Source organism: Lepisosteus oculatus, unplaced genomic scaffold, assembly GCF_040954835.1.
Source record: "Lepisosteus oculatus isolate fLepOcu1 unplaced genomic scaffold, fLepOcu1.hap2 HAP2_SCAFFOLD_67, whole genome shotgun sequence".
NCBI lineage: Eukaryota > Metazoa > Chordata > Actinopteri > Semionotiformes > Lepisosteidae > Lepisosteus > Lepisosteus oculatus.
In genome coordinates this window covers 376,864-442,500 of record NW_027168224.1, presented here as the reverse complement: position 1 = coordinate 442,500, position 65,637 = coordinate 376,864, and the positions used below count along the sequence as shown (strand labels likewise).

The 65,637-nt window shown below is 42.5% G+C and overlaps 12 non-coding genes across 12 annotated transcripts; 3 read left to right on the top strand and 9 right to left on the bottom strand.

Moving 5' to 3' along the window:
- The first annotated feature begins 8,972 nt into the window (after positions 1-8,972).
- Positions 8,973-9,054, top strand: trnas-acu (transfer RNA serine (anticodon ACU)). Its single transcript has one exon. It is a non-coding gene; the product is annotated as a tRNA-Ser (tRNA).
- Positions 9,055-18,440: 9,386 nt separating this feature from the next.
- On the bottom strand, positions 18,441-18,513 carry trnar-ccu (transfer RNA arginine (anticodon CCU)). Its single transcript has one exon. It is a non-coding gene; the product is annotated as a tRNA-Arg (tRNA).
- Positions 18,514-20,892: 2,379 nt separating this feature from the next.
- trnar-acg (transfer RNA arginine (anticodon ACG)) lies at positions 20,893-20,965 on the bottom strand. The gene has a single exon. It is a non-coding gene; the product is annotated as a tRNA-Arg (tRNA).
- Positions 20,966-26,426: 5,461 nt separating this feature from the next.
- trnai-aau (transfer RNA isoleucine (anticodon AAU)) lies at positions 26,427-26,500 on the top strand. Its single transcript has one exon. It is a non-coding gene; the product is annotated as a tRNA-Ile (tRNA).
- Positions 26,501-29,336: 2,836 nt separating this feature from the next.
- On the bottom strand, positions 29,337-29,418 carry trnas-gcu (transfer RNA serine (anticodon GCU)). Its single transcript has one exon. It is a non-coding gene; the product is annotated as a tRNA-Ser (tRNA).
- Positions 29,419-35,225: 5,807 nt separating this feature from the next.
- On the top strand, positions 35,226-35,299 carry trnan-guu (transfer RNA asparagine (anticodon GUU)). Its single transcript has one exon. It is a non-coding gene; the product is annotated as a tRNA-Asn (tRNA).
- Positions 35,300-37,272: 1,973 nt separating this feature from the next.
- trnai-aau (transfer RNA isoleucine (anticodon AAU)) lies at positions 37,273-37,346 on the bottom strand. Its single transcript has one exon. It is a non-coding gene; the product is annotated as a tRNA-Ile (tRNA).
- Positions 37,347-37,905: 559 nt separating this feature from the next.
- trnag-gcc (transfer RNA glycine (anticodon GCC)) lies at positions 37,906-37,976 on the bottom strand. The gene has a single exon. It is a non-coding gene; the product is annotated as a tRNA-Gly (tRNA).
- Positions 37,977-40,738: 2,762 nt separating this feature from the next.
- Positions 40,739-40,811, bottom strand: trnar-ccu (transfer RNA arginine (anticodon CCU)). The gene has a single exon. It is a non-coding gene; the product is annotated as a tRNA-Arg (tRNA).
- Positions 40,812-54,217: 13,406 nt separating this feature from the next.
- Positions 54,218-54,291, bottom strand: trnai-aau (transfer RNA isoleucine (anticodon AAU)). The gene has a single exon. It is a non-coding gene; the product is annotated as a tRNA-Ile (tRNA).
- Positions 54,292-55,132: 841 nt separating this feature from the next.
- trnas-aga (transfer RNA serine (anticodon AGA)) lies at positions 55,133-55,214 on the bottom strand. The gene has a single exon. It is a non-coding gene; the product is annotated as a tRNA-Ser (tRNA).
- A 3,640-nt stretch (positions 55,215-58,854) lies between these two features.
- On the bottom strand, positions 58,855-58,996 carry LOC138233375 (U4 spliceosomal RNA). The gene has a single exon (XR_011187487.1). It is a non-coding gene; the product is annotated as a U4 spliceosomal RNA (small nuclear RNA).
- Between the last annotated feature and the right edge of the window lie 6,641 nt (positions 58,997-65,637).

Genomic DNA, 65,637 nt, shown 5'->3' with positions numbered 1-65,637 from the left:
GAGCCCGGGCCTTTTTCCCGTCTCGCCGCTACGCATATGGGTCTTTTTCCGCTCTCCTGCTCCCCACAGTTAGTCCCTTTGGACGTCCGTGACACCAGAATTCTGTCCCATAGTTTAGACAGATGATAGATACTTTTATTGATCCCGTGAGGGAAATAAAGTAAATCATTTTCATTTTAGGAAATTATTAAACGCTCGGTTAAAAGCAAAGGAGATTGTCTGTTATAGTGGACATAAAAACAAGAGTTCGCTGGCATTATATCTTAGAAAACACAGACCGGCGCCAGACCGGTAAAATGCCAGATGAACTAGGGATTGGACAGTTTCCAAGTGCTTGTACAATCGATGGAAATGTTCAAATAATTTTGCAAAAGAAATAAACAAAATAATCATTTATTTCTTTATCATATTGGCTAGCTAATGTCCTTTCTTTGCTAGTTAGTGGCTGTGTTTCTGCGTTGGGTAGCAACGGGTGACTGTTCTCAGGCGGAAGATGTAAACAGCTTAATGTTCGTGTTAAATCATTTTTTAAAATTAAAATTCATTCTATACAGCAATCGCATATTTGGGTACCGTTTCATAAAACTTTCATGCTTAAAATGTTTAGGGAGAAATGGAAGACTGGTGTGTATTTTTTCTTTAAACTACCAAGACCAGCCATACACAGTACAGTTTATGTAATACAGTAATGTTTATGTTCCTAAATTAATATCGTTTATGACCTTCAGATGCGTTATGCTCCTCTTCTCTTTATGCTCAGCTACTAAAATTTCCCTTTAGTGGTAAAATCCATATAAATATTCAAAACTAAGCGGATTAAAATGTGCACAGTAAAGTCATTAAATGATTAAATCTTTTCACTACTAACCAATACACCACCAGTGCCCCTGTCGGTCATTTTGGCCAGCCAATCACTTACCGCGGTGCCCTCCGGTGCCCTGCAGTGGCTTGTGGGTAGGTTACTGTACCGCGGGTTTTTATAGCGCATTTTGAATGGCTGCATCTGTATGATGTTATATGATGGGTTTTTTTTCAAATTTTAAATGATCATTTTTCATGGAGCTTTGAAGGGGATAAATTCAGCCTCTTTAGCCAGGCCAGAGCTCCAGAAGCCTGTGTAGGATTCTAGCTTTCTCCCCTTGCAGGCATCGGGCACAGAGGACGTCATGGTTTTCCTAAAAATCTTTTTTTTTTTTGTATTCCTTGTTGTTCCAAACTTAATTTTAAACACTTTTAATTAGAAATTATATTACAAATAGTGCAAAAAATGACTAATTTCACAAAAAATAATGTAATATAAAACAGATGTTTTTAACTTTATTGTAGTGTTTTAGAAACTAATATGTCTTCAAAAATGGTTATTTTTCACTCCTAGGAATGAAAGCTGTTGTTATATGATGTTTATTTTCAAATTTTGAAAAATCAAAGGATTCTAGCTTTCTCCCCTTGCAGGCATCGGACACAGAGAACCTCATGGTTTTCCTAAAAATCATTTTTTATGTTCCCTGGTGTTTCAAACTTAGTTTTAATTTCTTATTATGTTAAAAACAGGGTAATACATTTCTAATTGGACTATAAATAATGTCATATTGTCTGCTATAAAACTGATGTTTTCAACTCTATTCTAGAGATTCTAGAATCAACTAATAGAGAATTGAAATAAAAAAGGGCATAAGAAGACATTACCAACAACGACCACAAGATGGAGATAGTGTCTAGACATTACCAACAACGACCACAAGATGGAGATATTATCCAAAGAGGCAAGAGGGCAAAGCCGCGATAAGGTAAAATCATTTTTTGAAAGAGATTGCTGTCAGAATGCACATCCGTATCCCAAACAGAATCTCTAGTAAAATATGATCATTTGTGAAACAGGCAAATGAGTGTCTGCTACAATATGATTGCTACATATCTGCATTTGTTGGTTTTTAAGGAGTAATAGTGGAGGGGGTTTAAACCTGCGATCCCGTGTGTTGAAGTATTTCACAACACTACCCCTAGCACATCTGGAAATAAATCCTCATAATGATTATTGCCCTGGGCATGTACCAAAAAATCAGTGAGCATATATATATATATCACTGTGTTGAAGCTAGAGACACAGAATAACTGCAAACACATCCTAGCTACAGTGTAGTTCAGGTGGGTAGCTGCGTCAGCATGCGTAGGCTGCAAAGGAACAAGTAATAGGTTTATTCCATGCTGAAAAAAAGAAGAAAGAGAACACAACGTTTCGGCCGTGGAGCCTTCTTCAGGTGTGAGAGAGACAGGGCAGTAGGCAGAGGTAAAGTAGCGGGAGAACAAAGGTTGGGAGGGAGGAGGAGTGAGAGGCGGGAGCAGGGGACAGAAAGAGAGGCCAATCAAGAGGTGTGAAGTCAGAATGGGTGCAGAGAGGTGTGAAATGAAACTTCCAATGAATGGAGAAAATTTAAAAGAACAGTAGTCTGTTATTAAGGGAAGGGAGAATGTGTGATCCTAGCTGAAGAATAATTTTAGTTTCGGTGGTCTTTCTGATGTATGAGTTCGGAAAAACGTTTTTGAGAACAAAGACGGAGAGATTAGAGTGGTCGTGGCCGTCAGAGGTGAAATGAGAAACAATGGGCTTGGAGAGATCTTTAATCTTCACAGCCCTGACGTGTTCTCTGAAGTGGTCTCCGAGTCTCCTTCCTGTTTCTCCAATGTAGATGGCTGGACATTTACTGCAAGAGATACAGTAAATGAGGTTGCTGGAAGTACAAGATGCTGTCTGGGTGATCCGGAATTGTCCTGAGGGGCCTTGAATGATTGTGGTGGTGGCTGTGTACTTGCAGGTGATACAACGAGCTCTGTTGCAAGGGAAAGTGCCTGGTGTGGATGGTTGTTGAGGGCGGTCAAGGGAGCTGTGAACAAGGAGGTTACGCAGATTAGGTGGTCGGCGATATGAGATGATAGGGTGATCAGAAAAGAGGGCCCCAATGGAGGGATCATCCTGTAGGATGGAAAAGTTGTGGTTAATGGTCCTGGGGATAGGAAGTGTGTTAGGGTGGTAAGGAAGCACCAAAGGAATGTGGTTGTTACGGCGGGAGTTCCTGATCGGGTTGATGGTCCAGGGGGTGTTTTTGGCTGGGGCAAGGGCCCTGTCAATCACACTGCTGGGGTATCCTCTGTTGATGAAAAATGAATACATTTCGAGGGCTTGGTTCTCGAAGTCGATGTCATCGCTGCATAGTCATCGTAACCTAAGGAACTGTGAAAAAGGAAGAGAGTTTTTAGTATGGTTGGGGTGAAATGAGCTGTACAGGAGGTAGCTGTGTGAATCCGTGGGTTTGTAATAAACTGAAGTGGACAGTCGGGGGTAGTTGATAGACAAGTGGATGTCTAGAAACGGAAGAGTGGTGGAAGATATGTTAACCGTATATTTGAGGGATGGGTGGAAGTTGGTTAAATGGTGCAGGAAGAACTCAAGCTGATCGCTGGAGCATGTGGCGGCACCGACGCAGTCATCAATATATCACTTGTAGAGGTCAGGGACATAGCCAGTGTAGGAAGCGAAGAAGCGTTCTTCTACCCAGCCGAGGTCAGGGACATAGCCAGTGTAGGAAGCGAAGAAGCGTTCTTCTACCCAGCCGACAAAAATGTTGGCATAGCTGGGTCCCATTCTGGTGCCCATGGCAACTCCACTGACCTGTTGGTAAAAAAGATTATTGAAAGAGAATGCGTTCAGTGTGAGGACCAATTCTGCAAGGCGTACCAGGGTGTGGGTGGGTGGATCAAGCACTGTGTGTTTGTCCAGCGTGTGCTTGAGGGCTGTAAGGCCGTCATTATGGGGAATGACGGTGTACAGAGATGTGATGTCCATGGTAAAAATGTGGCATTCGGTACCCTGAAATTGGAAATCATTGAAAAGTTGGAGCGCGTGGTTGGTGTCTTTGATGTATGAGGGAAGATCTTCAACCAGCGGTCTCATGAGGCTGTCGAGAAAGGCTGAGATGTAAGTAGTTGGACAGTTACATGCTGATACGATGGGGCGTCCAGGGGTGTCCGGTTTGTGGATTTTGGGGAGGAGGTAAAATTGAGATACCTGTGGATGTTCCATGATGAGCCGGTTCGCCTCCTGGGGGAGCTCGTTACTGCTGATAAGAAGGGAAATGGTGGATACCACTTCCTTTTGGTAGTCAGTGGTAGGGTCCTGTTGGAGAGGGAGGTAGGCAGAAGTGTCAGTTAGTTGTCTAGAGGCTTCAAAGATATATAGATCCTTACGCCACACCACAACAGCACCTCCTTTGTCCGCTGGTTTGATGACGATATCATCCCTGTTGCGGAGAGACTGGAGCGCCTGATTTTCTCCTTGGGTGAGGTTAGACCTATGTTTACTGGGTATAGAGAGTGCCTTGGGAGCTTGATTAGTGCATTGGTTGATGAAATAATCAACTGGTGGAAAACGGCCAGAGGAGGGAGTCCAACAGCTCTGTTTGGGATTAATGTTGTTAATGACATCAATAACCGGGTTATAAAGGAACAAGTAACAGTGTTCCTGCACCTTTGACCTCATCCAGAATGTATCGTTTTTTGAAAGGGATTGCTGTCAGAATGCACAACTGAATCCCAAACAGAATCTCTAGTCAAATATGATCATTTGTGAAACAGGCAAATGAGTCTCTCAGGTGCACATTGCTCATTTTCAGACACAATTATGCAATACTTTCACCATGCGTTGAGCAGTAGGGATTAAAGATACCAGAGGTAAGGTTTAAAAGTGATTCTGAGGTGCAACACATCGGCGATACAGCTAGGCATCTGAAATGCGGGGTTTGAGAGCCCTTCAGGGAACACCGTACCCTAAAGGTACCAGAAGTCCACTAGTATAAGCATTAAGTCACTGTCACCCCTGTTACAATGTGATTGCTACATATCTTCATTTCTTTGGTTTTTAAGGAGTAAGAGTGCAGGAGGTCTAAATCTGCGTTCCAGTGTGTTGAAGAATTTCACAACACTACCTGTAGCCCATCTGAAAATAAATCCTCATTTTGATTATTGCCCTGGGCATGTACCAATAAATCACTGAGCATATATATATATCTCACTGTGTTGAAGCTAGAGACCTGTATGTAATAATATGATGCTAAAATTTTATTTTCATATATATTAATGTAATAAATGATTGCTTATGCTTTATAAACAAACCTAATTAAAATAAAAGCTTAAGTTTTGTATTTATCTTGTACCATAGAACATGATTTTCTTTGTATTTCAAGCCCACAAAGTGTCCAAATGACGCACTACATGATATAAGGAAGATTATCACATGCATATCGGTATTATCTTTCTTATGAAAATGCATTCCTTTCATTACCTTTTACTTTTTAAAATGAACTCAAATTGTGTATAATGTAATAATTTAAGTAGAATAGATTCTAATAATATAATGATCCAGTGTGTTGCACTACTTCACTGCTTCACTGCTCTATGCCGTCTGGAAATAAATCCTCAGACTGCTTACTGCCCTGGGCATGTACCAATGAATTACAGGAGCACATCTATATTTCACTGCGTTGAAGCAGGAGACACACAATCACTGCAAACACATCCTAAATACAGTGTTTCATCACCTTTGACCTCATCCAGAACATATCATTTCTTGAAAGGGATTGCTGTCCGAATGCACATTCGAATCCCAAACAGAATCTCTAGTAATATACGATCGTTTGTGAAACATGCAAATGACTGTCTCAGGGGCCCATTCCTCATTGTCAGACACATGTATCTTGTACCATAGAACATGATTTTCTTTGTATTTCAAGCCCACAAAGTGTCCAAATGTTCTATGATCATTTCTTTCAGCATTAGGGACTAAATATACCAAACGTATGATGCTAAAATCCTGAAAAAAGGATGTGCTCCATCTCGTCAGTAGATTGGATTCCAAAACTGATTTGGGTCAATATACATTACCTTTGAAGATAAGGTACAGTCTACTGTAGGGAACCATCAACTGAGAAAGCATTGGCCTTCCCTGGGGGTCAGGTAGGTGCAAAAGATAAACCTTTATCCTATCTTTATCTTAAGATAAGTGGCCAAGCAGTATTTTTCCAAGTTTCACCAAGCTCATCATGTTGCCATAATAGACAAAGTTCTATAAAATGTTAAATAACTTTAAAAAAAAGCATCTTGGTCTTTCAGTACTGTACAAGGTGAATTAAACTGTCCCTGGTAATAAAAAGTAATTAGAAGCATCCCAGAAACTTTATCTCTAGAAACATTAGCTGTTTTATATCATGTAATTTAGTGTGATGTTGTCAGAATTCAAGGACATTATCACACACAGAAATTGGTTCAGTTAAATCTAAAAAACACAGCTAAACATGGGTTTAAATGTAAAATAGAAGTCTTACCTCTTGTCAAAAGATTTAATTCAAGAAGCGATGTAATAAATGATTGCTTATGCTTTATAAACAAATCTAATTAAAATAAAAGCTTAAGTTTTGTATTTATCTTGTACCATAGAACATGATTTTCTTTGTATTTCAAGCCCACAAAGTGTCCAAATGACGCACTACATGATATAAGGAAGATTATCACATGCATATCGGTATTATCTTTCTTATAAAAATGCATTCCTTTCATTACCTTTTACTTTTTAAAATGAACTCAAATTGTGTATAATGTAATAATTTAAGTAGAATAGATTCAGGTAGGAAATATAGAGTCATGATGTTTATGGCTGACCATTTCACATGGGTGAATTTTAAGCTAAGAAATAAAAACATTTACAATGAAGATACCATTGCTTAATTTTTAATGCCTTTAAAAAATAAATACCTCCTGAGAATAATTTGCCACTCCCAGATCCTTGGTAAGGTACTGTTTGAATCCAATCAGGAGAGGAGCATCCAGGGAGTGCTTTCTATAGAGTCCAGCTTGGGCCACTCTCTTCCGGCCTGCTGATACTTTTTAACTACTCAGGGCCTGTAAAGATATAAAACACCGGTTTAAACATTTTATACCTATAAGACAAATTAGAATTTTAGTAAAAAATACATACATCTAAAAAATAAAAAGTCTTACTGCTGATAGAGTTCTTCAGAGCTCACATCTTCCCCTTCCTTATCCGTTTCTGTTTCAGTTTCTAGAGCAGCCTCTGGCATCTCTTCCTCCTGGACAGCGGCCTCTTGCTCAGGGCCGCTGGAATGCAGGTAGATTCTTTTCAACATGCTTTTACATAATATGTTGTAACAATGATTTCAAAAAGAAACTACAGAAGCCTTACAGATTAAAAATATCTCACCTTGCCGATGTGTCTTCAGGCTTCCCATGTACAAAAAGGCCCAAGGACTCTAGCAGCCTTACAACCACTATCCTGTTTGCCTCACCAGACACGATCTCTATTCTGTGGTAATCCACGATGACCCCGTTCTTCAGGTGATTCATCATGTCCTCCCTCGCCTGTTGAGAGGCCATCCTGATCTCTTCTGCCGTGGCGTGCTTCATACATGCCCTCTTCAAGTGAGCAGGAAGCTGATCAAAAGTATTCAGGCACATCTTGCACACCAGGGGAATCCTCGCGGGTTTCCTTTGAAAATAAATAATACCATCTTTGTATAGAAACAAGCTTAGACTGATTTCTTAAATTATCCTTAAAATTCTCTCTCATAGTTTGAGCATAATGATTTTATTGCATTTATATAAGAATTGCTCATTGCTCCAAAATAAATAATGGTTTCATAAAAAAGTGAACACTTACTTGGTCTCAGTCACAGACTTTCCAATAGAAGCCATTGTGGAGTTCAGCAACTGCATGTCCTAGAAGTGGGGAAGGAATTTTAAAAGAGAAATTGAATTACAATACAGAAGCAATGGCTGAGGGATCACTGAAATATATATATATACAAATTCCAAAGACTGAGTCCATATAGAAACAACTACCTTTCATTTTCAGCATAAGAAAAAAAAACATTATCTTCCAAACCATCATAAAATTGTCCCTTCTTCCAGACTCTACTTCTCTCTTGTAGTAGTATAGCAGACCTTTCCAGGTGAGCAGATCACAGAGTCCGAAATGAGCTTCCTCCATCAAGCAAAGTACCTGAACATGACTCTGTCTTCATAAAAGCGCCCCTGTAATAAAGAAATTCAATCCGAAATAAAGAGGGCAGTTGCCTACTGAAATACAAGAAGTCATCAATTTTAACCTAGCAACACATTAAAGGCTGCATCTATACAAGTACGATTCTAGAAATGCTCACCAGATTATGTTTTAAGAAGGAACTGCGCCTCAGGTTCCGCCGAGATCTTAACTCGGATGGCAGGATTCAGAGTCCGGAGTGTGGACTGATGGCGCACGGAGGGTCCACATACTGTGGATCCCTCAGTGATCTTCCGCGTATTCAAAACGCCAGCGTGTGACTCCCCTGTCCCCGTGACCTCATTGCTCTGCTCTCTCCTCTGTGCAGCAGAGCCCGACTCATGGTAAAGTGAAACAAAATATGCCCTCAACGTAAGATTTACTCTGGAGCGAGGATAGATGTTACCTTTTTATCTTTGAACAGGATGTATGTGATGTGGCGACTAGGTTCAATTTTGTATCCTCTTTAAAAGATTAAGGACTGGGGTGAGCGTGATTTACCAACCTTTCAGCTAAGAACCCGACGTGCGCACCGTTTAAGCTGCATAGACTCGGTCGTTTAACTCTTCTCCATTAGCAGGGTTAAGGTTAAAGAAAAAAAACATTGCTGACTTCTTTTTTTTTTTGCCTGCCGCTAGCGCTGATTAGCAAGGTTTGTATTTCATGTTTTGCAAGTTGCATCCATTTTAAGAAAAACAAGTCGCGTTAAAGACAGGAAATGAATACTTGTATTTAATTAAGTCCAGCCGTAGGCGGTTGTCCGTAAGGACCAGTTCTGTTCGAGAAGACAGAACAAAGAAGGCACCGCTGGGATTCGGACCCAGGATCTCCTGTTTACTAGACAGGAGCGCATTACCTATCAAGTTTCGACGAGGTGGCCGAGTGGCCAAGTCGATGGACTACTAATCCATTGTGCTCTGCACGCATGGGTTCGAATCCCGTCCTCGTCGCTTTCCATGTCTGATATGTGTGCCTGTTCGACGTTGGTCCTCCTGTTGTTTGCTCCGGTACTAGAGCCGTACATTTTCTAGCGGTGGCTGAACATGGTATAGTAGGCTAACGTCGGTATCGAGCAGTGGCAGTAACAGTATTTACGTGCCGCTGCTGCCAAGTGGCTCTGGGTTGAGACCGCGTTTTCACTTACTTGCACGGAGAAACGGAGAAAGCGATTTTTGACAGTCTCTCGAGAGACTGCGCTAGGTGTTTAGGGATAGACTTTGTCAGTTCCCCCTGGGATGATGGCCTCTCAAATAGTTTGTGATTCCTCTAGACGTTTATACACTAGAAGCCTGCTTCGTGGCTTAAATCCAAGCTAAGGAAACGAGTTAGAGGTCTGATGCAGAACTGCGAATTCAATGAACGGGAACACTACAGTACATTGCACTGTATGTGTGAGGAAAGCTGCCCCCTTCTGTCCCTTGTCGACCGAACAGAGGACTGTAAAGGGTACCGCCAAGAAACTTTAGGATGCTGGTTGGAATCCAGCTCCAAAGAAGCCCCTTTGGGTGTTATGTCATCAAAAAGTAAGAACAGCGAATCTCCCTTTGATCAAAAGCGCAACAGAACTGTTTTCCGTGGAGCAGGTTTCAGACCCGTAGACCTGTTTTATTTGTAGGGCAGGGAGCATTCCCAAACGCGAATCTCCTGTGTTAGAAATGCTTTGGGCGGCGTGAAGTGAAAATAAGAAATGGGCTCCTGATGCACATGGAAGCAATCAAGTGTTTCATCCGAGCTGTTTCAAAGACTGCTCAACAGCTTTCCTTTCACAGAGGCGCAACGATTAATGATGGGGGTGCACCCTTCAATGCGCCTTACGACTCTAGGGAGTGATTGAGACGATTCGTAGCGTGTGCTCATTTCCCTCTATTCCCCGTGTTGCAGTGGTGGGATGACGTAAATTACTGCTTCGACACGTAACGGCATTAGAATCAAGTGCAGGAGCTGAGGGCTTTAGTTTTGTTTCGTTTTCCATGGCGTTCGTAAGCGCGCAAATCAAAGGCAATTCCTGCGTCTAACACGATTGTAAATGCTTTTGAAAGTGCAGTGTGGTGCAGCTTGTAAAATCCTTGTCCACATTTGTGGTTTGTTGATGTTTTTCTGTCTGCCAAAGTTGCATTTTGACATCCGGACGGGGAGACTTTATCATTTGAACGTGAAGCCAGCCTTAAACCCTCTGAGGCGTGTCTGTCTGCCGGCACTTATTTTGTGAAAGGTATTTTTTTTTTAACGGAGAGCGACTTAGAAAAAGTTTCCGCAGCCACCTCGCACTCCGTGTTAGATTAAAGGAGGAATGCGGCAGCGGCGAGCTCTCTGTAGTCATCAGAAGAATCAGTTCTTCAGATAACCACACACTTTGTGTTCGCACCTCTGGTGCTCTACTTATGCCTTTGAAAACCTAATGAATAAAGCTGAAAGAACCGACACGATATGTAGGTGCTGGTAAAGCACGCAGTAAAGAACTGTTAACAGCAAGGGTTTCAGTGGGTTAACTGAGGAGAAGGCGTGATCGCTAATTGTTGACTTTGTATTTGGTGTTAGAAACACTCTTACTGTGCATGACGTGCAACAAATGTAGCCACAGAAATTGCATCACGCTTTCATGTATGCTATTGCAGACACCAACGTTGCCTAGATAGAAAACCGAAATAGCCGTGGGTTTGCTTGCTGGTCTGAAGGATCTCTCTTCGAATATCTATCATTTGTCAATGGAAGTAAAAGGCGCTGCAATCTCATACGTTCAGAATCAAACTCGCAGCTGTTGTTCGACTTTATTTCTTGACTAATTACAACTGAGTGTTGCATGAGCAGTTACGTAAACTTGTCTGGTATATTTGAACACAGATGCCGTTCTTCAATTAAAACTAACAGTACATTGTCAGGGACATTCAGTTCTATAAAAACAAGAGACAGACAAGAGAATATTTCTACCTTTCATGTGGACTACGTGTTGACTTACTGATCAGAATAATTGAAAAGTTCGGGTCATAGCCGATGCAGTGCGTGCTAATTAGAACAACAGCAACGCTGAGCTCTCAGCACCGTACTGAGCCCAGGTGTTTTTCTAAAGCTGTCAGGTGCAGTTCATTTACAGTACGCCCCGTGTCTCAACGGTAGGACGAAGTCAAATACTGCCTCGACACGCAACAGCATTATAATAAACCGCAGGACTTGAGGGCTGTTCTCTTTGAATGTTCCAAGTCATTCGTAAGAGCGTAGGTCAAGGGCCATTCGTGCATCTCCTGTAACTCGAGTAAAAATGCTATTCAAAGTGCAGTGACTGAAATCGTCATCCACATGTCTCCGTTGTTGATTTCTTTCTGTCTAAGAAAGTTCTATTTTCATGTCCGAACGGGGAGACTTTATCATTCCAACTTGAAGCCACCCTTAAGTACTCTGAGGTGTGTGTCTGCTTACACGTATGGCGTAAAAGGTTTCTTAAACGGAGAGCGAACTTGAAAAAAGTTGCCGCCGCCGCCGCCTCGCACTCCCTGTTCGATTGTAGCAAGACGCCAACAGCTGCAGTATTCGCCGTAATCGTGGCCGAGTGGTTAAGGCAACAAACTTGAAATCTGTTTGGGTCTCCCTGCGCAGGTTCAAATCCTGCAGACTACGGTGTCCTTTGCATTTGCTCTCGTGCGTGCGTGTAAAAGGACCAGCGCTGTTTTGTTTTCGCTGGGACCTTTAACACTCTAAATCGCCTGGACCCGCAGCCTGTGAAATCGATTCTTCAGCACCCACTAGTGACGCTTTGCAGCTGGACGCAGATAACGATGCTTTTCTGCAACGAGCTTTCCAGCTGAATTTTCTCGGCAGCTCCATACTGAACCTGTTCTCCATTGCAACATAGCGGAGGCTCGTCACGTCTATAGCAAGGCTGTGTAGGACCGCATACGCCACAGTGACTTGTACACAGACCACATGAAAGGCAAGCAAAATACACTTTTAAAATTCCAAAGACTCACAAGGTCAGAGGAACAGCGATGACCTGAACAGATCTGTTACAGAAGTCTAGGTTGACCTTTTTAGAGCTGTAATTGCATTTTTGTTTAATAGAAGATCAAATCTACTCGCATGTACCAGCACCTTACAGTTTATTGATGTTAATTCTGTTTAAGTAATAAGATTGCTAACGATGTTGGACTTTAGCCGGTGTTTTTTAGAACAAATTGCTTACACTTCTGTGAGGAATACGCAGTACGTGCCATTGTCAGTCATTGCTCACCATACCTGTAACTTCCTCAAATGGTGAAGGTCCACAAACATAAATGAAAAAAACCCTTGTTGTAGATGAGGTGCACAAAAAAGCAGCCCCTGATAGTGTATAACACATTTATACTATTGCAGAGACACATGTAACATATATATATATACTGTATATATATATGAAACAGAAATAGAAACAGAAACAGGAATCGCTTACTCACCTGGAGAATCTCTGTAGGAATATCTAGCATTTATCAATGGAAATAAAAGCTGCTTTAATACAGTGCATGTTCAAACTCAAACCCTCAGCTGCTGTTCTTGTTTGTTTTGGGACAAATTGCAACTGAGCATGGCATGAGCCGTTACGTACCCTTATCTGTTAGGGAATTTCAAGGGAGGAGTTAGGTCAGAATGGGTAGGCTGCAAAACAACAAGTAAAGATTTATTCCAAGATGAAACGTTGTGGCGATTTTCTTATCTTTTCAGCATGGACTAAACGTTTATGTGTTCCTTATATGCTATATATGTATATATTAGCACCAATGTCGTTCTTAAAAACTAACATGAAATTGTCAGGGACATTCAGCTATATACAAAGACGAGACAGACAAAGTAATAATTCTGTATTAACGTGGCCTACATATTGACGCAATGATCGAACTAACTGACATGTTCTGATTCAGATCCCCTGCAGTTCATGCCAATTAGAACAATAGCAATGCTGAGTCCTCCCCACCCTACTGAGCACAAATTCAGCTGCTCTCCAGTTCTGTTCTGCATGTTTTTTCATTGCAATTGAGCTCGGAGCTGGAGATGATCTCCATACAGTTCTGTGTTAACTAGCCCGCACTTGCGTGCTAATTTATGGGTTGTGGCAAATGCTTTTCTATAGTTCATATACATGACGGCAACCTGTTACCGAGGAACCTGAGAGGTTTAAAAGCCTTACGAGCCAGGCAGGACTCAGACCTACAATCTTCTGATCCAAAGTCAGGCGCGTTATTCATTACGCCACTGGCCCATAGAACATGCGCTTGGACTCCACCACAGAGAGCTCTACACTGCTACTAGTAGTACACTTCCCCATCTAAATTTTCACAGCAAGAAACTTGTGTTTCCTACTATTTTTATCAGGTTTAAAATATCATCTCCTTAAAACAGAAAAAGTGTTGTGTCGTGCTGAAATTCCGATTGATTTTGAATTCAAAGAAAAAAGGTTTTCTTCCAAAACACCATTAAATTGTCACATCTTGCAGACAATAGGTGTATTCCATGTTGAAAAGAGAAGAAAGAAAACCATGGAGCCTTTTACAGGTGTGAGGCTTCTTCAGGTGTGAGAAGACCTCACAGCTGAAACGCTGTGTTTCCATTCTTCTCTTTTCAGCATGCAATAAACCTATTACTTGTTCCTTTGCAGCCGAGGCATGCTGACGTAGCTACCCAGCTGAACATCTTGCAGACTCTACAGTACTTCTCTCCTGTAGAAGTAAAGCAGGGCTTGCTGGGTGAGCTTTTGCTCCGGTAAATTAGGTCACGTGTCATGTTAAATCACTTCTTCTAAACACAACATTTTCTGGTGCTAGCTTTCCCCATGAAAAGAGACATTTACCTTACAGTACATGACATATCGTTTTTATTCTACCAATAAGTATAGAAATTAAACAAAAGAAAAAATGGTGTCGCCAAAGAATGCACAGCTCCGTCGCCTTGGGGAGGTGTCAAGGGCATTGAGCTCCTTGGACATGAAAAGTGCCCGATAAATGCCATTTCTCATCATTTCTCTTGGCGTCAGTTCTGCTATTAAACGGGAAAGAGGCAACGGGCTCAGAGATTATGTTAAGTGCACACCGAGCGCAGATGTGTCCAAGTGTCTGTAAAAGTGCGGTGCTCCCTAGTGGCTTAAAGTGCCTGCCTAGTAAGCAGGCGATCCTGGGTCTGAATACCAGCGGTGCCTCTCTCCGTGTCTTGTTGTGCCAAATGTATCATTTCAGACAAACATGTACAGCTTTGTTCAGTTTAATGCAAGAATTCATTTCCTTTCTGGAATAACTTGTTTTTGAAGAAATCCATACATTTTGTGAAAGATGAAATCAATTTCTTGGTTGTCAGTGAAAAAATATTGCTGGCTACAAGAAGCGCAAACGATTGTTTTCTTTGACCATAAACCTGCAAATGTAGGGAGCACAAAAGACCGTCAGACTCTGTGGTGCAATCGGTTAGTACATTTGGCTGTTAACTGAAAAGTTGGTGGTTCAAGCCCCTCCAGTATGCGTGTCTCAGTTTTTCCAATGTAAACATCATCACCATCGCTAAAGAAGATGGCGCAGAAGGCTCCACAGCCGAAACGTTGTGCTTCTTTTCTTCTCTTTTCAGCATGGAGTAAACCTTTGCTTTATCCTTTGCAGCCTAAGCATGCTGACGCAGCTACCTTTCTCTTAACGCGCCTCAATCATTATTCACCAAAACGATCAGCAGAATAAGTCGCCTTTGTGGTGATGTCACTCCTCTGCTTCACAAATGTCCTTAGTGACGGGCCATTTCTTTCTGCCATTTTTCCGGAGCGGTTATTGATTGCTCCATCATTTCCCTCTTACTTTCCATCACTAGATTGAAAAAAAAAACAGAAACAGGCTGACAGGACGACAATCAAATTGCAAAAACTCATCAAAGCACTCGATAGAGTATTTGAATCCACAAGTAGCTACGAGCAACTTTGTCCTGGCTTGCATGAAAGTCGGAAAATGTCAAAAAGAAAAAGATGGTGGCTTTTTCATATTCGTTCTTTTATTTTTAGCTCGTTGGCTCTTCTGTCCATTGTCCTCCTGCCTGGCTCTTGACCTGTTTGAACGCACACAGTAGACTTTCATGCAGGGGATTTGTCCTGAGCCTCTGTGAAAGACCCACCCACCCCCATAAATAACTGCTCTAGAAACACATGAATGCAAAACTAAACCACAGCTTAAAGAGGAGCTTGTCATGACCGCCAGGCAGTTAAGACCAACTCTTAAGCGATCTAATCAGCACCAGCAGTGGGTGATTATTAACAAACGCCGCCGCACGAGTTAACCCACCTGCACACACTCCACCGTGCGGTACGCAGTGCTATTTTTACCATCTTTACCTGCTTCCCGCTGGTATTGAGTCTACTCCTTGAGAGCTCTACCTGTCGTTTTTTCCATTACCTCGTTTATTCTGGATATTGGACTCCCCTTCTGCCTTTTCGACTTTGGACCTCGCCTCTCACCTCGGACTGTTTGCCACCAGTGTTCTCCCTGGATTACGACTTACCTTACGCCTCTTGACCATGAAACAAAGCAAAGCAGAGCAAAACAAAACGAACAAACGAAAACCCTCACGTCCCGCACTTGCATATAACGCCGTTACGTGCCCAAGCGGTATTGTACGTCATCCTAGCACTGCACCCCGGGGCGTATGGTATATGGGAACGAGCACACGCCACGAATCGTCTCGAATCACTCCCTACAGCTGTAAGGCACCTTGAAGCGTGCACCCCCAACATTCTTCTTTGCGCATCTGTGAAAGGTAAACTCTTGAGCAAACTCTGAACCAGCTCTAAGGAAACTAATCCGATTAGACGTTACTTTGACTCATCCTTTAAGGGACCCTTGTTAATTGGAGAATCCAATGATTTCGAATGAATTCTGTATGCGTTAAAAGACAGCTATACACAGAAAACATGCAGGACACTTCTCATGATGTTTCCCGAGCCGAAACACAGTGCGTTTTTCCAAGCCATCTGACAAAGCCCTCCCACTGAAAACTGCAGCAGATCATGTAAAGACGTTCAACTTTGTAACTACTGCACGCACGCACAGGAAGCAGAATAAATTCCTCTTTTCAAACTGTCAAAGGTTTGCTTTGCGAACACTGCAGGACATCGCACAATCGCTTTTGAACGGGGACAAACGATTTCTTATGGGGCGCAGTAAGTACAGACGTTTAAAAAGCTCCACTCATGCCGACGATGCAGCATGAAGAAGCGCAACCTAACGTTTGCATTCCTAGCAAATTCCTTTTATTTTTTTATAAATACAGTCTTGTTTAACAAACAACACACACAACATTTTACATTGTCAATTCAGTTCAAATCAATGTATTTCTATATAGCGCCTTTCACAACAAGGGCTTCCCAAGGCACTTAACAATGCAAGTTGTTAAGAACCTTGTGTCTAATATGCCGCCTAGGTAACGTGCTGTCTCTTTGAGGCAAATGTTTAAATCCTCTGAGTTAAGTGCTGAAGTTATAGTAGTCCTATCAGTATTGTTGCCTCCGATCAACAGATCCTCAGTTTTCTCAGAGTTGAGTAACAAAAAGTTTTCACACATCCAAGTATTTCCTTCATTAATGCATTTAACTAAAGTGATAATAGAAGAGCTGTCGTTTGGTGTAAACAAAATGTTTATTTGAGTGCAATCAGCATATGAATGAAAGTTCATATTATTTTTTCGGATTATCCTACCTAGCAGCAGCATGTAGAGAGAGAGAGCAATATTGGTCCCAGCACTGATCTTCTGGTACCCCAAATTGAACTGGTGACATTGATGAAGCAGTACAATTATTAGATATTTGAACATAATGAAAACGATGAGTAAAATGTGAAGTAAACCACTGAAGGACGGTTCCAGATAAGCCAACCTCAAACTCAAGCCTGTGTAACAAAACAGAGAGGTCAACCGTGTCAAAGGCAGCTCTAAGATCTAGAAGCACAAGCACTGTTGCATTCCCCGCATCAGTAGCTAAGAGAATATCATTTACGACTCTTGTTAATGCAGTTTCAGAAACCAGACTGAAATTTCTCAAGTATATTATTTGAATCCAGATACGATTGACGTTGGGCAACAACTATTCTCCCAAGACTTTTAGATTGAAATGGGACCTTTGAGACAGGCCTGTAGTTGTTAAGAACTTGTGGATCCAAATTTGACTTCTTAAGGAGCGGTCTAACAACCGCTACCTTAAATTGATCAGGTACAACGCCTGACGCAAGCGATGCATTCATCATACTAATTATAGGTCCTGCCAGTCCTTCGAGGGAATCTTTGACTAGCTGAGTGGGGATGGGATCTAGCGAACAGGTGGTTGACTTTGTCTTATGTCTGTGTTTATGAGTCCACCATAAGAAGAAATCTGAACAGGAGTGGTGATCATGCGAGGTCACCATGGAGGAAACCACTGCTCTCCCCCCCAAAAAAACCACCACTGCCCCTCTCAAGTTTGCTAAAGACCACATGGATGTTCCACAGCAACTCCTGGAACAATGTTCTGTGGACAGACGTGACAAAAGTTGAACTTGTTGGTAAATGTGCACAGCGTTATGTTTGGAGATAACAAAACACTGCATACCAACTCCAAAACCTCATCCCACCTGGGAAGCATGGCGGAGGCTGTACGGCTTGCAATCATCGAGGGACCGATGAATTCCAAGATGTATCAGGAAAATCTACAGCAGAATGTCAGGGTGTCTGCCTGTGATCTACAACTCGAAAGACGCTGGGTCATGCAGCATGACAAAAACAAAGGAGTACATCAACAACAGAGTGGCTGAAACAGAAGAAATTCCGTATTTTGGGATGGCCAAGTAAGAGTCCTGACCCCAATCCCATTGAAATACTGTGGCGTGATCTGAAGCAGGCCGTTCAGCGCAAGACATCCCAAAAATATACATGACTGAAACAGTTTTTCATAGAGGAATAGGCCAAAATACCTCCTAACCGCTGCTCAGGTCTGACCAGCCGCTACAGAAAGTAGGGGTTGAGGTTTTTGTCATAAAGGAGGTTCCACTAGCTCCTTAATATAAGGGTTCACGTACTTTTTCCATCAATGACCTTGATTGTTTAAACCATTTGGTCAATAAAGAAACAGCAATGTCAAATGTTGGGCGTGTGTTGTTTGTTAAATCAGACTCTCTTTATTAATTATTATGACTTAGATAAAGATAAGATCACATGTTAGGAGCCATTCATGGAGAAATCCACATCATTCCGAAGGGCTGTTTACAAAAGTTTTTCTCCCAACTGTATGTGAGAGAAAAGCAGAGATGCTCACTGAGTAAGGTGGGGTTGCAGCTTTGCAAATCACAAGGACATTTGTACGCTCAAAATGGGACAGGAGCACCCCAGATGGGACTCGAACCCACAATCCCTGGCTTAGGAAGCCAGTGCCTTATCCATTAGGCCACTGGGGCACACTGGGGAAAGCTAGGCAGCAGAAGGTTTACTGTGACCTGAGAAGGACCGGCATCCAATCACGGTGGTACACACACACACACGCTCTCACTCATCTGAGCTACACAGCTACCAAGATGATCTCAGGTGCGCCGAGTTGGTACGGAACATATTGAACTGATCGACGGCGAATTGTCTCTCAGACAGGCTTTTCACCTCTGAGCTCCCTGACTGACAGTAATCAGCTAGGTAGTGAAACAGTCAGCTGCTTCTAAGCCTTAAACAGCTGCATCGCGGCGCTTCCACAGAGAGATGATTTGAAAGCCAAACATCGCCCATTGGGAACACCTTACTATCACTAGTTTAAGAGACTCTTAAGGTCTTGCAGAGGTGCCTGTCTAATAGCATGCGCTTTGCAAGCTATAGGTGTTTAGGCTGAGGCAGAATGCCTGTTAACAAAATGTTTTTCTAAAGGGGCCTCGCACTCTTTTCCAAGCAATGGTCACCATCCCCACCGAGTTTCACAATGTAGTCATGTCCTAGGACATCACCTGTTAGTCTCCATTTGTCTGCCACCAACACTTTAGGTTACGGGGTCACAACCGCACCCCGGAGACCAGAGGAGCCGTTGGCGTTCTGGCGGCGCAGATTGGGCTGAAGGTGGGGCGCTTGAATCTCGCTGTTGGAGGCCGTCTGAAACTGACCCAAGCCTTTCCCTTGAATTAAATGTAAATAAGAAATGAACCCCAGATGCACATGGAATCAATCACGTGTTTCCTTTGAGCCGTTTCAGAGACTGCTCCAGAGTTTACCTTGCACAGATGCGCAAAGATTAATGATGGGGGTGCACGCTTCCAGGCGTCTTACAACTGTAGGGACTGATTAGAGACAATTCGTAGCTTGTGCTCATTTCCCTCTATTCCCCGTGTTGCAGTGGTAGGATGACGTAAATTCCTGCTTCGACACGTAACGGGATTATAATCAAGTGCAGGAGCTGAGGGCTTTAGTTTTGTTTCGTTTTCCATGGCGTTCGTAAGCGCGCAAATCAAAGGCAATTCCTGCGTCTAACACGAATGTAAATGCTTTTGAAAGTGCAGTGTGGTGCAGCTTGTAAAATCCTTGTCCACATTTTTGGTTTGTTGATGTTTTTTCTGTCTGCCAAAGTTGCATTTTGACATCCGGACTGGGGGACTTTACCATTTGAACGTGAAGCCAGCCTTAAACCCTCTGAGGCGTGTCTGTCTGCCGGCACGAATCTTGGAAAGGTATTTTTTTTAACGAAGACCAACTTTAAAAAGGTTTCCGCAGCCACCTCGCAGTCCGTGTTTGATTATAGGAGGAATGCGGCGGCATTGAGCTCGCATTTGTCGTGCTCGAGTGGTTAAGGTGATGGGCTCGAAATGCGTTGAGGCTTCCCCGCGCAGGTTCGAAACCTGTCGACTCCGGCGTCTGCCGCACGTCGCCTTGTGCCTGCGCGGCAGAGGCGAAGTGCCACTTCTCCTTTCCTGGTACTATAAAAACGCGAAATCGTTTGGACCCGCTGCCGTGGAAATCAATTCTTCAGATAACCACGCATTTTGCGTTCGCACCTCTGGTGCTCTACTTATGCCTTTGAAAACCTAATGAATAAAGCTGAAAGAACCGACACGATATGTAGGTGCTGGTAAAGCACGCAGTAAAGAACTGTTAACAGCAAGGGTTTCAGTGGGTTAACTGAGGAGAAGGCGTGATCGCTAATTGTTGACTTTTTATTTGGTGTTAGAAACACTCTTACTGTGCATGACGTGCAACAAATGTAGCCACAGAAATTGCATCACGCTTTCATGTATGCTATTGCAGACACCAACATTGCCTAGATAGAAAACCGAAATAGCCGTGGGTTTGCTTGCTGGTCTGAAGGATCTCTCTTCGAATCTCTATCATTTGTCAATGAAAGTAAAAGGCGCTGCAATCTCATACGTTCAGAATCAAACCCGCAGCTGTTGTTCGACTTTATTTCTTGACTAATTACAACTGAGTGTCGCATGAGCAGTTACGTAAACTTGTCTGGTATATTTGAACACAAATGCCGTTCTTCAATTAAAACTAACAGTACATTGTCAGGGACATTCAGTTCTATACAAACAAGAGACAGACAAGAGAATATTTCTACCGTTCATGTGGACTACGTGTTGACTTACTGATCGGAATAATTGAAAGGTTCGGGCTCATAGCCGATGCAGTGCGTGCTAATTAGAACAGCAACGCTGAGCTCTCAGCACCGTACTGAGCCCAGGTGTTTTTCTAAAGCTGTCAGGTGCAGTTCATTTACATGAAGGAAATCTCTTACTGGGTACGATTACAATGCAGTAAGTAGCACAGACTACTTAGGGAGTAGCCCGATGCGTTTAAAAACGACCCGAGCCAGGCAGGAGTCGAACCTGCAATCTCCTGATCCGTAGTCAGACGCGTTATCCATTGCGCCACTGGCCCTGGTGTGACACTGCAGGACTGTAACCCAGTGAGATCAGCACTGCAACTAGTAAAATATTACCCCCGGTCCATTCTTTTCCAAAAGTGAGAAACACCTGTTTTCTACATTTTGTCTGTTTTAAAACCATATCTCTTTAAACCAAACCAAGAGTTTGTCTTTTGCACTGATATTCTGATTCATTTCGATTTCAAAGAAAAAAAAAACATTATCTTCCAAAGCATCATAAAATTGTCCATTCTTCCAGACTCTACTTCTCTCTTGTAGTAGTACAGCAGACCTTTCCAGGTGAGCAGATCACAGAGTCCGAAATATGCTTCCTCCATCAAGCAAAGTACCTGAACATGACTCTGTCTTCATAAAAGCGCCCCTGTAATAAAGAAATTAAATCCGAAATCAAGAGGGCAGTTGCCTACTGAAGTTCAAGAAGTCATCAATTTTAACCTAGCAACACATTAAAGGCTGCATCTATACAAGTACGATTCTAGAAATGCTCACCAGATTACGTTTTAAGAAGGAACTGCGCCTCAGGTTCCGCCGAGATCTTAACTTGGATGGCAGGATTCAGAGTCCAGAGTGTGGACTGATGGCGCACGGAGGGTCCACATACTGTGGATCCCTCAGTTTTCTTCCGCGTGTTTAAACCGCCAGCGTGTGACTCCCCTGTCCCCGTGACCTCATTGCTCTGCTCTCTCCTCTGTGCAGCCGAGCCCGATTCACGGTAAAGTGAAAAAAAAGATGCCCTCAACGTGGGATTTACTCTGGATCGAGGATAGATGTCACCTTTTTATCGTTGAACAGGATGTATGTGATGTGGCGACTAGGTTCAATTTTGTATCCTCTTTAAAAGATTAAGGACTGGGGTGAGCGTGATTTACCACCCTTTCAGCTAAGAACCCGACATGAGCACCGTTTAAGCTGCATAGACTCGGTCGTTTAACTCTTCTCCATTAGCAGGGTTAAGGTTAAAGAAAAAAAACATTGCTGACTTCTTTTTTTTTGCCAGCCGCTAGCGCTGATTAGCAATGTTTGTATTTCATGTTTTGCAAATTCCATCAATTTTAAGAAAAACAAGTCGCGTTAAAGACAGGAAATGAATACTTGCATTTAATTAAGTCTAGCCGTAGGCGGTTATCCACTGGGATTCAGACCCAGGGCCTCCTGTTTACTAGACAGGCGCTTTAACCAACTAAGCCACAGCGCCCCAGGAGTGCTGTCCTTTTGCAGCCACTTGGACACACCACTCAGACACATCTGCATTCGGTGTGTGCTCCGCCTGCTCGCTGAGCAAGTTGCCACCTTTACATACAATAGCAACATCGACACCAAGAGAAAGGATGACAAATGGCTTTTATCTGGAACTTTTCATGTCCAAGGAGCTCAATGTGCTTTCTGTGTACAACAGGGCCACTGAACTCCACGCTGGCCACTGAACCACAGCAGTGGCTTGCTGGCTTGACATCTCCCAAGGAAAATGTTGAAATCGCGTGTGGAACAGGAAATTGACCCTCGAGTACGAGGGAAAAAAAAGAAAAAGATCATCTGGAGCATCAAAGGTGCATCATTTGGACACTTTGTGGGCTTGAAATACAAAGAAAATCATGTTCTATGGTACAAGATAAATACAAAACTTAAGCTTTTATTATAATTAGATTTGTTTATAAAGCATAAGCAATCATTTATTACATTAATATATGTAAAAATAACATTTTAGCATCATACGTTTAGTATATTTAGTCCCTAATGCTGAAAGAAATGATCATAGAACATGACTTCTAACCTTACCTGCGGTGTTTTTGATCCCTATTGCTCAATGCACAGTGAAAGCATTGCATACATGTGTCTGACAATGAGAAATGGGCCCCTGAGACAGTCATTTGCCTGTTTCACAAATGATCGTATTTTACTAGAGATTCTGTTTGGGATTCAGATGTGCATTCGGACAGCAATCCTTTTCAAGAAATGATACGTTCTGGATGAGGTCAAAGGTGCTGGAACACTGTATTTAGGATGTGTTTGCAGTTATTCTGTGTTTCTAGCTTCAACCCAGTGATATATATATATGCTCACTGATTTTTTGGTACATAATAATCATTATGAGGATTTATTTCCATATGTGCTAGAGGTAGTGTTGTGAAATTCTTCAACACACTGGATCGCAGGTTTAAACCTGCACTCTTACTCCTTAAATACCAACAAATGCAGATATGTAGCAATCATATTGTAGCTGACACTCATTTGCCTGTTTCACAAATGATCATATTTTACTAGAGATTCTGTTTGGGATACGGATGTGCATTCTGACAACAATCTCTTTCAAAAAATGATTTTACCTTATCGCAGCTTTGCCCCTCTTGCCTCTTTGGAAAATATCTCCATCTTGTGGTCGTTGTTGGTAATGTCTTCTTATGCCCTTTTTTTATTTCAATTCTTTATTAGTTGATTCTAGAATCTCTACAATAGAGCTGAAAATATCAGTTTTGTAGCAGACAATATGACATTAGTTATAGTCCAATTAAGACTTTATTACCCTGTTTGTAACATAACAAATTAAAATTGATTAAAACTAAGTTTGGAACACCAGGGAACATAAAAAATGATTTTTAGGAAAACCATGAGGTTCTCTGTGTCCGATGCCTGCAAGGGGAGAAAGCTAGAATCCTTTGCTTTTTCAAAATTTGAAAATAAACATCATATAACAACAGCTTTCATTCCTAGGAGTGAAAAATAACAATTTTTGAAGACATATTAGTTTCTAAAACACTACAATAAAGTTAAAAACATCCGTTTTATATTACTTTTAGTATTTTTAGTGAAATTAGTCATTTATTGCACTATTTTTAATATAATCTCTAATTAAAAGTGAATAGAATTAAGTTTGGAGCAACAAGGAACACAAAAAAAAAAGATTTTAAGGAAAAAAATGATGTCTTCTGTGCCAGGTACCTGCAAGGGGAGAAAGCTAGAATCCTACCCAGGCTCCTGGAGCTCTGTCCTGGCTAAATGAGGGTGAATCCATCCCCTTCAAAGCTCCATGAAAAAATGATCATTTAAAATTTGAAAAAAAAAACATCATATAACAACAGTTTTCATTCATAGGAGTGAAAAACAACCATTTTTGAAGACATATTAGTTTCTAAAACACTACAATAAAGTTGAAAACATCCGTTTTATATTACATTAATTTTTGTGAAATTAGTCATTTATTGCACTATTTTTAATAAAATCTCTAATTAAAAGTGATTAAAATTAAGTTTGGAACAACAAGGAACACAAAAAAAAAGATTTTAAGGAAAAAAATATTGTCTTCTGTGCCAGGTGCCTGCAAGGGGAGAAAGCTAGAATCCTACCCAGGCTCCTGGAGCTCTGTCCTAGCTAAAGGAGGGTGAATCCATCCCATTCAAAGCTCCATGAAAAAATGATATTTTTAAATTTGAAAAAAAAAAACATTATAGAACAACATCTCTTGGTCCACAGAGTGCAAAAATCCAACTTTGAAGAAAATCCATTGACTGATCCCCGAATCCTGAAGTTTCTTCGCATGATATCGGGCTTGCAACCACTTTCTGGAAAATGATGAAAAATGCCAAAAATGAAAAAAAAGTTATCAATTCTAGAGCCTAAGAGGAAACTAAGACAAATGTATATCTCCAAATAATTTTATGTGCTTCAGAAGAGCCCAGGAAAGTTTTTTGCATACATGAAACCACGCCCGTTTGCACGTAAGCAGACATGGTTGCACACACGACTGCATGAAAGCACGCGTGCATGCAAAATCATCCTGTTAAGCATTTGAAAAGCCGCACCACGGCGCACTTGAAATAGCTCTTACATTAGTGGTCGACACAGGAATCGCCTTTTTATTTACGCTCTTACCAACGCGATGGAAAGCAAAACAAAGCAAAGCAGAGCAAAACAAAACGAACAAACGCAAAACCCTCACGTCCCGCACTTGCATATAACGCCGTTACGTGCCCAAGCGGTATTGTACGTCATCCTAGCACTGCACCCCGGGGCGTACGGTATATGGGAATGAGCACACGCCACGAATCGTCTGAAATCACTCCCTACAGCTGTAAGGCGCCTTGAAGCGTGCACCCCCAACATTCTTCTTTGCGCATCTGTGAAAGGTAAACTCTTGAGCAAACTCTGAACCAGCTCTAAGGAAACTAATCCGATTAGACGTTACTTTGACTCATCCTTTAACAGTTTTCAGTCTCTGTCTTTAAACACCTTGCTCAGTCACATTCAAGCCACAAGTACTCTTCTCGGATGTTGCACAAACAAATCCTAATGTCTTGAAAGCATTGCAGCATGTTTGTGTCCCACTTCCCGTGGCTGCAGGACGACTGACACGATCGGACAAACACAATCTGTGGCGTTTAGCGTGACATAGTCTTGCAGGCATCGTGCTGTCTTACTGCAATACTATACCACTTGAGGAAACAGTTCATCTGGCCATGAAACTCATTTGAACGTCTAGCTACAGCAACTAACAATAACATGATTTATTCAGGATGTGTGGAACCAGCACGTCCCGGAGACAGCTTCTGAAATCGTGAGCATTCTCTGGTGGTGTCCTGGAGGGCTCCCCCGGGCATGTGTTGGTGGCATAGTGGTGAGCATAGCTACCTTCCAAGCAATTGACCCGGGTTCGATTCCTGGCCAACGCAGTGGCAAGTGTTTTCAAATGCTGTCACAAGCCTTGGATTGTGACTAGCAAAGCAAAGCCTTTTGAAAGAGCTAAAGCACTGCAAAACGGAATTGAAGGAGAATCTTACAGGGGATTCTGAGCGGTGTCTAAATAAATAAATTCACAGCGTCCGCGGATGGCATTTTGCAGCTGGAAGTAGATGTCGACGCTTTTTGCACACAGCACCAAAAAAGCGTCTTTTTTGAAGGTACAGGCATTGAGCATTGGTGGTTCATTGTTAGAACTCTCGCCTGCCACGCAGGAGGCTTGGTTTTGATTCCTGGCCAATGCAGTGGCTTTTGCAGCGAACGGCTCCATCACTTGCATCCCAACTTTTGCAACTCGCAACTGAAAACCCACTGAAGCTAAGCAGGTGTGAGCCAGGTCAGTACCTGGATGAGGGTGAGCTACAGGGAAAAACAAAGCTTCCGAGAAGCTGTGTTGTAAAAGGGCGCTGTCTTTTGGATGAGATGTAAAGCCGAGGTCATAGTGCTCTGTGGTCATTAAAAATGACCACCACAACCTTTGACAAAAGCTCTTGGTAATTGATGGTCTTCAATAATGCTTCTCCTTTAGGTACATTTTAAATCAGCTGAAAAATGCTGTGAAATGGGGGGGCACTTCAGGCCAGTGTAGGATTTGGGTTACAAGAACCATGAAACTGCACGAGAAAGCCCGTACACTGAATTACACGGCTTTCTATTCAAAGGAGGACAAAAGAAATTCCCTGAGTTTGATTTTTTGCAGCACAGAGAGGAGCACTGTTGCGAGGCCGGTTAGCTCAGTTGGTTCGAGCGTGGTACTAATAATGCCAAGGTCGCGGGTTCGATCCCCGTACGGGCCAGGTCCTTTTCTCCTCTCTTACCAAAGCTGTTAGGTTCCTTTCCGTGGTGAGAGGGGTTGTCATGCAATGCTGCCACACAGTGCCGACAGACAAGAGTGTTGCGGGAGAAGAGAAAAGTGTTTGAAGATTTAAGAGTGTCTTAGGTGGAGCCAAAATCAAGTGTCACAAATGCAAGTGGGAGGATTTCCAATGTTTAATATGGTAAAAATAAGCGGACGTTATCTGCCGGTCTGGCACAGTCTGCCATGCTTTTGTCATATACTGTAAAGTGGTGTCGAACTGGAGCCTCACCATTTGCATATGTGAGGCTCCTGTTATACATCGATTGTCACATTAAATGACAAAAATGAAGAGAGTTAAAGCAGCTGGAGAGGTTTTCTTACAACTTTTGAGCTGACACAGTTTTGGAAAATGTTTCATTCACGCTGCACTGTACAACATAGGCAGCCAAGAGTCTCCAAAACAAAACAGAATTGACAGATAGGAGAAAATTCCCACTCGTCCTGAAGTTCCAAAAATCCAGCACTGAGCGTAAACAAAGTGTCTAAATAGTGTGGGAATGTTAAACCTAACCCTAGCTGGAGTTTGAGCAATCCAGCACTGAGAGTAAAAAGATGAGTCAAAGTAACATCTAATCAGATTAGTTTCCTTAGAGCTGGTTCAGAGTTTGCTCAAGAGTTTACCTTTCACAGATGCGCAAAGAAGAATGTTGGGGGTGCACGCTTCAAGGCGCCTTACAGCTGTAGTGAGTGATTCGAGACGATTCGTGGCGTGTGCTCGTTCCCATATACCTTACGCCCCAGGGTGCAGTGCTAGGATGACGTACAATACCGCTTGGGCACGTAACAGCGTTATATGCAAGTGCGGGACGTGAGGGTTTTCGTTTGTTCGTTTTGTTTTGCTCTGCTTTGCTTTGTTTTGCTTTCCATCGCGTTGGTAAGAGCGTAAATAAAACGGCGATTCCTGCGTCTACCACTAATGTAAGAGCTATTTCAAGTGCGGCGTGGTGCGGCTTTTCAAATGCTCAACAGGATGACTTCGCATGCACGTGTGCTTTCATGCAGTCGTGTGTGCAACCATGTCTGCTTATGTGCAAACGGGCGTGGTTTCATGTATGCAAAAAACTTTCCTGGGCTCTTCTGAAGCACATAAAATTATTTGGAGATATACATTTGTCTTGTTTTCCTCTTAGGCTCTAGAATTGATAACTTTTTTTTAGGATTCTAGCTTTCTCCCCTTGCAGGCATCGGGCACAGAGGACCTCATGGTTTTCCTAAAAATCTTTTTTTTTGTGTTCCTTGTTGTTCCAAACTTAATTTTAATCACTTTTAATTAGATATTTTATTAAAAATAGTGCAAAAAATGACTAATTTCACTAAAAATAATGTAATATAAAACTGATGTTTTTAACTTTATTGTAGTGTTTTAGAAACTACTATGTCTTCAAAAATTGTTATTTTTCATTCCTAGGAATGAAAGCAGTTGTTATATGATGTTTATTTTCAAATTTTGAAAAAATTAAAGGATTCTAGCTTTCTCCCCTTGCAGGCATCGGACACAGAGAACCTCATGGTTTTCCTAAAAATCATTCGTTATGTTCCCTGGTGTTCCAAACTTAGTTTTAATCAATTTTAATTTGTTATTATGTTAAAAACAGGGTAATAAGTTTCTAATTGGACTATAAATAATGTCATATTGTCTGCTATAAAACTGATGTTTTCAACTCCATTGTAGAGATTCTATAATCAACTAATAGAGAATTTAAATAAAAAAGGGCATAAGAAGACATTACCAACAACGACCACAAGATGGAGATATTGTCCAAAGAGGCAAGAAGGGCAAAGCCGCGATAAGGTAAAATCATTTTTTGAAAGAGATTGCTGTCAGAATGCACACCGTCTTACCACTGCAACATGGGGAATAGAGGGAAATGAACACACGCTACGAATCGTCTCAATCACTCCCTAGAGTCGTAAGGCACATTGAAGGGTGCACCCCCATCATTAATCGTTGGGCCTCTGTAAAAGGAAAGCTGTTGAGCAGTCTTTGAAACAGCTCGGATGAAACACTTGATTGCTTCCATGTGCATCTGGAGCCCACTTCTTATTTTCACTTCACGCCGCCCAAAGCATTTCTAAAACAGGAGATTCGCGTTTGGGAATGCGCCCTGCCCTACAAATAAAACAGGTCTACGGGTCTGAAACCTGCTCCACGGAAAACAGTTCTGTTGCGCTTTTGATCAAATGGAGATTCGCTGTTCTTACTTTTTGATGACATAACACCCAAAGGGGCTACTTTGGAGCTGGATTCCAACCAGCATCCTAAAGTTTCTTAGCGGTATCCTTTACAGTCCTCTGTTCGGTCGACAAGGAACAGTAGGGGGCAGCTTTCCTCACACATACAGTGCAATGTACTGTAGTGTTCCCCTTCATTGAATTCGCAGTTCTGCATCAGACCTCTAACTCGTTTCCTTAGCTTGGATTTAAGCCACGAAGCAGGCTTCTACTGTATAAACGTCTAGAGGAATCACAAACTATTTGAGAGGCCACCATCCCAGGGGGAACTGACAAAGTCTATCCCTAAACACCTAGCGCAGTCTCTCGAGAGACTGTCAAAAATCGCTTTCTCTGTTTGCGTTGCAAGTAAGTGAAAACGCGGTCTCAAACCAGAGCTACTTGGCAGCAGCGGCACGTAAATACCATTACTGTTACTGCTCGATACCGACGTTAGCCTACTATACCATGTTCAGCCACCGCTAGAAAATGCACAGCTCTAGAACCGGAGCAAACGACAGGATGGCCAATGCCAAACGGGCACACGTGTCAGACATGGAGAGCGACGAGGATGGGATTTGAACCCATGTGTGCAGAGCACAATGGATTAGCAGTCCATCACCTTAACCACTCAGCCACCTCGTCGACAGAAGTGGGCTGTCCGGACATGGGTTGGCGCGCTCCAGATGATCTTTTTCTTTTTTTTCCCTCGTACTCGAGGGTCATTTTCCTGTTCCACATGCGATTTCAACATTTTCCTTGGGAGATGTCAAGCCAGCAAGCCACTGCTGTGGTTCAATGGCCAGTGTGGAGATCAGTGGCCCTGTTGTACACAGAAAGCACATCGAGCTCCTTGGACATGAAAAGTTCCAGATAAAAGCCATTTGTCACCCTTTCTCTTGGTGTTGATGTTGCTATTGTATGTAAAGGTGGCAACTTGCTCAGCGAGCAGGCGGAGCACACACCGAATGCAGATGTGTCTGAGTGGTGTGTCCAAGTGGCTGCAAAAGGACAGTGCTCCTGGGGCGCCGTGGCTTAGTTGCTTAAAGCGCCTGCCTAGTGAACAGGAGACCCTGGCTCTGAATCCCAGCGGTGCCTTTTTTGTTCTGTCTTCTCAAACAGAACTGGTCATTATGGACAACCGCCTACGGCTAGACTTAATTAAATGCAAGCATTCATTTCCTGTCTTGAACGACTTGTTTTTCTTAAAATGGATGCAACTTGCAAAACATGAAATACAAACCTTGCTAATCAGCGCTCGCGGCTGGCAAAAAAAAAAGAGGTCAGCAATGTTTTTTTCTTTAACCTTAACCCTGCTAATGGAGAAGAGTTAAACGACCGAGTCTATGCAGCTTAAACGGTCCGCACGTCGGGTTCTTAGCTGAAAGGGTGGTAAATCACACTCACCCCAATCCTTAATCTTTTAAAGAGGATACAAAATTGAACCTAGTCGCCACATCACATACATCCTGTTCAACGATAAATAGGTAACATCTGTAGTGTGCTCTCTGAAGGCACTAGTTCTGTAGGATTTGGGATTTACTGAGACAATTATTCATTATAGCAGTAAATCACAAAGTTGATTCTTTTGATGGCTTTAGAATCCAACCATGCGACATAACTCAAACAACGCACACACACAGGTACTAATACACGAGGATACATTTATTAATACATAGAATATGCATGTAAACCTAACAGATCTTATCGAGAGGGTTATCAGAATACAAAAGGTATATATTCAGTCAGTTACAAAGAGTTACATATATCAAGAGGACATACGTTCAGTATATCATTCATTTAGACCGTTTCGTAAATGAACTTGGTTATAACTTCTACACTAGATACTCAAAACAAGTACATAACTCTTAGGAATTAAATTGATATCAACTGGTTGGGATAACAATTGAATTCTCGAGCTGTCATGCAGTGAAGTTGAATACTCATCCAATCTCTGGGGATTCAGATCTCCTGCGGGCACAAAGCAGTTGCAGGCTTGTTGCTGTCTAATCCGCGCTCTCTGGCTCTATGCCAGGCTTTGCTGTTCAGCTTGCGACGGTGCTCTGGTGATGTTGACCTTGGGGTTGTAGACCACTTGGATGAGGCTCTCTCTTGGAATCTTGCAGACCTTTAGGCGCCAATGGATGACCATTGATCATGATAGCCAGGCTTAGCTAAGTGCATCCCCATTTGGGAGCTGTACCTTATCAAAAGAAAACATCTTTAAATCAGTCTGCATGAATAGCTTCTCTGTTACTGCACCACAGAGATGAAGAGGGAGATGGGGCCTCATTTGGGAAAGCACAGCAACACTTAATTCTGTCTTATTAATAAGCCTCGCCGCTACAGTACGTACAGTTATAATTCAATCTGAATTAAAAACTACATGTCCCAGTTACCATGGTGGTGCTTGTGATCATTGCGTTTAACCAACGAAACAGGGCGAAAAATCAGTCACATGACTTTGTGGCTGAGTTTAGAAAGCTTAACGTATCAGCAAGACAGCAAAGACATTTTTCCAAGAAAGTTTAGCCTTTGTCACTAATGAAACCGCTAAATAAAGACATAAATATGGAAATTGACAGTTAATTGACTTTTATATTTCTAAATATCACAACATGTTCGAATCCAAGTCATTTTTAATAACAATGGGTAAACTGGGTAAACTATCACAAAGCTTTAAAAAACTTAACATTTTTATTATCAACAAATTGTAAATACGATGTTTACATTGGCATTATTAATTTTTCACTTGAGTATATGGAGGATTGTGAGAGCAGACCCCCCCTCTTAGGCTACATTTTTAATAAGAAATGGAGGCTGTATGCGTTACAATATAAACATTTACTGTCAAACTTTAAATCAACAGTTGATTTAAAGACAATCTGTCAAAGTGCAATGAAACACAATATTGTTGTTGTTGTTGTTGTTATTGTTGTTTTTATCCTGTAAAGCGTTTTGAGAAGCCACCTTTAAAGGCGCTATATAAAGGCGCTGATTCTTATGGAATGTGTTTTCTTTCTTCTTTTTTTTCAGCATAGAATAAACCTGTTACAGTACTTGATTCTTATGGATGCCCGGTTCCGCCGGGGATTCAAAATAAAACATGGAATCACGTGTCTAAGGAAATAGCATTATAACTATATCCATGCACAAACAGTAGCATGTTACATTATTAATTTGGGTGTCTCCTCTTGCCAGAAAGCGCTAAATTGCATTTTGAGTGCGGTTTTTGACTTTTTTTAAATTACAACCCATACATAAGCTGATACTGTTTAGACTTTTAATTATTTTAAACTGTATTACAGCAGCACAATGTGCTTTTTCACGAAACCTAGAGTACTGAAATGTCTTGCGTTGTACAGCTTTTCAGCTAAATATATTTATCGCTTACACCTGACACTTGATGTGCCCGACAAAAACCAGTTGAACAGCTCTGTTGGAGGTTTGCAGATCAGATCAGATTCCCTTCCCCCCACAGAAAGACAGACTTATTAGTCGCTATTCACTGCGACAGCAGCTCCAATTTCAGGCGTAAGCGATAGATCCCAGTTTAGCCGATCTTGTTACAGCATGTTCCAGTTTACTCTTATTAACCATATTAATTTTAAGTGCTTAATGCCATTTTTTGACCACGCACGAATATTCTTATGTCCATACCTTTGCAAGGGAATCAGTGTGAATTGTAATACTAATTAAATAACCGCGGGCACTTTCCACCCCCTCTGACAGCAGGAACATAACCCATTCTCAGCTCAGCAGCTCATTACAATATAGGGTGTTCAAATCTTTTGCTGCCTCAAAAAGCTTTAGAGAACTTAACATTTCTATTATCAACAAATTGTAAATACGACGTTTACATTGGCATTACTAATTTTTCACTTGAGTGTATGGAGGATTGTCAGCTGTCACTGAGAGCAGTTAATTAAATGTATTTTTTGATTCACAATCAGACAAATGCAACATAAATTGTTATCTTTGTCTTCTAAGTATATTAATAAACTTTCAGCATAGCTTTCTCCTAGTTTAGATTAATTTTTCTTGGGATTTTGGGATCAAACGTGGAAAGATTAGATTAGTAATCGTTTTTATTTTTTAAATACATTTTAGAAAAGTGTAATCTATACTTAAAAGCTGTATAAAAGCTGTATAAAAGACACTCGATATTAATGGAGTTTAGTTGATACTTTTTAAACTTTTAATTATTTTAAATTGTATTACAGCATTGTACACATGCTTAAAAGAGAAGAAAACGCAAGCCTTCTTCAGGTGTGAGGGCATTCTGCTCAGAATGAAACACTAAAATGTAATGTAGGCTCTGAATGGGTTCAATTATGATTTGGGCTTGATTAAGGTCGCTGCCTTTCATCCAAAATCTTGCTTGAATCCTTCTAAACTAAAAATTAGACATGAGCAGGGGCTCTGGTGAAATTTCTCTTTTTTTAATTTCTCTTTTTTTCTTGGAAAAATATCTTACCCGCTGCAATCCGGGCACAGAAGGATTAAAAGAAGCCAGACAGGCAGGGGGAAGAGTGAGTTCTAGATAAAGAGGTATCCAGGTAACAGTGAAGGTAACAGCCGCAGACGTGGCCTACTTAGCCCGCCAGGGTTACCCTACTCTCCCGGAGGAGGCCCACCGGGAAATAGCGCTCCAGGCGTTCCTGGCCCCGGCGCCGACTGAGGTGCAGTGCCACGTGATGCTGGCCGCACTGGTCCCCTCGGAGCAGGCCCTGGCTCTGGCTGAGCAGACTGATGCCGTATTCGAGGAAACCGGTGGGCGCCAACGGAGGGGCGCACGGGGAATCAGATGGGGAGGAGGAGACGCCCAGCGCGACGATGCTGGGGGAGCGATGACGGCTGGTCATCTGCCACTGCTGTGGGGAGAGGGGACACATCGCAGGCAACATGAAATTGTCAGGGACATTCAGCTATATACAAAGAAGAGACAGACAAAGTAATAATTCTATATTAACGTGGCCTACATATTGACGCAATGATCAAACTAACTGACATGTTCTGATTCAGATCCCCTGCAGTTCATAATAATTAGAACAATAGCAATGCTGAGTCCTCCCCACCCTACTGAGCACAAATTCAGCTGCTCTCCAGTTCTGTTCTGCATGTTTTTTCATTGCAATTGAGCTCGGAGCTGGAGATGATCTCCATACAGTTCTGTGTTACCTAGCCCGCACTTGCGTGCTAATTTACGGGTTGTGGCAAATGCTTTTTTATAGTTCATATACATGACGGCAACCTGTTACCGAGGAACCTGAGAGGTTTAAAAGCCTCACGAGCCAGGCAGGACTCCAACCTACAATCTTCTGATTCGAAGTCAAACGCGTTATCCATTACGACACTGGCCCATGGAACATGCGCTTGCACTCTACCACAGAGAACAGAAATAGTGTTGATGTGTCGTGCTGAAATTCCGATTGATTTTGAATTCAAAGAAAAAAGGTTTTCTTCCAAAACACCATGAAATTGTCACATCTTGCAGACAATAGGTGTATTCCATGTTGAAAAGAGAAGAAAGAAAACCATGGAGCCTTTTACAGGTGTGAGGCTTCTTCAGGTGTGAGAAGACCTCACAGTCGAAATGCTGTGTTTCCGTTCTTCTCTTTTCAGCATGCAATAAACCTATTACTTGATCCTTTGCAGCCGAGGCATGCTGAAGTAGCTACCCAGCTGAACATCTAGCAGACTCTACAGTACTTCTCTCCTGTAGAAGTAAAGCAGGGCTTGCTGGGTGAGCTTTTGCTCCGGTAAATTAGGTCACGTGTCATGTTAAATCACTTCTTCTAAACACAACATTTGCTGGTGCTAGCTTTCCCCATGAAAAGAGACATTTCCCTTACAGTACATGACATATCGTTTTTATTCTATCAATAAGTATAGAAATTAAACAAAAGAAAAAATGGTGTCGCCAAAGAATGCACAGCTCTGTCGCCTTGGGGAGGTGTCAAGGGCATTGAGCTCCTTGGACATGAAAAGTGCCCGATAAATGCCATTTCTCATCATTTCTCTTGGCGTCAGTTCTGCTATTAAATGGGACGGAGGCAACGGGCTCAGAGAGCAGGTTAAGTGCACACCGAATGCAGATGTGTCTAAGTGTCTGTAAAAGCGCGGTGCTCCGCTGGTGCTGTTCCCTAGTGGCTTAAAGTGCCCGCCTAGTAAGCAGGCGATCCTGGGTCTGAATACCAGCGGTGCCTCTCTCCGTGTCTTGTTGTGCCGAATGTCTCATTTCAGACAAACATGTACAGCTTGGTTCAGTTTAATGCAAGAATTCATTTCCTTTCTGGAATAACTTGTTTTTGAAGAAATCCATACAGCTTGTGAAAGATGAAATCCATTTCTTGGTTGTCAGTGGAAAAAGATTGCCGGCTGCAAGAAGCGCAAGTGATTGTTTTCTTTGACCATAAACCTGCAAATGTAGAGAGCACAAGCGGCCGTCAGTCTCTGTGGCGCAATCGGTTAGCGCATTCGGCTGTTAACCGAAAGGTTGGTGGTTCAAGGCCACCCAGGGACGCATGTCTCATTTTTTCCAATGTAAACATCATCACCGCTAAAGAAGATGGTGCAGAAAGCTCCACAGTCGAAACATTGTGCTTCTTTTCTTCTCTTTTCAGCATGGAGTAAACCTTTGCTTGATCCTTTGCAGCCTACGCATGCTGACACAGCTACCTTTCTCTTAACGCGCCTCAATCATTATTCACCAAAACCATCAGCAGAATGTGTCGCCTTTGTGGTGATGTCACTCCTCTGCTTCACAAATGTCCTTAGTGACGGACCATTCCTTTCTGCCATTTTTCCGGAGCGGTTATTGATTGCTCCATCATTTCCCTCATACTTTCCATCCCTAGATTGAAAAAAAAAACAGAAACAGGCTGACAGGACGACAATCAAATTGCAAAAACTCATCAAAGCACTCGATAGAGTATTTGAATCCACAAGTAGCTACGAGCAACTTTGTCCTGGCTTGCATGAAAGTCGGAAAATGTCAAAAAGAAAAAGATGGTGGCTTTTTCATATTCGTTCTTTTATTTTTAGTTCGTTGGCTCTTCTGTCCATTGTCCTCCTGCCTGGCTCTTGACCTGTGACTGTCTGAACGCACACAGTAAAATTTCATGTGGGGGATTTGTCCTGAGCCTCTGTGAAAGACCCACCCACCCCCATAAATAACTGCTCTAGAAATACGATTGCAAAACTAAACCACAGCTTAAAGAGGAGCTTGTCATGACCGCCAGGCAGTTAAGACCAACTCTTAAGCGATCTAATCAGCACCAGCAGTGGGTGATTATTAACAAACGCTGCCGCACGAGTTAACCCACCTGCACACACTCCACCGTGCGGTACACAGTGCTATTTTTACCATCTTTACCTGCTTCCCGCTGCTCAGTATTGAGTCTATTCCTTGAGAGCTCTACCTGGCATTTTTTCCATTACCTCGTTTATTCTGGATATTGGACTCCCCTTCTGCCTTTTTGACTTTGGACCTCGCCTCTCACCTCGGACTGTTTGCCACCAGTGTTCTCCCTGGATTACGACTTACCTTACGCCTCTTGACCACGAAACAAAGCAAAGCAGAGCAAAACAAAACGAACAAACGAAAACCCTCACGTCCCGCACTTGCATATAACGCCGTTACGTGCCCAAGCGGTATTGTACGTCATCCTAGCACTGCACCCCGGGGCGTACGGTATATGGGAACGAGCACACGCCACGAATCGTCTTGAATCACTCCCTACAGCTGTAAGGTGCCTTGAAGCGTGCGACCCCAACTTTCTTCTTTGCCCATCTGTGAAAGGTAAACTGTTGAACAAACTCTGAACCAGCTCTAAGGAAACTAATCCGATTAGACGTTACTTTGACTCATCTTTTTACGCTCAGTGCTGGATTGCTCAAACTCCAGCTAGGGTTAGGGTTAGCATTCCCACGCTACTTAGACACTTTGTTTACGCTCAGTGCTGGATTTTGGGAACTTCAGGATGAGTGGGAATTTTCTCCTATCTGTCAATTCTGTTTTGTTTTGGAGACTCTTGGCTGCCTATGTTGTACAGTGCAGCGTGAAGGAAACATTTTCCAAAACTGTGTCAGCTCAAAAGTTGTAAGAAAACCTCTCCAGCTGCTTTAACTCTCTTCATTTTTGTCATTTAATGTGACACTCGATGTATAACTGGAGCCTCACATATGCAAATGGTGAGGCTCCAGTTCGACACCCAGTTCGACACCACTTTACAGTATATGACAAAAGCATGGCAGACTGTGCCGGACCGGCAGATAACTTCCGCTTATTTTTACCATATTAAACATTGGAAATCCTCCCACTTGTATTTGTGACACTTGATTTTGGCTCCACCTAAGACACTCTTAAATCTTCAAACACTTTTCTCTTCTCCCGCAACACTCTTGTCTGTCGGCACTATGTGGCAGCGTTGCATGACAACCCCTCTCACCACGGAAAGGAACCTAACAGCTTTGGTAAGAGAGGAGAAAAGGACCTGGCCAGTACGGGGCTCGAACCCGTGACCTTGGCGTCATTAGCACCACGCTCGAACCAACTGAGCTAACCAGCCTCACAACAGTGCTCCTCTCTGTGCTGCAAAAAATCGAACTCAGGGAATTTCTTTTGTCCTCCTTTGAATAGAAAGCCTTGTAATTCAGTGTAAGGGCTTTCTCGTGCAGTTTCATGGTTCTTGTAACCCAAATCCTACACTGGCCTGAAGTGCCCCCCCATTTCACAGCATTTTTCAGCTGATTTAAAATGTACCTAAAGGAGAAGCATTATTGAAGACCATCAATTACCAAGAGCTTTTGTCAAAGGTTTTGGTGGTCATTTTGAATGACCACAGAGCGCTGTGACCTCGGTTTTACATCTCATCCAAAAGACAGCGCCCTTTTACAACACAGCATCTCCGTCACTATACTGGGGCATTGGGACCCGCACAGACCTCAGGGCGAGCGCCCCACCGCCGGCACCATTAACACCGCTTCCAGCTGGAAGCTTTGTTTTTCCCTGTAGCTCACCCTCATCCGGGTACTGACCTGGCTCACACCTGCTTAGCTTCAGTGGGTTTTTTGAGTTGCGAGTTGCAAGGGGATGCAAGTGATGGAGCCGCTCGCTGCAAAAGCCACTGCATTGGCCGGGAATCGAACCCGAGCCTCCCGCGTGGCAGGCGAGAATTCTACCACTGAACCACCAATGCTCAGTGCCTGGGCCTTCAAAAAAGACGCTTTTTTGGTGCTCTGTGCAAAACGCGTCGACATCTGCTTCCAGCTGCAAAATGCCATTCGCGGACGCTGAAGAACTTATTTCCAAGGCAGCGGGTACAAGCGATTGGGCGTTTTAAAACCACCAGGAACAGCAAAGAGGCGTGCTTCTTTGCTTGCGCCGAAACACACCGACTGGAGGCGGATAACGTAGTCGGCAGGATTCGAACCTGCGCGGGGAGACCCCAATGGCTTTCTAGTCCATCGCCTTAACCACTCTGCCACGACTACAGCAAGCCCCACCACCGCTGCGTTCTTGCTACAATCTTACCTGGATCGCGAGGCGCCGGCGGAAGCCTATTTCAAAGTCGTTCTCCGTTTCAAAAAAACATTTCCAAAATACAAGCCTTGCAGACAGACACGCCTCAGAGGACTTAAGGGTGGCTTCATGTCGGAATGATAAAGTCTCCCCGTCCGGACATGAAAATGCCACTTTGTTACACACAAAAAAAGAATCAACAACAGAGAAATGCCCACAAGCATTTGAAAAGCCGCACCACGTCGCACTTGAAATAGCTCTTACATTAGTGGTAGACGCAGGAATCGCCTTTTTATTTACGCTCTTACCCACGCGATGGAAAGCAAAACAAAGCAAAGCAGAGCAAAACAAAACGAACAAACGAAAACCCTCACGTCCCGCACTTGCATATAACACCGTTACGTGCCCAAGCGGTATTGTACGTCATCCTAGCACTGCACGCCGGGGCGTATGGTATATGGGAACGAGCACACGCCACGAATCGTCTCGAATCACTCCCTACAGCTGTAAGGCGCCTTGAAGCGTGCACCCCCAACATTCTTCTTTGCGCATCTGTGATAGGTAAACTCTTGAGCAAACTCTGAACCAGCTCTAAGGAAACTAATCCGATTAGATGTTACTTTGACTCATCATTTAAGGGACCCTTGTTAATTGGAGAAATCAATGATTTCGAATGAATTCTGTATGCGTTAAAAGACAGCTATACACAGAAAACATGCAGGACACTGCTCATGATGTTTCCCGAGCCGAAACACAGTGCGTTTTTCCAAGCCATCTGACAAAGCCCGCCCACTGAAAACTGCAGGAGATCGTGTAAAGACGTTCAAGTTTGTAACTACTGCACGCACAGGAAGCAGAATAAATTCCTCTATTCAAACTGTCAAAGGTTTGCTTTGCGAACGCTGCAGGACATCGCACAATCTCTTTTGAACAGGGACAAACGATTTCTTATGGGGCGCAGTAAGTACAGACGTTTAAAAAGCTCCACTCATGCCAATGATGCAGCATGAAGAAGCGCAACCTAAAGTTTGCATTCCTAGCACTGTTGCATTCCCCGCATCAGTAGCTAAGAGAATATAATTTACGACTCTTGTTAATGCAGTTTCAGAAACCAGACTGAAATTTCTCAAGTATATTATTTGAATCCAGATACGATTGACGTTGGGCAACAACTATTCTCTCAAAACTTTTAGATTGAAATGGGACCTTTGAGACAGGCCTGTAGTTGTTAAGAACTTGTGGATCCAAATTTGACTTCTTAAGGAGCGGTCTAAGAACCACTACCTTAAATTGATCATGTACGTTGCCTGACGCAAGCGATGCATTCATCATACTAATTATAGGTCCTGCCAGTCCTTCGAGGGAATCTTTGACTTGCTGAGTGGGGATGGGATCTAGCAAACAGGTGGTTTACTTTGTCTTACGTCTGTGTCCATGAGTCCACCATAAGAAGAAATCTGAACAGGAGTGGTGATCATGCGAGGTCACCACGGAGGAAACCACTGCTCTCCCCCCCAAAAAAACCACCACTGCCCCTCTCAAGTTTGCTAAAGACCACATGGATGTTCCACAACTCCTGGAACAATGTTCTGTGGACAGACGTGACAAAAGTTGAACTTGTTGGTAAATGTGCACAGCGTTATGTTTGGAGATAACAAAACACCGCATACCAACTCCAAAACCTCATCCCACCTGGGAAGCATGGCGGAGGCTGTACGGCTTGCAATCATCGAGGGACCGATGAATTCCGAGATGTATCAGGAAATTCTACAGCAGAATGTCAGGGTGTCTGCCTGTGATCTAAAACTCAAAAGACGCTGGGTCTTGCAACATGACAAAAACAAAGGAGTACATCAACAACAGAGTGGCTGAAACAGAAGAAATTCTGTATGTTGGGATGGCCAAGTAAGAGTCCTGACCCCAATCCCATTGAAGTGCTGTGGCGTGATCTGAAGCAGGCCATTCAGCGCAAGACATCCCAAAAATATACATGAACTGAAACAGTTTTGCATAGAGGAATAGGCCAAAATACCTCCTAACCGCTGCTCAGGTCTGACAAGCCGCTACAGAAAGTGGGGGTTGAGGTTTTTGTCATAAAGGAGGTTCCACTAGCTCCTTAATATAAGGGTTCACGTACTTTTTCCATCAATGACCTTGATTGTTTAAACCATTTGGTCAATAAAGAAACAGCAATGTCAAATGTTGGGTGTGTGTTCTTTGTTAAATCAGAATCTCTTTATTAATTATTATGACTTAGATAAAGATAAGATCACATGTTAGGAGCCATTCATGCAGAAATCCACATCATTCCGAAGGGCTGTTTACAAAAGTTTTTCTCCCAACTGTATGTGAGAGAAAAGCAGAGACGCTCACTGAGTAAGGTGGAGTTGTAGCTTTGCAAACCACAAAGACATTTGTATGCTCAAAATGGGACAGGAGCACCCCAGATGGGACTCGAACCCACAATCCCTGGCTTAGGAGGCCAGTGCCTTATCCATTAGGCCACTGGGGCACACTGGGTTGGGTCGATCACGCTGATGAAGAGCCAGTTTTTTTTTCCTTTGCTTTTTCAAAGGGATCCCCAAAATTAGGAAAGTTAGGCAGCAGAAGGTTTACTGTGACCTGAGAAGGACCGGCATCCAATCACGGTGGTACACACACACGCTCTCACTCATCTGAGCTACACGGCTACCAAGATGATCTCAGGTGCGCCGAGCTGGTACGGAACATATTGAACTGATCGACGGCGAATTGTCTCTCAGACAGGCTTTTCACCTCTGAGCTCCCTGACTGACAGTGATCAGTTAGGCAGTAAAACAGTCAGCTGCTTCTAAGCCTTAAACAGCTGCATCTCGGCGCTTCCACGGAGAGATGATTTGAAAGCCGAACATCGCCCATTGGGAACACCTTACTATCACTAGTTTAAGAGACTCTTAAGGTCTTGCAGAGGTGCCTGTCTAATAGCATGCGCTTTGCAAGCTATAGGTGTTTAGGCTGAGGCAGAATGCCTGTTAACAAAATGTTTTTCTAAAGGGGCCTCGCACTCTTTTCCAAGCAATGGTCACCATCCCCACAATGTAGTCATGTCCTAGGACGTCACCTGTTAGTCTCCATTTGTCTGCCACCAACATTTTAGGTTACGGGGTCACAACCGCACCCCGGAGAGCATAGGAGCCGTTGGCGTTCTGGCTGTGCAGATTGGGCTGAAGGTGGGGCGCTTGAATCTCGCTGTTGGAGGCCGTCTGAAACTGACCCAAGCCTTTCCCTTGAATTAAATGTAAATAAGAAATGAACCCCAGATGCACATGGAATCAATCACGTGTTTCCTTTGAGCCGTTTCAAAGACTGCTCCAGAGTTTACCTTGCACAGATGCGCAAAGATTAATGATGGGGGTGCACGCTTCCAGGCGCCTTACAACTGTAGGGACTGATTAGAGACAATTCGTAGCGTGTACTCATTTCTCTCTATTCCCCGTGTTGCAGTGGTAGGATGACATAAATTCCTGCTTCGACACGTAACGGCATTATAATCAAGTGCAGGAGCTGAGGGCTTTAGTTTTGTTTCGTTTTCCATGGCGTTCGTAAGCGCGCAAATCAAAGGCAATTCCTGCGTCTAACACGAATGTAAATGCTTTTGAAAGTGCAGTGTGGTGCAGCTTGTAAAAACCATTTGTGGTTTGTTGATGTTTTTTCTGTCTGCCAAAGTTGCATTTTGACATCCGGACTGGGGGACTTTATCATTTGAACGTGAAGCCAGCCTTAAACCCTCTGAGGCGTGTCTGTCTGCCGGCACGAATCTTGTGAAAGGTATTTTTTTTTAACGGAGAGCGACTTTAAAAAGGTTTCCGCAGCCACCTCGCACTCCGTGTTAGATTATAGGAGGAATGCGGCGACAGCGAGCTCGCTTTTGTCGTGGCCGAGTGGTTAAGTGCGTTGGGGATTCCCCGCGCAGGTTCGGAACTTGCCGACTCCGGCGTCTGCCGCACGTCGCCTTGTGCCTGCGCGGCAAAGGCGAAGTGCCGTTTCTCCTTTCCTGGTACTATAAAAACGCTAAATCGCTTGGACCCGCTGCCATTGAAAGCAATTCTTCAGATAACCACACATTTTGCGTTCGCACCTCTGGTGCTCTACTTATGCCTTTGCAAACCTAATGAATAAAGCTGAAAGAACCGACACGATATGTAGGTGCTCGTAAACCACGCAGTAAAGAACTGTTAACAGCAAGGGTTTCAGTGGGTTAACTGAGGAGAAGGCGTGATCGCTAATTGTTGACTTTTTATTTGGTGTTAGAAACACTCTTACTGTGCATGACGTGCAACAAATGTAGCCACAGAAATTGCATCACGCTTTCATGTATGCTATTGCAGACACCAACGTTGCCTAGATAGAAAACCGAAATAGCCGTGGGTTTGCTTGCTGGTCTGAAGGATCTCTCTTCGAATCTCTATCATTTGTCAATGAAAGTAAAAGGCGCTGCAATCTCATACGTTCAGAATCAAACCCGCAGCTGTTGTTCGACTTTATTTCTTGACTAATTACAACTGAGTGTCGCATGAGCAGTTACGTAAACTTGTCTGGTATATTTGAACACAAATGCCGTTCTTCAATTAAAACTAACAGTACATTGTCAGGGACATTCAGTTCTATACAAACAAGAGACAGACAAGAGAATATTTCTACCGTTCATGTGGACTACGTGTTGACTTACTGATCGGAATAATTGAAAGGTTCGGGCTCATAGCCGATGCAGTGCGTGCTAATTAGAACAGCAACGCTGAGCTCTCAGCACCGTACTGAGCCCAGGTGTTTTTCTAAAGCTGTCAGGTGCAGTTCATTTACATGAAGGAAATCTCTTACTGGGTACGATTACAATGCAGTAAGTAGCACAGACTGCTTAGGGAGTAGCCCGATGCGTTTAAAAACAACCCGAGCCAGATAGGAGTCGAACCTGCAATCTCCTGATCCGTAGTCAGACGCGTTATCCATTGCGCCACTGGCCCTGGTGTGACACTGCAGGACTGTAACCCAGTGAGATCAGCACTGCAACTAGTAAAATATTACCCCCGGTCCATTCTTTTCCAAAAGTGAGAAACACCTGTTTTCTACATTTTGTCTGTTTTAAAACCATATCTCTTTAAACCAAACCAAGAGTTTGTCTTTTGCACTGATATTCTGATTCATTTCGATTTCAAAGAAAAAAAAAAACATTATCTTCCAAAGCATCATAAAATTGTCCCTTCTTCCAGACTCTACTTCTCTCTTGTAGTAGTACAGCAGACCTTTCCAAGTGAGCAGATCACAGAGTCCGAAATGAGCTTCCTCCATCAAGCAAAGTACCTGAACATGACTCTGTCTTCATAAAAGCGCCCCTGTAATAAAGAAATTAAATCCGAAATCAAGAGGGCAGTTTCCTACTGAAGTTCAAGAAATCATCAATTTTAACCTAGCAACACATTAAAGGCTGCATCTATACAAGTACGATTCTAGAAATGCTCACCAGATTACGTTTTAAGAAAGAACTGCGCCTCAGGTTCCGCCGAGATCTTAACTCGGATGGCAGGATTCAGAGTCCGGAGTGTGGACTGATGGCGCACGGAGGGTCCATATACTGTGGATCCCTCAGTGATCTTCCGCGTATTCAAACCGCCAGCGTGTGACTCCCCTGTCACCGTCCTCTCTCCTCTGTGCAGCCGGGCCCGATTCACGGTAAAGTGAAAAAAAATATGCCCTCAACGTGAGATTTACTCTGGAGTGAGGATAGATGTTACCTTTTTATCATTGAACAGGATGTATGTGATGTGGCGACTAGGTTCAATTTTGTATCCTGTTTAAAAGATTAAGGACTGGGGTGAGCGTGATTTACCACCCTTTCAGCTAAGAACCCGACGTGCGCACCGTTTAAGCTGCATAGACTCGGTCGTTTAACTCTTCTCCATTAGCAGGGTTAAGGTTAAAGAAAAAAAACATTGCTGACTTCTTTTTTTTTTGCCAGCTGCTAGCGCTGATTAGCAAGGTTTGTATTTCATGTTTTGCAAGTTGCATCCATTTTAAGAAAAACAAGTCATGTTAAAGACAGGAAATGAATACTTGTGTTTAATTAAGTCTAGCGGTTGTCCGCTGGGATTCAGACCCAGGGTCTCCTGTTCACTAGACAGGCGCTTTAACCAACTAAGCCACGGCGCCCCGGGAGTGCTGTCCTTTTGCAGCCACTTGGACACACCACTCAGACACATCTGCATTCGGTGTGTGCTCCGCCTGCTCGCTGAGCAAGTTGCCACCTTTACATACAATAGCAACATCGACACCAAGAGAAAGGATGACAAATGGCTTTTATCTGGAACTTTTCATGTCCAAGGAGCTCAATGTGCTTTCTGTGTACAACAGGGCCACTGAACTCCACACTGGCCACTGAACCACAGCAGTGGCTTGCTGGCTTGACATCTCCCAAGGAAAATGTTGAAATCGCATGTGGAACAGGAAAATGACCCTCGAGTACGAGGGAAAAAAAAGAAAAAGATCATCTGGAGCGCGCCAACTCAGTTGGGACAGTCCAGTTCTGTTGACGAGGTGGCTGAGTGGTTAAGGCGATGGCTTGTTAATCCATTGTGCTCTGCATGTATGGGTTCGAATCCCACTCTCGTCGGTTTCCATGTCTGACATGTGTGCCCGTTCGACGTTGGCCCTCCTGTCGTTTGCTCCAGAACTAGAGCCATGCAGTTTCTAGCGGTGGCTGAACATGGTATAGTAGGCTAACATCGGTATCGAGCAGTGACAGTAACAGTATTTACGTGCCGCTGCTGCCAAGTGGCTCTGGGTTGAGACCGCGTTTTCACTTACTTGCAATGCAAACGGAGAAAGCGATTTTTGACAGTCTCTTGAGAGACTGCGCTAGGTGTTTAGGGATAGACTTTGTCAGTTCCCCCTGGGATGATGGCCTCTCAAATAGTTTGTGATTCCTCTAGACGTTTATACAGTAGAAGCCTGCTTCGTGGCTTAAATCCAAGCTAAGGAAACGAGTTAGAGGTCTGATGCAGAACTGCGAATTCAATGAACGGGAACACTACAGTACATTGCACTGTATGTGTGAGGAAAACTGCCCCCTTCTGTCCCTTGTCGACCGAACAGAGGACTGTAAAGGATACCGCCAAGAAACTTTAGGATGCTGGTTGGAATACAGCTCCAAAGAAGCCCCTTTGGGTGTTATGTCATCAAAAAGTAAGAACAGCGAATCTCCCTTTGATCAAAAGCGCAACAGAACTGTTTTCCGTGGAGCAGCTTTCAGACCCGTAGACCTGTTTTATTTGTAGGGCAGGGCGCATTCCCAAACGCGAATCTCCTGTTTTAGAAATGCTTTGGGCGGCGTGAAGTGAAAATAAGAAATGGGCTCCAGATGCACATGGAAGCAATCAAGTGTTTCATCCGAGCTGTTTCAACGACTGCTCAAGAGCTTTCCTTTCACAGAGGCGCAACGATTAATGATGGGGGTGCACCCTTCAATGCGCCTTCCCAGTGGGCATTGATTCGTCGAATATACGTATATTTATGGCGAAAATACGGCTATACGTATATATACGTCGCCTCAACGTATAATCAACGTCGAATTGCAACCGTAAAATCGACGACATGAATAAACGCATATATAACATCGAAAACACATCTAACACAGTGCCTGAGGCTTTTTACTGTATGTATCGTGTGTGCCGCAACTAGGAGTATACGGCACTCTGCACAGTGTACGAAGTAAATTATTTTCGCAGTAATTAATTTATTATATTTACTATATTTATTATACACGTGTAAATTAATTACTGCGAAAATAATTTACTTCGTACACTGTGCAGAGATTCTAGACGAATTGCAGACCACATTTAGACGTCTAAGGTATGCGTTTAATAGATGCAGCCATTCAAAATGCGCGGTAAAAACCCGCGGTACAGTAACCTACCCACAAGCCACCGCGGGGCACCGGAGGGTACCGCAGGACAAGTGATTGGCTGGCCAAAATGACCGACAGGGGCACTCGTGGTGCATTGGTTGGTAGTGCAAAGATTTAATCATTTAATGTCTTTGCTGTCCACATTTTAATCCGCTTAGTTTTGAATATTTATATGGATTTTACCACTAAAGGGAAATTTTAGTAGCTGAGCATAAAAAGAAGAGGAGCATAACGCATCTGAAGGTCATAAACGATATTAATTTAGGAACATAAACATTACTGTATGTATGTAAACTGTACTGTGTATGGCTGGTCTTGGTAGTTTAAAGAAAAAATACACACCAGTCTTCCATTTCTCCCTAAACATTTTAAGCATGAAAGTTTTATGAAACGGTACCCAAATATGCGATTGCTGTATAGAATGAATTTTAATTAAAAAAAATTATTTAACACGAACATTAAGCTGTTTACATCTTCCGCCTGAGAACAGTCACCCGTTGCTACCCAACGCAGAATGGTGATTGGCTGACACCATCTGACACCCCTCTGATTGGAGAAAAAAGACGTGCTGGTGTGCTATACCAGGAAGAGGATTTCTTTCAATTCTAAACGTGTATTTTAAAAGTTTAAGAAGTAAAAACCTTACAGCGTACACAGATTTCTAAACTGATCAGGATCGTTATCTTTGTCTCATGCATAATAATGTTCACCGCTCTGTCCAGCAAATTAATAATAAACTTTATTTTATATAGCTTTTTAAACGAATAAGTAATTAGATTGCTCATAAACCTAATCACTTGCTTTTTCTTTTTATTTAGGCGCAGATTTCAACTATAGATCGTATTATTAATAACCATAATAACAACCAACCAACAAAAACAACCATATAAACATAATACCAACCAAAAACATAGATAACAACCACAATACAAAATCAAATAATCAAACCATTTTACTCTCGCAAAGTCCTCCAATTATCATAATCCCGCCCCTTATGCAAAACCAAACCTTCCTCCCATCCCAGTTTATCCTGTTTATCATAAACAAAATCAACCTCAATTTTCAACATAAAGCATTACACAAAATCAATACCTCAACACTCCATACTCAACAACGATAATTCACAAACAGCCAGAAAATGTAACTACACATTCCCAAACAGACCTAATTTCCATAGCCCCGCCCCTTATGCAAAACCAACATCCCTCCCCTGTTCTCTCTCTCCCCTGGCGGTTGTAATTGTTTTTATTTTCAAATAAATTTTAGCAAAGTCATGTATTTTAAAAATCTTAAGATTTTTATATTTATGTCTTTATTTAGTGGTTTCATTAGTGACAAAGGCTAAACTTTCTTGGAAAAATGTCTTTTATGTAAACCATGTTTGCTATTAATTCATTCAGGGCTAAAATATGTTCATTGTCTTCTAATGAAAGAAGGGTTCCTTTCGCCGTAGTCGGGAGCCTAGCCTTTAACTAGTAAGTACTGTATTTACTGGGTTTTTGAGGGGGGGTGTCTTTCGCTGGAAATCTCGCCTCCTACTTTGAAAATACCCGTGAAACCGTTTCAATTCGTCACAGCCAGCACTCCTGCAGAGAGGGGGGTTGTACTTGCAGTGTATACAGTACACGCGTTATGCTCTTCGTTAATGTAAATAATTACTGCGAAAATAATTTACTTCGTACACAGTGCAGAGATTCTAGACGAATTGCAGACCACATTTAGACGTCTAAGGTATGCGTTTAATAGACGAATATTATACGTCTTTTGCCCACTGTGCTGCCCTCTTGATTTCGGATTTAATTTCTTTATTACAGGGGCGCTTTTATGAAGACAGCGTCATGTTCAGGTACTTTGCTTGATGGAGGAAGCTCATTTCGGACTCTGTGATCTGCTCACCTGGAAAGGTCTGCTGTACTACTACAAGAGAGAAGTAGAGTCTGGAAGAAGGGACAATTTTATGATGCTTTGGAAGATAATGTTTTAAAACAGACAAAATGTAGAAAACAGGTGTTTCTCACTTTTGGAAAAGAATGGACCGGGGGTAATATTTTACTAGTTGCAGTGCTGATCTCACTGGGTTACAGTCCTGCAGTATCACACTGGATAACGCGTCTGACTAGGGATCAGGAGATTGTAGGTTCGACTCCTGCCTGGCTCGGGTTGTTTTTAAATGCATCGGGCTACTCCCTAAGTAGTCTGTGCTACTTACTGCATTGTAATAGTACCCAATAAGAGATTTCCTTCATGTAAATGAACTGCACCTGACAGCTTTAGAAAAACACCTGGGCTCAGTACGGTGCTGAGAGCTCAGCTTTGCTGTTCTAATTAGCATGCACTGCATCGGCTATGAACCCGAACTTTTCAATTATTCCGATCAGTAAGTCAACACGTAGTCCACATGAAAGGTAGAAATATTATCTTGTCTGTCTCTTGTTTGTATAGAACTGAATGTCCCTGACAATGTACTGTTAGTTTTAATTGAAGAACGGCATTTTTGTTCAAATATACCAGACAAGTTTACGTAACTGCTCATGCGACACTCAGTTGTAATTAGTCAAGAAATAAAGTCGAACAACAGCTGCGGGTTTCATTCTGAACGTATGAAATTGCAGCGCCTTTTACTTCCATTGACAAATGATAGAGATTCGAAGAGAGATCCTTCAGACCAGCAAGCAAACCCACGGCTATTTCGGTTTTCTATCTAGGCAACGTTGGTGTCTGCGATAGCATACATGAAAGCGTGATGCAATTTCTGTGGCTACATTTGTTGCACGTCATGCACAGTAAGAGTGTTTCTAACACCAAATACAAAGTCAACAATTAGCGATCACGCCTTCTCCTCAGTTAACCCACTGAAACCTTTGCTGTTAACAGTTCTTTACTGCGTGCTTTACGAGCACCTACATATTGTGTCGGTTCTTTCAGCTTTATTCATTAGGTTTTCAAAGGCATAAGTAGAGCACCAGAGGTGCGAACGCAAAATGTGTGGTTATCTGAAGAATTTATTTCCACGACAGCAGAGCCAAGCGATTTAGCGTTCTTATAGTACCAGGAAAGGAGAAGCAGCACTTCGTCTTTGCCGCGCAGGCACAAGGCGACATGCGGCAGACGCCGTAGTCGGCAGGATTCAAATCTGCGCGGGGAGTCCCCAATTGATTTTGAATCCATCGCCTTAATCACTCGGCCAGGACTACAGCGAGCTCGCCGCCGCCGCATTCCTCCTATAATCTAACACGGAGTGCGAGGTGGCTACGGAAACTTTTTCAAAGTCGCTCTCAGTTAAAAAAAAAAACCTTTCACAAAATACGTGCCGGCAGACAGACACGCCTCAGAGGGTTTAAGGCTGGCTTCACGTTCAAATGATAAAGTCTCCCCGTCTGGATGTCAAAATGCAACTTTGGCAGACAGAAAAACATCAACAAACCACAAATGTGGACAAGGATTTTACAAGCTGCACCACACTGCACTTTCAAAAGCATTTACATTCGTGTTAGACGCAGGAATTGCCTTTGATTTGCGTGCTTACGAACGCCATGGAAAACGAAACAAAACAAAAGCCCTCAGCTCCTGCACTTGATTATAATGCCATTACGCGTCGAAGCAGTAATTTACGTAATTTACTGCCTGAAAAAAAAACAGTAAAATGTTTGAGTGCCTATAGAGTTTCTATTTTTATTTTCTTGAGAAAAGTTGATACCATTTCCTGGACACCCTGTCCCCCATCAGTGCGCGGTGCCCGGGGAAAAATCTGTAGGGGGGCGTCTGAAATTCTGAGGGGGGGGGGTGATATTTCGGTTGAAACGGAGCTGTAGGGTGCAGCTACCCAAATGAAATCTCGCAGCTATGCCATTGATTAGTGCTTCATGATAGAAGATAACGACTAGCAATCTGGTATTTGCGATGAAGTTCAGTTTCACATTTTTCGTCACTCTCACGGTTTGTATTGCCTGGAGCGAAAAGTACCATAAGCGTTCATTTTTGCAGCTACATGGACGTTCTGAATCGTTAAGAAAAAAATGTTGTAAAACCAACAGAAAGCACAGACTGCTATAACTAGTCCTAGTTATATAAAGATTTTAAGTATAATGATAAACTACTGCAAGGAATCGGTCCACCTGAGCAAACAGGATCGTAATGTTGACACTCAATAACGACACTGATATGTGCAGTTCCTGGACGGATAGCCCTCCTGCCCATCAAACAGACTGAGTGACTGTTCGTGTCATTTAGTGTTGTCTGACCATTGACCAAGTACAACTATTTTTTTAGGGCGCAAATTAAGTTAGGTAAATCTTTTTGCCCAAAACTGAAGGGGCAACACTCCTCCCTCCCCCCGTGATGCCAGGCCTGTCCCCATCCTATTCCATAATGTCATTATATATAATACCATACAACAGTACGATCCTTACTAACTGCATGCGTTAAAATTGCACATCAGCACATAGCAGGGGGCACATAGCCGTGATGTATTATCAATGTTAAATTTCAACCATAATATCGACAACATTAATAAACGCATACGTTGAGAAAATATCGAACCCAGCATATTTTCCGGTTATATACCACAATGCATTGCTAGTATTCGTTGGTCACCATTTTGGACACGTTTTTCAAACGTAGAAGTATATCCGCAAATATCTCAGCAATCCTCTTTTGACGAGTAAGTATGAACAATAATAATACTATCTGAATACACACAGATCTTTCTTAATATTATTTTGATTAAAATAGTACGTGAATAAGCAAAAAATGGCACATAAAAATAGTGTGAATGGGGAAGATGGCACAAAATCGTTTTGCCATTTCTCTATTCTTATTCTATGTTGTACTTTCAAACTTTAGGTACTCTTTAATTAGGACAGACTTTATTGCTCAACTGCTATGATGCAAGCCAAATTTTATACATTTATTTCAGCTTTGAGCTTTCAGCTTTGACCAACCTTGAACTCACCGGCCGTGGTTAACGCGTGTTGGATTTTAACGGGCTCTGTGTGTTCGATGTACATAAGCCACTGAATGCTGGGTGTAGAAAATCGTTTTTGCTGGTGGTGGTAATTGTCATGGGGTAGCAACGCTATCGTCTCTTCCTGTAAAAACATAAGTCTGAACATGGCCATGCAGACACTAGCGATGGTCACAAACTGAAAGGGGTCGATGCACACAACGCAGGCGGCCCCTGACTCAGTCACGCGTGTCTGTCTGGTCATATTCATGACCTCGTCCCAAAACCTGACACAGCCTTCTCTTAGAATTGCCACATCCAACTGGCAGTAACGTTTCAACTCTCTCTGTAAGTTAAACACACTTCCCTTGCATTCTTCATACCAAACCAAAAACTCGGCTTTCTCCCTCGGCAGCATGTAGTTAACGCCGTAAAGTTCTGGCGGCGGCATCGGGCTGACATAATTTTGGTTTTCTGAAGTGTTCATCAAGTGTGGAAAATGACCCTTACCCCCGGGGAACCCCATGGCGGCCGACAGTTTGCTTAATTTCATAGGTAGAAAGTTTAAAGAATCGATAAATCTGATGTTCAGAGCTTTTACGGTCATACACATTATCTTACCACCCTGATTAATTAGTTCAACGTCCATCTTTTCATCTTACAACTGTCTGATTACTAGGTAATTGTCATATCCCTTGCCATTGTGCGATATGAATGTATGGTTTTTGAAACGTCTATCGATAAATTTACACACAAAATCCTTTAGACAAGTTTCACCATAAAATTCCCAGCTTCGTTTATTGTTAATATGAAGGGCATGGATGTAATTTGGTATGTGTGTCCCCGTTTCTTGCATGCATTCAAAGTAAAAAAAAATGTACTTGTTTGAAATTTTGGGGTTGTCCAAAGGCAGTATGTACTGTAGCACAAATGTGTGTCAGGGGTGTCGATCACGTTGTTACAATGCGAGCACAGTTTCTCTTTACATTTGTGACTAGAGAGGTTATAAACCTCACATTTCTCACAAAAGACCCTGCGCTCACACTTACTAACACCCGTCGCTGCATTCCGAAAGTGTCTCGCCAAACATTGAGAGCTACGACAAAAGACCTTACAGGCCGGGCAATTCTGAATTTCTGCATCAATTTCGCAACACTGGGGATCTAAACAGGTTTTACAAGCTTTAACACAGGCGTGTGCGTTCTTGTGGCTATACGCCGCATGGTAGTTAGTGCAAAAATATGCCGCCCCCACAAAAGCTTTAATATTTAAAACCCCATAAAAATGCTCTTCATGCAGTAGAACAAAAAGTATTTTAGAATTAGGTGGTGTGGGCCCCGTTGTAAAATATTTTCAATCACCCTGGTCGTGGTACAAAATTTTAATGACCACCTTTAAATGTTTTTCAAAAGCGGTAATGTCTGACAAACTCATTTTCTGATTCTCTGAAAAACCCAACTCTTTGTGCATTCGTTTAGCGCCCTGTAACATTTCCCCATTGGTACAACCTTCATTCAACAAACCGTACACACTCCTGGTGAAACACAGATTACCGCCCGTGTAATGTAAGTCGATAAGGTGCGCTTTTTTCTGAGCAATTACCCAGAACGGATTTAAATCTTCGACGGGCACCCCCCTGCATATTCCTAACTATCGTCACCACTAATCGGAGGCTGTCATCGGTGAGAATTTCTGTGTGGCTCTGTAAGAGGTCTGAGATGTGGCTTAAAAAATCAGCAGCATTTAATTCTCCGGGTTGTCTCCTGCGTGAGAACAAGGGTTTGTTAAAACCACCCGCAGTCAAACGCAGCTGTACAAAATCATTCGCCCCGATGTTTGGAGAAAGTTCATCCAATATTCTCTGGACTGCACCATGCACATGTTTAGTCATTTATCCCGGTGGGTCTTCGCCAGTGCACCATGAAATAGCATTATCAGGTAACGAAATCCAGAGGTTAGATCAGCATCTTCTTTAGAAAAAACGTCTAAGAGTCTAGCGGCGTAAACCTGGATCGGTTTTGGAAACACTGAATGTACACTTGCTAAAGCGGCTCTTAGATTCTCTAAACCCCGCTTTTTATCCACCTCATTAGTGCCCACCTTTGATACTAACTGTGCAATATACCGCACTGAGTCTCCCACATCACCAAACACCAAGTCTTTAGGCGTGTTATTATTTCTCTCCGAAGGCTTGACACGTTTGGTTTTGGTCAGTGTCTTAACAGCCGTCTCCGATGCAGTCACCACCTTAGGGTCCGACGTTTCCACCACACTTTTTTCACCGCTCGTCGATACAGCTGCTGTGTGAAAAACGCCACATATGTGGCACATCCTTACACAAAGAGCTGCGGGTGAATGGAACAAGTTACCCGGACATGTTGTTACACCGGTTTCCTTTAAGACTGTGGTGGTGCTACTGGTATGGCGGCATGGTTAACGGCATACAGACCCCTGGCACAGACCACTTGTGTCAGGGGTCTGTATGCCGTTCCCAAAATCCACCTGCTGGATTTTGGCAACTTCAGGACGAGTGGGAATTTTCTCCTATCTGTCAATTCTGTTTTGTTTTGGAGACTCTTGGCTGCCTATGTTGAACAGTGCAGCGTGAAGGAAACATTTTCCAAAACTGTGTCAACTCAAAAGTTGTAAGAAAACCTCTCCAGCTGCTTTAACTCTCTTCATTTTTGTCATTTAATGTGACACTCGATGTATAACTGGAGCCTCACATATGCAAATGGTGAGGCTCCAGATCGACACCCAGTTCGACACCACTTTACAGTATATGACAAAAGCATGGCAGACTGTGCCGGACCGGCAGATAACTTCTGCTTATTTTTACCATATTAAACATTGGAAATCCAACCACTTGCATTTGTGACACTTGATTTTGGCTCCACCTAAGACACTCTTAAATCTTCAAACACTTTTCTCTTCTCCCGCAACACTCTTGTCTGTCGGCACTATGTGGCTGCGTTGCATGACAACCCATCTCACCACGGAAAGGAACCTAACAGCTTTGGTAAGAGAGGAGAAAAGGACCTGGCCTGTACGGGGCTCAAACCCGTGACCTTGGCGTTATTAGCACCACGCTCTAACCAGCTGAGCTAACCGGCCTCATGACATCAATCCTCTCTGTGCTGCAAAAAATCGATCTCAGGGAATTTCTTTTGCCCTCCTTTGAATAGAAAGCCGTGTAATTCAGTGTATGGGCTTTCTCGTGCAGTTTCATGGTTCTTGTAACCCAAATCCTACACTGGCCTGAAGTGCCCCCCCATTTCACAGCATTTTTCAGCTGATTTAAAATGTACCTAAAGGAGAAGCATTATTGAAGACCATCAATTACCAAGAGCTTTTGTCAAAGGTTTTGGTGGTCATTTTGAATGACCACAGAGCGCTGTGACCTCGGTTTTACATCTCATCCAAAAGACAGCGCCCTTTTACAACACAGCATCTCCGTCACTATACTGGGGCATTAGGACCCGCACAGACCTCAGGGTGAGTGCCCCCCCGCCGACACCATTAACACCGCTTCCAGCTGGAAGCTTTGTTTTTCCCTGTAGCTCACCCTCATTCGGGTACTGACCTGGCTCGCACCTACTTAGCTTCAGTGGGTTTGCAGTTGCGAGTTGCAAGGGGATGCAAGTGATGGAGCTGCTCGCTGCAAAAGCCACTGCATTGACCGGGAATCGAACCCGAGCCTCCCACGTGGCAGGCATGAAGTCTACCACTGAACCACCAATGCTCAGTGCCTGAGCCTTCAAAAAAGACGGTTTTTTGGTGCTCTGTGCAAAACGCGTCGACATCTGCTTCCAGCTGCAAAATGTCATTCGCGGACGCTGAAGAACTTATTTCCAAGGCAGCGGGTTTAAGCGATTGGGCGTTTTAAAACCACCAGGAACAGCAAGGAGGCGCGCTTCTTTGCTTGCGCCGGAACACACCGACTGGAGGCGGACAACGTAGTCGGCAGGATTCGAACCTGCGCGGGGAGACCCCAATGGATTTCTAGTCCATCGCCTTAACCACTCGGCCACGACTACAGCAAGCCCCACCGCCGCTGCGTTCTTGCTACAATCTTACCTGGATCGCGAGCCGCCGGCGGAAGCCTATTTCAAAGTCGTTCTCCGTTTCAAAAAAACATTTCCAAAATACAAGCCTTGCAGACAGACACGCCTCAGAGGACTTAAGGGTGGCTTCATGTCGGAATGATAAAGTCTCCCCGTCCGGACATGAAAATGCCACTTTGTTACACACAAAAAAAGAATCAACAACAGAGAAATGCCCGCAAGCATTTGAAAAGCCGCACCACTCCGCACTTGAAATAGCTCTTACATTAGTGGTAGACGCAGGAATCGCCTTTTTATTTACGCTCTTACCAACGCGATGGAAAGCAAAACAAAGCAAAGCAGAGCAAAACAAAACGAACAAACGAAAACCCTCACGTCCCGAACTTGCATATAACGCCGTTACGTGCCCAAGCGGTATTGTACGTCATCCTAGCACTGCACCCCGAGGCGTACGGTATATGGGAACGAGCACACGCCACGAATCGTCTCGAATCGCTCCCTACAGCTGTAAGGCGCCTTAAAGCATGCACCCCCAATATTCTTCTTTGCGCATCTGTGAAAGGTAAACTCTTGAGCAAACTCTGAACCAGCTCTAAGGAAACTAATCCGATTAGACGTTACTTTGACTCATCCTTTAAGGGACCCTTGTTAATTGGAGAAATCAATGATTTCGAATGAATTCTGTATGCGTTAAAAGACAGCTATACACAGAAAACATGCAGGACACTGCTCATGATGTTTCCCGAGCCGAAACACAGTGCGTTTTTCCAAGCCATTTGACAAAGCCCGCCCACTGAAAACTGCAGCAGATCGTGTAAAGGCGTTCAACTTTGTAACTACTGCACGCACAGGAAGCAGAATCAATTCCTCTTTTCAAACTGTCAAAGGTTTGCTGCAGGACATCGCACAATCTCTTTTGAATGGGGACAAACGATTTCTTATGGGGCGCAGTAAGTACAGACGTTTATAAAGCTCCACTCATGCCGACGATGCAGCATGAAGAAGTGCAACCTAACGTTTGACAGACAAAAGCCGGGCGCCGCCACGAGCAATATGAAATCAAACTGACAGCACACGGCGTTTCGCGCTGACTCAAAAGTGATCTCGACAGACGATGTTCTCTGCATAAAGCTGAAAGAGCTAAAGAGCGTTTCTGTTGAGACGTAACCCAGTGGGCAAAAGACGTATAATATACGTCTAATAAACGCATATCTTAGACGTCTAAATGTGGTCTACAATTCGTCTAGAATGAAATTCTAATATACGTCTAAAGTTAAACGTCAATTATACGTCTATATTTAGACGTTCATTATACATAAATGGTTGGAGTTCTATTATACGGATAAATTTAGAGGACTATTATACATATATGGTTGGAGTTCCGGATAACTTTAGAGGTCTATTATACGTATATGGTTAGAGGTCTATTATACGTATAACTTTAGAGGTCTATTATACGTATATGGTTAGAGGTCTATTATACGGATAACATTAGAGGTCTATTATACGTATATGGGTAGAGGTCTATTATACATCAAAGATAGATTTTATAGGTGTAGAAACAAGTAAAACAAGCCAATGATTAGGTTTAGAAATGTATTCTGAAAATACACATTCACACCTGAAACATATGTATTTCAAATTATACATTGTATACAATCAATCAACAATCAACATATGGGCAATAATCATAAAAACACAACTAGTCTTAAACTTCAGCTACAAATTCTGGTAACATGGCAATATACAGTATAGTAATGACAAACACAAAACTAATTACATTAACACACTAACTCAAAACCACATTTTGATTCAAATATACATTTTAAAATGTACAACTTCTATATTTCCAAGAAAAAAAAATATTACAATGGAAGTTAAGACGATTTTTGTCCACTGTTTGCAAACCCTGTCTAATTGTCCTAACAGTTAGAACCAAAAACCTATTATTTTCAGAGTCCAGATCTCTTGGCCCCCTGCCTTGCATATGCATTCTTCAAGTAACACATTGCGTGCTCCTTTATTTCTTTTTCTGTTGATGTAGGGTGGGACTTCAGCACCGCAGCTAGGAGAAAATTATATAATATTACTTCCCAAATAAATGATGATTAATATCTTCTTTAGTATAATCTAAAAAATGAACGGTTTACTAAGCTCAAAGCTGAAATAAATGTATAAAATTTGGCTTGCATCATAGCAGTTGAGCAATAAAGTCTGTCCTAATTAAAGAGTACCCAAAGTTTGAAAGTACAACATAGAATAAGAATAAGAGAAACGGCAAAACGATTTTGTGTCATCTTCCCCATTCACACTATTTTATGTGCCATTTTTTTGCTTATTCACATACTATTTTAATCAAAATAATATTAAGAAAGATCTGTATGTATTCAGATAGTATTATTATTGTTCATACTTACTCGTCAAAAGAGGATATCTGAGATATTTGCGGATATACTTCTACGTTTGAAAAACGTGTCCAAAATGGTGACCAACGAATACTAGCAATGCATTGTGGTATATAACCGGAAAATATGCTGGGTTCGTATAATCAACGTCGAATTGCAACCGTAAAATCGACGACATGAATAAACGCATATATAACGTCGAAAACACATCTAACACAGTGCCTGAGGCTTTTTACTGTATGTATCGTGTGTGCCGCAACTAGGAGTATACGGCACTCTGCACAGTGTACGAAGTAAATTATTTTCGCAGTAATTAATTTATTATATTTACTATATTTATTATACACGTGTAAATTAATTGCTGCGAAAATAATTTACTTCGTACACTGTGCAGAGTGCCGTATACTCCTAGTTGCGGCACACACGATACATACAGTAAAAAGCCTCAGGCACTGTGTTAGATGTGTTTTCGACGTTATATATGCGTTTGTTAATGTCGTCAATTTTACGGTTGCAATTCGACGTTGAGGCGACGTATATATACGTATAGCCGTACGTTCGCCGTAAATATACTGTAACGCTTACGGCCGACAGGGCGCTGTGTAAGAGCCGGCGTACCAGAGCGGGTGACGTCACCGCCCTTCCCTGTGATAGCAGGACCACAGCTACTGGGCTGTGGAGAGATCTCTCTTTGGCTCACGGGGCTAGGTCGCTGCAGAGAGACGCGGAAGTCCCGGGTTCGAGCCCCGGAGGGTGCAGGGGCCGACCAGATGCGGCAAGGGCGCCCGCCTGAGCCCCCGTTGCGTTACATTGGTGTCAGAAGCGGGGTGGGATAGCCCTTCGCCGGGGACGGCGATTTAAGCGGGGGAGAGTGTAACGCTTACGGCCGACAGGGCGCTGTGTAAGAGCCGGCGTACCAGAGCGGGTGACGTCACCGCCCTTCCCTGTGATAGCAGGACCACAGCTACTGGGCTGTGGAGAGATCTCTCTTTGGCTCACGGGGCTAGGTCGCTGCAGAGAGACGCGGAAGTCCCGGGTTCGAGCCCCGGAGGGTGCAGGGGCCGACCAGATGCGGCAAGGGCGCCCGCCTGAGCCCCCGTTGCGTTACAATACGTATATTCGACGAATCAATGCCCACTGGGAACAAGCTCGCTTCTTTCTACCATGATGTCACCATGACCAAATCTGTCTTTAAACACCTTGCTCAGTCTCTAACGAGACTGTCAAAAATTGCTTTCGCCGATTGTATTGCAAACCGGCGGAAGCGGGGTATTGGGAAAAGTTTTCAACTAGAAATAATCACGCCTCGGCTAACCCTCACAGGCTACGATACTGCCACTGCGCAAAGCTGACGGTTGCCAGGCAACCGCGGGGATCCTATGGAAATCGTTATCAATCGTCTCATGGCATGTCGTTGCTGTAACGCTTCATATTTGTCGTCTTCTTCTAGCTTGAGGTTTTGAAGAATTTCATGACAGACAAGGGCTCCGTTGGGAACAAAGAAACCCGTTGATTCTTTTCAGCAGCAGAAATACAACCCTTTAAATACAAGATGACAGAACAATGACGAAGGGCATGCCGGGAGGAACTCATGCACTACAGAGGAAAGGGGGCGGGCACGTACAGTTCACATTCAAGCCACAAGTACTCTTCTCGGATGTTGCACAAACAAATCCTAACGTCTTGAAAGCATTGCGGGATGTTTGTGTCCCACTTCCCGTGGCTGCAGGATGACTGACACGAACGGACAAACACAATCTGTGGCGTTTAGCGTGACATAGTCTTGCAGGCATCGTGCTGTCTCACTGCAATACTATACCGCTGGAGGAAACAGTCCATCTGGCCATGAAACTCATTTGAACGTCTAGCTACAGCAACTAACAATATCATGATTTATTCAGGATGTGTGGAATCAGCACGTCCCGGAGACAGCTTCCGAAATCGTGAGCATTCTCTGGTGGTAGGGGCGTTCAAGATGGCGCTCAGGTGGGAGGTAAAGTTTAGTGGTTGAGGATTTTTTTTGAGTTTTTCATGACCTAAATGTTAATTTTTGCTTTTTTTGACTACAGAAAAATAAGGACTTAACACTACTTGTTTAAACTTCAGTTATAATTGAAAGAAAAAAAAACGATTTTTTTTAGGTTTAAGAATTTCGATATGAGTAACACTGGGAAAAGAAAAGAGAGTGCTGGGTCTTCGAAGGAGAAGTCTAAGAAACCTCAATCGTATATGTATAGCACTACAAGAAAATTGATGGCAACTAAAGGGAAAAGTGAAGCAGCTGGAGGGGACGTGGAAAGAGTGCTGGAGATGCGCTCGTACGCGAGCGCTCGCAGCCCAAGTGAGACTCAGCTGCCAGAGGAAGAGCCGGAGTCCCTGCCCAGCACACCTGTGAAAACCCCGGCAGCCAAGAGAGGAAGGGGCGACCTGACGCTGGAGGAGCTCCAGACCAACATCTTCAACATGATGGCACAGAGCATGGGTGAGCTGAAGGAAGTGATTTGATCTAATACAGTCGCAATCGAAAGTCTTAAAAAGTCCATGGACTGTGTGTTTAAAGAGGTTGAAGACTTAAAGTAGGCTGGGCAAACGATTTTTAAATTTAAAAAAAAAATAAATAAATAATGAGATATAATGATGTTTTCCTGCTTAACTTAGACATTGCACGACTTTAAAACATATAAAAACAGGTTTCGAGAGTTAAAAACCACTTTTTATGCGCGAAAAATGGGTGATTTTTCTTCCTCGTGATCAGCTCAGAATCTTTGTGTACGCTGTAAGGTTTTTACTTCTTAATTAAACGTTTAAAATACACGAATTTCATAAAGACAACACACGTTTCGAAGAGAAAAAATCCCATTCTTTTCTCTTCCTGGTGTGTGAAACTGATCAGCAGGTCTTTTTTTCCCAATCAGAGGCTCTGAAAATAGCGTACCGCCCACTGCCCTCCGTCAGAGAGGGGCGCGGCACCGAGAGAGGGAGGAGGCGCGGAGCGCAGCAGTACAGAACGAACGTTCTACTGCCTGGAGCGCTTACGGCAGCGATCGCGTCTGCATTTATAACTTAGTTTTTAAAATTAATCAAGCAATATGAACCATCTCTTTTTACTTTTAAGTCACTTAATTATCATTAAACACAGCTTTCTCACCACCTAGACTACTTTTTGATACCATCCTTAGACAAAGCAGAAACGTCTTGTTCTGTCTAATGACATTACAAGTGGAAAGATTACAGATTTTAATCGTCTTTAATTTTGTTACGTTATACATTTTAGAAACGTTTCATCCATACAAACACCACAAAACTATTCTCGATTGTATTTCTGAATGGTATGTTACACTTAGTTCACTGTTTTAAATACATCTAATTAAGAAAGTTAGGTGTTAGCATAAACTATTAGCAATCAATATTAAATTTAGCACTGTAATAATTTGTTGCACTTTCCCCCGCATCTTGTAAAAATATATTTTCATTGTTCAAATATACATTAAATCTGACTATCATATAATAAGTTAAATACAAAACTAAAGAAAAAATAGGGTTAAATATAATTCAAAATATTTTGCTAACAATGTTAACTATTTATAAATAATAAATTGTATTAACTAAAGAGTAGGATGGCACAGTTGTTAGTATGCTTTTTGTTTTGTTTCTTTTTCATAAATACAACAGTAGTACCTGATGTCTCAGTGGCTTTCAAAATTAAATTTTGCATGCAAACCTGTGAACTAGAAAGATAACTAAGATATCCATCCATTTATAATGGTGGCAAAGTGGTTAGCATTGCTATCTTGGAGCACTGGGGTCCCAGGTCCCATCCTGTGTGTGTGGGGTTTGCATGTTCTCTCTGGGTTACATGGTTTTTCTCCATATGTGTGATATGACTCCCTCTTGCACTCCAAAACATACTGGTAAGTTAATTGGTTTATGGGAAAACTGGCCCTGGTGTGTGTGTGTTTGTGTCTGTCTGTCCTGTGATGGACTGGCGCTATGTCCAGGGTGTATTCTGCCTTGTGTCTGTTGCTTACTGGGATAGGCTCCAAATCCTCTGTACTGGATAAAGAGATTAGAAATGGATGGAAGTAAAGGCACTGTGTGGATTGAACTATACACAGTGTTAGAAACCCACTATGAAATGGCAGCATCTCACTGAGAATAAAATATTTTATAGTGCTGGCTTAAGTAAACAGCCTTTCCAACTCTCTTGCACATCAGTATCCATACCTAGTTATTTAAACAAATTGCCTCTAATTATAAACATCTTAATATGCTGGCTCTGTGGATCCGCATCAGCGATGTTTGCCCATTCCTTCAATTCATGTCCATCCAACACACAGTTCAATGCTAGCAACTACACAAAATCTAAAATACAATCCTCATTTCAGTATCTATGTAAACATACAGTCTGTTAACTTCATCATCTTCATCAAAAGTATGCCTAACCCCATTAGGAAGTGTTCTTGTTATCAGTGTATTCCTCAGCTATCCCAAAATTATCTTCTTACCAACATCTCTAGTTTTTTATCCTGCAATAACTCAGCCAACACTTAAATCTCGAAAAGCTGCTTGTGTTCATTTCTTTAAATCACAAATATCATGTGTAAATACTGTCCATATAATAATCTGCATTGTGGAATAATAGTTTATTTTAAAGGGAACTAGAGAAACTAAGAACTAGAGAAATCAAGAAAGGCTTTTTTTTCTAGAATTAATAAATGCACATCCTGTTCACTGGGGAAATTAAATCCACACTGAGCAATCTTCAATATGTTCAGAATATGACAGCGAGAATCCTATCAGGGATGCATTACACCTGTTTTCAAGTCCTTGCATTGGTTACCTATCAGGTTTTGAGTCAACTTCAAAATCCTCATCCTCATTCAGTACCTACAGTATATGGCTTATTATCTGTCTACTCCCCACCTTTGTCCGTCTGACTCTGGTCTTCTAGCTGTCCTCAAGAACATCTACATTCTGTGGGTGACAGGGTCTTCTCTAGCTGCACCCCAGAGCTCTCAATTTGTATTCCCAGTGATATCAGTCACGTACCCTGAGTGCATTTAAATCTAACCTCAGAACCTTTCTTTTCAGAAGACTTAGTGTCTGTATCTGCTTCATTTTCTAATTTTGGTAGCACCTCTAACTGCTTGTCTTTCTTATATGTATTTACTTTGTAATCTGTGGTCCTTTTATCTGTTTTTATATCTACTGTATTGCTTTGAGATGCCACTTTTAAAGGTGATATATAAAATAAAGTTTTTTATTATTGTTATAGAGAAACATGATCAGTTTTCCCTGGTCCAGATACTGTAAAAAGATCTAAAGCATACTAGTTTGTCACTCTTCTCATTCCCTTTGCTAAATAACTTTTCATATTAATCTGATCAATCTAACTGCCTGTTTTCTGTGCTTTCTCTATCCTGCTAGATTTGCAATTATTCTGAACATTTTCTTCTTGAAATAACTCATTTCTAAATACCTTTTTTCACTGTTAACATCTTGCAGCAAAGCTGCGACAAAATATACACTTAGCACAGTTCATCCTGCTACCAACATTGAATAACAAAATCTTAAGATTTCTATATTTATGTCTTTATTTAGTGGTTTCATTAGTGACAAAGGCTAAACTTTCTTGGAAAAATGTCTTTTATGTGTTGCAGAAAAAACTGACTTGCTTTAACAAAGTATGTTTACAAATCCTTTCACCTGGCAATCTACCTGAATGCCCAACTATCTGAGAAGCCCTCCATGAAACCATGGTTGCTATTAATTCATTTAGGGCTTATTGACAGAATTGCTGTTTTTTATGCATGCTAATTTTCTGATTCCTCACTCTGTTTCATGTTTATAGATAAGACTTTATTGATCGTGAAGGGAAATTGATGTACATGATGAACATGTTTGCATGTTCTTTTGTAACATACACCTTTTTGTGATTTTTTTTGTATATCTAAGCAAGTGTTCCTGCATCCCTCTTCTGCACTTTAGTCATGGCTTTTTTTCTGTTTGCTTATTTCAAAGCAACACCTGCTCCATTTCTAAAACTTTTTACTCATGTGCATTTTTGTATTTTTTACACCTCTAGCACTTTAACATCCTGAATTTTCATTTGCCTTAATTTGTAGAATGAACTTGAGTTTTAGCCTAAAGAAGTTTTCATTATCTTTTGTTTCTTGTCCTACAACTGTTATTATTGATCACCGAATTATTGTTCTTGACATGACTTCATTCAGCCTTTCCTGAACGTCTATGACAGGCAGAGAGAGTGCTGTTTCTGGTGCGATCTTTTGGAGCTGACATTTCACTGTTTTAAACGAACAAGAAATTAGATTGCTCATAGATCACTTATCCTATATAAACACAGCGTAATTGCCCTCCGAAAATCCTCTTTTTCTTGTTCGTTTTAGAGACCTTGATCGAAACTGATTTTAGATGTCAGAAAGGATTTCTTTTCTCTGTATTTCCTACATTGCTTTGTCGAGATTTTAACTTTATATTTAGGCTCAGATTTCAACTATAAATCGTACACTAATTAATAGCAGTAAATACTGATGTTTTGCTCCCTCTTACCACAAAAATATATATGTTTTGTAGCTGGGATGAACTTTATTTCGTACGCGTAGCTACTGCGATTTGGACACGAAGCGGTTAAAGATGGCGGCAAATCAGGCACCCAGAGAGGGGGGGGGGGGGGCGTCGTCTCGCCTCCATAACTAAAATGCCAAATAGGAGTGGCTTAAGCGACATACACAGTCGTGTAACTGACAGTTTGAGGTAGCCTATCGTGTAAATTTCGCTTTGTTGCTGAGGTTAAGCTTTCGAAACTCTGCCCCAAAGTCATGTGACTGATTTTTCGCCCTGTTTCGTTGGTTAAACGCAATGATCACAAGCACCACCATGGTAACTGGGATGTGTAGTTTTTAATTCCGTTTGAATTATAACTGTACGTACTGTCTTCGTATTTGGCCAGGGCTTTAAAGAGAGGGCGCGCCAAAAATTTTCGGTGCCGTCGTCTCCGCTTTAAAGGTACCCCCGTCGCGGAAGAATTCGATCTCGGGACGTTTGCCCAGCGTACTTAAAGAGTGAAGTAAAAGTTCTTAAACAAGTAAATACCAAACAAGAAAAGCATATTAAAGAACTTGAATTGAAAGTGAACGATGTAGATAGATACCGTCGATGATGGAATTTAAAATTATTTGGAGTTAAAGAGGAACGTGATAAGGACCTTGTTGCAACAGTGAAGGGTATCTGTAAAAGGACCCTGCCGGACCAGGAGGACGTAATATCGGCCATTGACTTTGTTCACAGGCTCGGGAGAGCGAACATGTCTGGGCAAGTGCGCCCCAGATCGATTATAATACAGTTCACCAAGAGGACGGCGAGGGACATGCTGTGGCGAGCGGCGAGGGGGAATGAGTATTTGAATGGGAACAAACTGAGGTTTGCAGAGGACCTGTCTGCCGCGGACAGGAGTACCAGGAACCAGCTGTGGCCCCAGGTTGAAGCTGCCAGAAGAGAGGGGAGGAGAGCCTACTTTGTGGGAGCGAGGGCCTTTGTGGACGGGAAGGAGATTTGCTCCCAGTGACTGCTCAGTTAATGATTATGTTTGGTTATATTTGTTATACCAGTATATACTAGTGTTTCTTTAGTGTTAGTTTGGAATGGTGTAGTTAAGTGTTAAGGACTGTTATAGTTCTGGTTCTTTGAAAAACTCAATAGTTTAGACAGTCTTAGAGTTAGTTATTTGCTTTTGTGTATGTCTTTTTCATGAATGCCAGAGGTACTCGAAATGTTGTTAAAAGAAAAACTGTGTGCTGAGTTTTATTTTTTACAGGAAACGCATGCATGTTGAAACTAAAGTTTATAAATAATTGAGAAATATTAAAGCAAGGAAAATATGATACGTGTAAAATATACAATTTGATCACATAATTACTTAATTACCTCTGGTAGTTAAATGCTTTTTTCTGCTGCGTTTTTTTTCTCTTGTA